Raw genomic sequence first — 72,089 nt, forward strand, 5'->3', positions numbered from 1 at the left:
TCACAGGTGATTATCATAAAGACACCTACCCCACAGCCCAGGGCAGGGTGGCCCTCCACCCCACATGGTCCTATTTGTCCCCTTATCTCTGGTTTCCCCACACCTCCACATTTGTGGGATTTCTCTAAGCCAGATCACATAGCCCCCTATCTATGTCTCTCTGCCTAGCCCCACCTGTCCCTTACTCATTCCTCCCCCTTGAGTAGTAACCCTAAGTGCCACTGAGGTATGGGACGATGACCGCTCTGGCTGCTTCCTGCTGAAATGGGGCAGCGGGCTGTGTGGTAGTTAGAATCTATCCAGGGGTCAGTCCAGGGGCTTGTGGTATGGCTCCAGGGGGTCATGACAGGCAGCAAAGGGTACATGCATCAGCACAGGAAAAGGATGAACATAAAACAATATTAGGCCCAAAATTATGATCACATCCCTTAGATAAGATCCCCAATTACCAATTTAGTCCAATAGATCAGTGGATATCTTGGTCTTATTTAACTGATCACAAATATCCCCCAGTAATTGGGACACCTTGCAGGAGTTCACTGTATATGTTAAAACAACACATGAAGAATGGTGTAGCCATAGTAGACAGTCAGTAGTGGTTCTTGAGAAGTCCTTCTCTGAATTTATTTCTTGGCTGAGTGCATTTAGTGCCTGGGAAGTATCATTTAGAGCCCTGCTGAGCAAGCATACTGTGTTGCTTATTTCATATTGCTGCCCTAAAGTAAGTCCTAGAAGTCCCATAGTGACCTTTGAGGTTCTTTTTACCAGGAGGCCTGTTGTAGGCTTAGTTAAAGCCTTTGTTTGTAATTGTATGTCAGCAGAGATCCTTCTAGGATAAAAGACTATGAGGGATGAAACCAAGAAGTCCTTTTTGTTTGAGACCCTGCCTAAACAATATCCTAATTACAAGGGAGATGGAGTGAAGCCTTGTCTCAGAGAGCGAGAGTAAAGCAGGGGGAGTGGCAGGCAGAGGGAGAAGCGGGCTCCCTGATGAGCAGGGATACTGATGTGGGACCCCAGAACCCTGGGATCCTGAACGGAGCCATGGGGCAGATGCTCAACCAAGTGAACCACCCAGGTGTCCCCAAATTGATCTTTTTTTGGTTTGTTTTTTAAGATTTTGTTTATTTATCTTGACTGAGAGAGAAACAGCCAGTGAGAGAGGGAACACAAGCAGGGGGAGTGGGAGAGAAAGAAGCAGGCTCCCAGGGTGGAGCCTGATATGGGGCTCGATCCCAGGACTCCAGGATCAGGCCCTGAGCCCAAGGCAGACGCTTAACGACTGAGCCACCCAGGCGCCCCCCAAAATCGCTCTTCAAGAGCCAGAGTGTACTCTGTGGAGATACTGGATGGCCCTGCTTTCTTTATGATTGGATTGTACTACCACTTTAAAAGCAGTATATTTATATCAATCATTTCTTTAGAAAGACAAAGTACTACAAAATAAAAATGCTGTTTTTGATGCTGCAGCTAATTACTCTTTTTAAATACAGGAGCCAACATTTTTCAAACCACAAACTAAGCAACTATTAAATGCATCCAGTTATTGACAAAGTACATTACTTTATTATTATCCCATGAAATGACCATTCTTCTGAGAATAAAGAGCAATACTACTCATGGGGTTATTGTTCTCTGACCGTATTTTTGTGTTCATGGACCTACTTTCCCAATTGAATACCCTGGAGTATAGTGTCCTCAGAGATGATGGGGAAAATGTACTCAACCTTTACCACAGAACAGGGAATAAAGTTTATTGTTATATTTATATTTTATCTAAACAGTGTACATCTTTCTGTAAAACACAATTGGTTGTATCTTTAAATTCAGTTATTTCTAAAGTAATTAAAAAAAACTTTTGACTCTAAAAACAAAGATTTATCTAAGGTTCTAGCTACCTGGGTGGCTCATTAGGTTAAGTGTCTGTCCTCGGCTCCAGTCATGATCCCAGGGTCCTAGGATCGAGTTCTGCATCAGGCTCCTTGCTTAGCAGAGAGCCTGCTTCTCCTTCTGCCTGCTTCTCTCCTTGCTTGTGCACAATCTCTCTCTTTTTTCTCTTGCTCTCTCTCTCTGACAAGTAAATAAATAAAATCTTTTAAAAAATTTTAAAAATTTATCTACGAGTCAACGTCGTAGGCACTTCAAATATGTACTGAGCATATTGTGAGACACCAGTATTCTAAATTATCAATTTTTATCATTATCGTTTTACCAATTTCAATAATCAAATGAATTCCTAATATTCAAAGATGAGGTTTTAAAAAAGAGTGTGGGTTTGACTGATAATTTTGGTAGGTATTATTTTTTAGAATCTGCACTTCGACTTTGTAAATTTGGGTATGGATAATACATAGCTTGCTGCGGATCAAAGTGTGTCAGAGCTGAAAACCAAAACAAGTAAGTGTTTTCTTACTGACACTATCATTTGTTTTTCCACTTGGTCTCAGATTGAAGATCCAAATTTTGTCCAAATGTTTCTTTCTCAGCCTCTGAAATCTAGAATTTAGAAGAATGCCTAAAACAAGCTAGATTCTTATTAGACATTTGGCAATTAAATGAATGAAAATGTATCTTTCCTTGTCATTGTATTAACAATGCAGTATTTAGTTTTCATTGGTTTTCAGTTTTGTATGTGTCACTTTGGTGTATAGAAATGTGTATTTTTATTTTTTTTTTTCAGCTTTATTGATATCAGTTTCCCTGATGTGCTTCAACAAATTATTAGCAAACTGAATCCAATAACACATTAAAAGGATCATAGACCATAATCAGCAGTGATTTATCCTTGGGATGCAAGAATGTTTTGACAAACGCAAATCAATAAGGGTGATAAAGTACATCAAGAAAATGAAGGATGAAAATCATATCATCATACCATCATCTCAATAGATGAAGAAGAAGCACTTGACAAAATCCAACATTCATTCATGACAAAAACTCTCCACGAATTAAGTATAGAAGGAATGTATCCCAACATAAGAAAGGCCGCACATGACAGACAAATAGCCATCATCATATTCAATAGAAAAAGCTAAAAGCTTTTCCTCTAAGATCAGAAACAAGACAGAGATCCTTTCTCTTACTACTTCCATTCAATACAGTGCTGGAAATTCAGATCAGAACAATTAGACAAGAAAAAGAAAAGGCATCCAAGTAGGAAAGGAAGAAGTTAAGTTGTCTCTATTTTTAAATGAAATGATCTTATGTAAAGAAAACCCTGAAGATTCCTCCAAAAAAAAACTTTTAGAATTATGGCGATGCCTGGGTGACTCGGTTGGTTGAATGTCTGCCTTCCGCTCTGGTCTCAGGGTCCTGGGATCCAGCCCCACGTGGGACTCCTACTCAGCGGGGAGCCTGCTTCTCGCTCTCCCTCTGCCCCTCCCCCTTCTTGTGCGCGCTCTCTCTGTCAAATAAATAGATTTTAAAAAGAAAAAGAATTAATAAATGAATTCAGTAAAGTTGTGGGATATAAAGTTAACAGACAAAAATCGGTTGTGTTTATATACACTCATAACAAGCAATCCAAAAAAGAAATTAAGAAAACAATCCCATTTATAATAGCATTAAAAAAAACAATTTAGGAAAAAATTTAACCAAGGAAGTGGACAGTCTGTACACTGAAAATTCTAAGACATTGATGAAAGAAATTAAGGAAGAATAAATAAATGAATAGATATTCCGTGATTGTGGATTAGAATTGGAATTAATATGGTTAAAATATCAATACCACACAATGCTTCTTTAAGACAAATTAGTTACCCCCCTTCTTGGCACATAAGAAAATTGATACAGAGTCCTAGTTTAAAAGCCACCCACCTCCCTGTGTCGACCAATAGAAAGCCAACCTCAAAGTAGGTTAATAAATGGTTCATTTGTTGTCTTACTAAGGAGTCTAGCCCAGAGACAGTCTGAGATTGCCCTGAAGAATTGCTCTGAAGCTTGTTAGCTGTAAGGGATTATATACATAGAAAAGGAAACGAAGTGTACGTGCTTGCAAAGCAGTTCTCCAAGTTATTTGGGTGTCACAAGGTACAATTTGTTCAGTAGTAAAAATTAAGGTTTACTGATTTCCACATAGACATGTGAAAGACCTAGGGGTCATCTTCGTACGTTATGTTTCTATCATATCTGATTGTTCAAAAGCATTGCTTGCATGCCTCCACTGAACTGATTTTCCGGTTCTTCCTGTTTTTGATTTCTCCTTGAGGTCACTTGAGATGGTCGCCGAGGGCTGACATCAGTCACCTACGCAGTTTTAGTGCACACGTGCAAACATTTTTTAGAGAAAAAGAGGTCACTGCTCAGTAAGCCTGTAGGTTTTCACCCAGGCAAAATGGTATATACTTTCTACAGCAAGACTTAATAGGAATAGGGTGACTAACAAACCGCCTTCTTCATTAGGCTGACTCAAGGGCTGGGTGAGGCTGCACCTACAAATGGAAGGTCTTTAGAACGTGCCATTGGGCAAGATTGGAATCCTCACGGACTGTGAAGTTGAACGGCCTGGGAGACAGCTGGATAGGGAAATACATAGGTGTGAAACAAAAGAGGGAGATCTAGCTACAGAAAACACCTTAGATTACTTAAATGCTTGGGTTGTATCAGATGATTGTTCATAATATTCAGGCCTTTCCTTAATCTTATGGGAGAAATACACTTCCCTGTCCCATTATATGGGGCTTGGCCAAGTGGTTTCTTTGGCTGGTAGAATGTGGAAAGTTTGGATAGTGTGCCAGTTCTAATTCTGGCTGTAAGAGGCATCAAGTTTCTGTTGGACCTTTTTTGCACTCTTGCCTTTTTGCCATAAGAAGAACATGCCTTGGAAGTTAATGGTCTAAGGTGGGTGAGAGACATGTGGAGCAGCCCTGAATAAAGCTAAGAACCAACGGAGCCAAGTCAATCTAGATAAGGTAATTCCCAACCCCCCACAGATATGTGCTGATGATAGTAATGATAGTTTTAAGCCACCGAGTTTGGGAATGATTTGTTTTTGCAGCATTACTGCAGCCATAAGTGACTTATCCAGTACTCCTCACTTACTCTTGAATTAGTACCATCTTTCAGTTGAATTGGCCCAGCCCCTCTCATTGACTCCTGTCATGCTATTATTTGGAATGATGACTATTATCCTTCCTTTCATAATCAGAAGTTGACAGATCTGTGCAGATAGGTGGAGAGAGACCCTCAAACGGTGGTCCCCACCATTATCACATGCAGAAAGAATCTAAAGATGAGGGGGGGAAAAAGCAGAATTTAACTTAATATAAAAATCTACCTGGCTGGGTGGGAAATATAATTTTCAAGTATTACTCACAAGGGAAGTATGTGCAAATAACTAAGAGATTACAATATGACAATTAGAGTAAGGGCGTGTAGAAATAATAGAAGAGAAAAAATTGCTGTTAGAGTTTTTATTAGACTATAGATTCTCTTCTGACTCACTCATGTTTTACACATATCTCCAAATCCTTATAGGCATAACATTAGACGAACATATTATTAAATATGATTGCACACTGCTGTTTCTTGAAAGATATGCTATTATATCTCCCTCTACTTTTAAGTTCTGCAAATTAGTTTGGCTTGAGTCCAAAAGAGCACCAATACTTATGCATTATTTTATTTAAAAAGCCCCCAAATCAATTTTTTAATCCCTGAATATTGTTGTTTTCAAAGGAAATATGATCTTCTTGGCTTTATTCCCTACGACAAACAAAACTATCCTAAGAAATTATTTGACAGAACCTGTCAATGTGATTGAACTATATAGTACACCAGCTTAGAATTAAAATTGCCCTCTGTTTATTATAGAGTAGTTTACGGGTCGTTGTTTTTTTAATGTAAAAACCTGGCATATTGAAGCTCTGCTACATTTAGAACTTTTATTAAAAAATACTTGGTAATGTAACAGAACTACTGTGTTTCCTGGAGGGTATGTCTTCAAAAACACATTCTACCTTCAGCTTCTTAGCCCTAACTTGATTGTCTTTTAAAATCTCTATTGTGGTGAAACTCAATATCAATGTCCCAATTAGTCCAGTTGTGGTCAATAGTAAGCCCTTACTCTCCTTCTGGAAACTGTATCTAATTAACCACAGAATCCTTTGGAATTGTTCTTTTCAGTATTTCTCAGAGATGTTCTTCCCTTTCCTGACCTTGTGCTATGTCAGACCTTTAGCACTTCTTAAAACACGGCAAACAGCATTGTGATGCTTGCATAGGCTTAGCAGGGAGCAAATGTTTACTGTAGAGAATGAGTGAATGAATGAATGAGTGATTATTCTTTCCCCAAAAAACTCTTATGATTTCCTATTTTTTTCTGTCCTTAAGCCACAAATCTTAGGCACTGCCATCAAGTGGATCACCAGGACATAACTTAATCACCTTTGCAATCTCATCTCTTAACTGTATCAGACCCATATTTCGTTTCCCTCTCATGAGTAAACTTCATTCTCACACTATGTGCTTTTGCTAATATCGTTCTCGTAATCTGAAGTATTTTCCCCTAAATTTCCATTCTGGAAAATTCCCATTTTTCTTGCGAGTTTCACTTCAACTCTATTGTGTAATAATTAAGAACACGGACTTCGAAGTCAGTTTCCTTCGGAAGATGCTATTCAGTTTCCCGTAAAACTAAACATCAATCTGCTATATGGCACAGAAAGTTTATTCCTAAGAATTTACCCAAGAGAAATGAAAATATATATCAACAGAAAGAAGTGGGAAAGAATATTTACAGCAACATAGTCATAATAGACCAAACTGGAGGCAGACCAGGTATCCGTCAATAGGAGTGTCCATAAACAGTGTATATTTGTATTCACACAAAAGAATACTACTCAGTAATAAAAAGGAATGAACTAGTCCCACAACGTGGATGAATTTTAAAAGTATCATTCCGAATGAAGGAAGACTCAAGAAGATAGACTACTGTATGATTTTATTTATGTGAAGCTTTAGAGAAGTAAAAACTGAGCTAACTGCAGTTGTCGAAATGTCATATGAGTGAAAAATAAATGCTCCTTGTGAGCAACTGTGGTTCTTGGATAGTTAGTTGTACAGCAAAGTTGACTAATACAAGCATAGCTAGGAAACCTATTTTTAAAGTATGATATGATATTATGCCCAATTCTAGGTTTGACATTTGGCTGAAATAAAGAATAGGCTCTGAAAAAAAAAAAGTTTTTTCCAAAATGACTAAAAAGGAAGAAGAAAACCTAAATAGGCAGATTTTTTAGAAGCTCTTGGAAAAAACATGAATTACCTCTGAAAGATTACGAGGCCCAGATGGTTTTACAAGCTAATTCATTTCAATTTTTTAAAGAAGAGATACTTCCAAGAAGATATACACACACTATCCAACAGTTTAGTAAAACAAAATCTTCCCAATTTATTTTGTAAAGCCGGCACAGCCACAGTAACACTGAAGATATCACACACACACACACACACACACACACACACACACACACACACACACCTCATTTATGGCTGGAGATGTTAGGTGGTAGATTGGCTGTTGTCAATTCGACACCATCATTACTTCCCTCTAAGGTGGGCACTGCATTTCTAAGAATCCCCTTCTTTGAAGACTCTGAGGTTTTGCCAATAAAAGGAACAGACATGTAATTTGGAAAACAGAAGTGAAGTGGAAGTCACCACACTCACAAGGTCACGGGGCCAGATTCAGTGGCTTCTTGGAATTCCTTGTGATCTTGGAAATCTCCACGAGCTACATAGCTTGAGGCTGAATTGTTAGCCAATGTTTCTCTGATTCTCTGGCCATAGTGATCTAGACCTTTACTGTCCTGCCCCAATTCCTTCCACATTTTTAAACTTCTATTTCCTTTTTTTTTTTTAAGATTTTATTTATTTATTTGACAGAGAGACAGCCAGAGAGAGAGGGAACACAAGCAGGGGGAGTGGGAGAGGAAGAAGCAAGCAGGCTCCCAGTGGAGGAGCCCTATGCGGGGCTCGATCCCAGGACTCTGGGATCACGCCCTGAGCCGAAGGCAGACGCCTAATGACTAAGCCACCCAGGCGCCCCTTAAATTTCTATTTCCTATACTAAATTCTTATTCCCGTACATTTATAACGGCTCTGCTCTGCTGACCAAAACAAGACTAATAAAATGTTCATACCAGAGTGGTTCTAAGGGAACAGAATCTTAAGAAGGGGAGTCTGGAATTGATTCTGGAATTTGCTTATGTTTAAAGGCTTCATGAACTCCCTGTAACTGGTAAAAGAGCTTCTGGTAGTCTCCATTAGGAAAGAGACTAATGAACAGTAACAAAACAGTCTGAGAACTATGAGTAGTAGGAACTCAAGCTATAGGGGTTACAAATTTATAATAATTGATTTGATCTAGATTTCAGTTGTTTTTGCTCCTTACTTAGTTGCCGTTGACTGATATAGCCCCTTTCTCACTACCAGTTTCCCCTTTTATCTCTCAATCTCTTATAGTGAATAATTTTGCCTGCGTTTGTTTTGGGATTCCCCATGCAGCAGAGATTGCCATAATCATTTTATTATTTTATAAAGTTGTCATTGGAAGGCCCAGATGATTCTTTCAAGAGGATTGTTATAATGCAACTTTACTTACTTACTCTTCCTGCAACTTGGGAAAGAGGTATGTGGGGGAAATCCTGGGATAGCCATCGAACTCTCTGTGGTGGGCGGGGTGGGTGGGTGGCCCATATGTCAGACCCTGGCTGGCTCACCAGTAGTTGGTTTGAAACCTCAGGAGCTCCCCAGGTGAGATCTGAAACTAGGCCCCATACGGAGGGCAAGGAGAGACCCAAGAAAGAGGCAGACCATTCCAGATTGGTAGGTGACAGGTTTAATAAGCAAGAAAACTTACGTATGAGGTTTGTTTAAGGCTGCTACAAGAGGAGTAAATCTCTGCACTTGCCCACCAGAATCTTATAAGTTTCTTTTTTTTTTTTTTTTTAAAGATTTTATTTATTTATTCGACAGGACAGAGACAGCCAGCGAAAGAGGGAACACAAGCAGGGGGAGTGGGAGAGGAAGAAGCAGGCTCATAGCGGAGGAGCCTGATGTGGGGCTCGATCCCACAACGCCGGGATCACGCCCTGAGCCGAAGGCAGACGCTTAACCGCTGTGCCACCCAGGCGCCCCAGAATCTTATAAGTTTCTATAGAGGTCTTAGTGGAGTTCAGTCATATTTATGGTCCAGATGGTCTCAGTAACATATTACTCTCTCAAGGTTGCATTCTTGAAATGTCTCCAGATATGGAAACAATAGGAAGAATATACATTCCAAGGACATGGTTGGAGGTAAGGAACCTCTGAGTGTCCAGGTTCAGCTCATGGGTCAATCAGTAGTCACATCCTCTTGATGACCTCTTCTAACACCCAGTTTCTAGAATCCAATGTAACTATACTGCCTGTAGAAGGTATATTCATACCATGCTTTGTAGGAGTTCTTCTATTAGCCCATAGTTTGGGCTACTAAGAATGTTTTTTCATTCATGCCCCTTTTCTGTTAATAGTGTCTTCATTCACTGGGAGAAGTTTCTTCTACTCAATGTGATCATTACAGAACTATGAATCTCATTTCCAGAGCTATGTTACTTGGTTCTGATATAAGAACATGACCCAGAATAACCAAACAAAAACGAACAAAGTACATCTTTAAAAAATCTAGTTGGAATAGGATGATATAATCATACGGATGTTAAAGTTTATGCTACATATTGGAAGATTTAATATCCATAATTAATGAGCTTTATCTAATAAATAAAACATATGCACTCTTTTGAGTTTGACATAAGCAATTTTTTAAAAAATGAACAAATACTAGACCACAAAAGATCTCAAAAATTCCAAAAGAATTGATACTACAAAGATAAGTAATCTCACTACAATGTCAACATAAATGATCAGCAGTAAAAATAAAATTAAAAAATGTGCTTATAAATTATGAAAGTAAGAATTGAAATTATTTAAAAGGATCACTTAATTTGCAGCATGCAACTAATGCTGTACTTAGGTAGTAAATTATAATGTTGAAGCAATTTAATAGCAGTTGTTCAAATCCAAAAGCTAGAAAAGACAACTAGAAGAAATATATAAATAACATGAGAAAAGAAATTCACAAGAAAGTAAAAAATACATCACTAACAAAATCAAAAGTTGATTCTTTGAAAAGACTAATAGACAAAGGTTTAGCAAGACTGATAGAAAAGAAAGAGATAAGGTCAAAATAAGCAGCATTATGGAAAAGTGCATGTATCTATAAGTATAATCTAGGATTTAACATAAAATAGTACTAACAAATTTATTGCAACACACTAAAAAATTAGATGAAATGAACAATTTTTTAAAAAAGGAATTACCAAAATTTACTCAATTAAGACATAGTTAAATAGACCAATAGAAAAATTCAATTAAAAATAAAGCATCTCTATGTAACACCCCCTTCCTACTTTCCTCAGTTTCCCAGGCAAGTAATGAACAATTTCTATCTTATGTAAGGGTATTTGAGAGGCTAGGAGTGTAAACTTTGGATCTCGTTTTACAATGCTCAAATAACCTTGATTTAAAAAAATTGCAAGGGGAACATAAACAAATCACAGATAGTTTCATTTTTGTATATAGATGAAAAACTCTAAACAAAACATGAAAAAGGTTGGATCCAACAATTTAAATAAAAAATAATAGTATATCATGGTCAAGTGTGATTTGTTCCAGGAACGAACACATGGGTGAACACCAGAGAAATGATGAATATAAATTTTATAAAAGAAATTAAAGTTTAGAAATAAGCTTGTCTTTACAGTGTAAGGCAAGAATTTGCCAAATCTGGGTCTCTTCCGTTCCTCAGACATGCCCTGTAAACTCCGGTTAGGGTCTTTTCACTGACTGACTTCTCTGCCTGGAACATCTGCAAGGCTAATTTCTGCAAGTGCTTTGAGTCACTGTTCCAATAAAATCTCAGAGGCTTACCCTGACAACTCAATTTACAATTGAAATGCACCCTCCTTCCCCTGAATCTAACCCCCTTAGCCTACTTTATCTTTTTTTTTATAGCACTTAGCTCTTTTAAACATATTATATGATTTATTTATTATGTTTACTCAAATTTAATGCCTTCCTTTTCCCCTGTCCCCCTGGATTATAAATTCTATGAGGGTAGGGATATTTGTCTATTATGCTTAGTGATATATTTCAAGCACCTAGAACTGTGCCTGCTATAAAATAAGTACCCAATATATATTTGTTGAATGAAATAGCTCATGATTAAAAACTCAGTAAATTAGTAATTAAATTTCTTTAATATCAGAAATAGCATATGCCAAAAACACACTTTAATATGAAGAACGATTTTCAGTTATCACACATTGTTCAGCAGTACCAGTAGAAGGAATATTGAAATACTGCTGGAAAAATAGCTGTGCCTAAGTCCTCCAAATGCCTCCTTTATGCTACTTTAGTCACCCTGGCTCCCTTCCTGGGATGCTAGTCCTCTCTATGCTCTATTTCCTTTGGTCAGTACAATTATAGTTATTAGTTACAGAAAATTAAATATTTTTAACATCACCTTTATTTAAATCGAACATGAAAGAAAACATGGAATGAAATCACCTAAGGAAAATATTGAGAGGGGAAAAAAAAAAAAAAAAGACGACATAAGGACCAAGGACAGAGCCCCAAAGCCATTAACATTTAGAAAGAGAAGAATAAAATAAGATGGATAAAGAGTTACTACAGATGTCAGAAAAAACCTGTAAGCATTTATTTTCATAAACATCAAAAGAAAAAGAACCTTGAATTTGTCCTGTTTTCCTCAAATGATTGTTGAAATCGTTGAAACAACACTGTGAGTTTTATTTTATTTTATTTTATTTTTTAAAATATTTTTTTATTATATTATGTTAGTCACCATACAGTACATCCCTGGTTTTTGATGTAAAGTTCGATGACTCATTAGTTGCGTATAACACCCAGTGCACCATGCAATATGTGCCCTCCTTACTACCCATCACCAGCCTATCCCATTCCCCCACCCTCCTCCCCTCTGAAGCCCTCAGTTTGTTTCTCATAGTCCATAGTCTCTGATGCTTCATTCCCCCTTCTGATTACCTCCCTTTCTTTATCCCTTTCTTCTCCTACCGATCCTCCTAGTTCTTATGTTCCATAGATGAGAGAAACCATATGATAATTGTCTTTCTCTGCTTGACTTATTTCACTTAGCGTTATCTCCTCCAGTGCCGTCCATGTTGCAGCAAATGTTGAGAAATTTTTCTTTTTGATAGCTGAGTAATATGAGTTTTAAACCATACCAATTGATTTGATTGCTTTGACATTTGTCAATTCAGTTATTCCATCCTCCACCTACAGAGAGATCAAATAATATAGTTACTTGCCTTGCTTCTACCTCTCAGCCCATGATCAGTCAAGAAGATGTAGGATGAATAGGATATTCACTATGTATTTGTGGGTTGTGCAGAATTTAGTGTCATAAAAATTTCAAAACTGTGTATCAAATAACCTTTAGTATGGAGAATAATATAATAAAATCTTTGTCAGAAAAAAAGATTTTCCACAATATACTACATGTATAACAAATAGGAGAATGAATTAACATAATCTTGTGGTGTGAATTGATTTAAATATTTTCCTTTAGTACTGTGATTTTTAAATCTTTCTTTTTTTGGTAAATCTTTGTATTGTTTTTCTGAACTCTGGTGCTATATCTTTGGGAATTCTTGCATAATATTGTCACTTTGAGGGATTTGGTGCTTAAAAGTAGGTATCAAATTCAGAAAGTGATTTAGATAGGGGCAGGTATTTATTTACAGTATCTAACAGATGCCTTCTGATTATAAACATGGACAACCACAGTCTCATCTTTTTCTTCTGCAATGTGTGGCCAATAACTACCTATTGCATCAAGTTGGTGTAAGAATTAGGAAAAATAAGGCATTTAAATTATTCTGCACATTGCCAAGGCACATACCTAACTCTGAATCAGTATTTGCTGATGTTAAATACAGTGTGGCCAAAAAGACTAGCTTCCTTTCACTTGTAGGTTGAAATCTACTAAGTCCTGCTCTTTCCCTTCTGCCACACCAACACCATGTGATCATTTTTTCCCTGTGTGACAAAGAAAGCACTCAATAATTGTTAGCTAAAAGATACTAGTGATTGGATACTAGATCACTGAACGGTCTTTACTGTTAAAATTAAAAATAGATACTTTTTACCTCTATGACTGTAGTTTCTAGGTTCTCCTTTTGGGATCTTTCCACCCCCCACTCCACTTCTTATTTTCAAAGGTGACTAGTCCTTGTGTTAATTCTACATCTTCCTCCTGTTAAAATTTATACATTCACTAAAGGTTTACAAGACAGCATTAAAAAACATGAACTCTGAAGCGAACCAGATCTGGGTTAAAATCTCCATTCTGTCATTGAACTAGCTATGTAGCCTTTTGCAATTTTTTTTCTCTTGAGTATCACCTCTGTCTAATCTTTAAAATCACCTCATTAATTAATTGAGAAGATTAAATGAGCTATTTTAAAGCTCTAGGTACTTAGTGGGAAACTCAATAGCTGCTTTCTCTTATTTCTTCTCATTGGCTTCAAGACATGAATTAGTATTAGTCATTTTTGAGGGTATCACTTCACAAATATTTTGTGACTTGTAGCTTTGTACATGTATTTGAGGTAGGTGTTAAATGTCAGTGAACAAGTGTGAGGAGGGAATAGTTGTAGGCAAGTAGGCCTGCTTTGTACTGCTACAAACCATTCTTGTAAGCATACAGAAAACTTTGTTTCCCACAGATAAGCCTAATCCTGATTAAGGAAGACATAGCTTATTTTCTTAAATTCTTCTCAGTTGTTATTGGTATTATTTCTACTGTATGTCAACTTCATTACATAAAAAATGATATATATCAACATAAATATTTGCCTGTCGCCAATATGTGAACTCGAAGACAAATCCTACACCATGTTCTGTAAGAGGTTTATTGGAACCGTTTTTTATTTTTTTCCCGTGGGACATCTGTCAGACTATTTATTTACTCATGGCAGGGGAGGGGGCATTCAGGGAATCAAATCTAATTTAACTTTAAAAAAGTATTTTAAAGGTGAGATTGGAAGAGACTGAGAAAAAGCTCTCTTGGCTGCGTTAAAAGCTAAGGATTAGTTGCAATGTTCTGACCTGAAATTTAGGTCTTGTGATTTCTTTCCAGGAGATTTTTCACTGCATGAAAAACCTGTCTGCAATTGCCTTGTTATTTAATTCAATCTTAATTGGATACAAACCATCAAAATCTGAGGGATTGTTGGAAGGCCTAAAAGTGCACAAAGGTATTTTTTAATGGTAATATTAATCGTCTGGAAGTGAAAAATGTCCTTCCTCAAGTCACTGAACCTTTCTGCTATAATTTGTTTTAGGCTTATTTTGCATTTCTTTCAAGTTTTGAAAGGCCATAAAGTTTCAAGGACATAAAATTTAATCTCTGGAGCATATGCCCTGTTTAGGGGAAGATTCAGCCATTTTCAAAAGAAGGCTTAGCTTTGTGTTCAGTGATGTAGGTGTTAGGGATTCTCCACGTGGCTTAATTATGTGTATGTCTTGATTGCTACAGGAATTCATATTGTATTGAGACCCCTTGGGAAAGAGTCCCATGCTAAGGGACCAACATAGGGCGAGGACCAGCTCCCTAAAGCAGCCTCTCCTAACCTGGCCAGAATGACTGAGCGCTATCAGGCCAACGTTTGGTGGAGAAGCAAATGACCAGATGGCTTTTCTTTTGCAAGAGATGTAAATGGCCTGCTTGAGAGACAGCCAGGAAAAAGGGTTCTTGGGTCACCCACCCACTTCTTGTCCCGTCACGGACTCTCGGAGAATATTAGAGGGTGCGAGGCAGGACCGTGTCTATTGTTATCGTCGCTGAGACAAAGGCGCGGGGCGGGCAACCGGTGCCTGTCCTCTGCATTGGGTGGGTTAAAGGAGGCTGGGATGTCAGGGGCATCCGTTCGGTTCTGCTTCCGAGCGGACTCGCGCGGTCCGTGCCGCCCCGGCGGGCCCATCCTGGAGCGCAGGGAGGACGCGGTTGGGCAGCCGCAGCGGCCTCTGCGTCAAGGAGCGGTGGGGCGGGGAGGTGCGGCGCCCAGCCGGGCGACCTGGCTCCCTTCCCCCGCGGCGCCCGCAGCCTCCCCCTCTCCCCCGCAGCCGGTCGGCGGCCGCAGCGCGGGCGGGCCGGGCACGTGGGCGCCTCCGTCACACCCTCACTCACACCCTCACACACACCCGCGCGCACGCACCCGCGCGCCTGCATCTCGTGCTCTTTCCCTGGCAGACACACAGGCGCGCAGGAGTTCTCGCAGCCAGCCCGCAGGGCAGCGACCCCCTCAGCCCAGCCCCAGGGCCCGCCCTAGGCAAGCGGCGGCTTCTCTCTGGACAGCTCCTCCGCGGCCTCCGCCGCAGCCACCTGGGCCCGACCCTCGGCCACTGCTGCTACTGTCGGGACGTGGAAGAACCGAGAGGTGCCCGGTGGAGACACGCGAACGGTAATGACACGCTCCTACTGCTAAGGGCACGGTTTTAGGTAAGGCGGGGCTCACCGTTAGCCACCCTGGAGCCCGGGGACTGGGACGTGAGCGGACTCGATGGATGTAACGCAGGGAGGACTCAGGCTGGGTCCTGGGGTGAGGGGAAGGGGGCAGCTCCAAAGCTTTTGAGGGTGAAGTTGGGCTGGGCGGGCGATCCTCCAGGCTGTGTCCTGCACCTGTGCACAATGGGGGGGGGGGGTGGCGAGTAGGGGGAAGCACATGGGTCGAAACGTGCCGCCATCCTTCCTTCTCGTCGTGGAACTCGCCTACAGCATCCCCGAGAGACTAGTCGTTTCCAAGTCAAGTCGGAGCTGGCTGGACGGGTGGGGTCCGATGGGGGCAAGTCCGAGAGTAAAGTTGGTAGGGTCGGGACGGAGCGAGGCGCTTCCGAGGTTCTAGGTGAGTTGGAAGCCGATCCTCGTGAGGGTGGGCGGTAGGGCGGGGAGAGGAGCCAGTCTCATTCCTCATTCGCTTCTCGTCGCTTTTGCCACTGCTGAGGGCGACTACCGGAGGCTGTGTATTTTCACGTGACCCTCGTTCCCTTTTACCCGAGGAATCCTGCGATAAAAGGTCCGTAAGTGGGCCTTTCCGCTCACAAGGCACGTGGCTACTGAAGAAAGCACAACCTGTGTGTTTCTGCGCATCCAGGAATTTGAGAGTTGTGCCGGTGAGGTGGTGATGCTGGGGATTTTAAGGAGAGGATGGGAGGAACTGGAAACCTGGCTTGTCTGTGCGTGGCCTGGGCAGAGAACGATTTTGAATATAGGGAGAGGCTTTCAAATCGTAACACGCAGGCATACCAGCCTCGTAAATATGAACGAATCGAAACGCCCAGTCGAGATATCCCGGGGACAGGTGTGACCCACCCAGTCGCAGAGGCCGCGGGAACGGGAATTCTTTTCCGTTAAGACAAGGAGCGGCGTTGGCTGAGCGTTGGAGAGGGAAGCCCCCAGGCTCGCGCTCTCCAGTGTTTCGCTGCCTCTCCTCTTTCCATCTTCTTCCTTCCAAGGGAAAGGCTGGAGTAAGACGGGGCGGGGTCCGCACTCGGGCGCGGTGACGTCAGCAGTGTTTGGGTGCTTATGCAAATGAGGCTGCGTCCGTTTCTCCCAGTCTGGCCTTTCCCTTCCAGGTCTTAAAGGTAGACGCAGCCTTACTTAGTCTGCACCATTTGTATAGTTCACTACCCAGAAACACGGGAGGACTGAAGGATTTGCTTTATGTACTGCGTGTAGGCGCCTCATCACGCAGTTTTTTAAAGCTGTTTTATACCTGTCATTGCCCGGTTGCTTTCCCGGGATGCTGGGAACAATGTGTTTGCTTTAGGAAGTATTCTCTGACAAGCAACCTTATAGAGCTTCTCACCCCACCCAGCCTCATTTCCGCAAGAATGGTGCTGAGATATAGACCTACTCACGTCTTTGGCGCCTAGGTTTGACTTGTGTAGAAGGTACTTAATGAGTACTTGATGATGGACAGAATTGCCCTTGAAGAGCTTTTATCTCATTACATTCCGAGTATTCGATCATCAGAATCATATATTTTATTTTTGTGTGCGTACCCTTTGTATCCACATGATCAATGATCCATGTTGATTTATTGGAGTAAAATATATTATTGAATTCATTGACCATTTTCCTCCAAGCGAAACATTTAACGTGTTCTTTTTTTTAAGGAAGGCGGGAATTAACACTGTTTTGAAAATAATCTCTTACTGTTTGTTGACAAGTTTTTTTTCTGATTGCATGCGGTATTCTTGATTCAAGAATTACTTTATGCTCCCATATATGTTAACTCAAGATATAATATTTTAATGGCATTAAGATATTTATACATGTTTCTAGAAAACAAGTGCTCTGTCATCCAAATAATAACGTAAATAAGAAATACGGTCTTGGTCTGTTCAGGTTGCTGTAGCAAAATACCATAAACTGGGTGCTTTATAAACAACAGAAATTTAGTTCTCATAGTTCTGGAGGCTGAGAAATCCAAGGCACCCACAGATTTGGTGTCTGGTGAGATCCTGCTTCCCGCTCCTTAGATGGTGTCTTTCATTGTGTTCTCACATGTTGGAAAGGGCTAGCTAGCTTTCTGGGGTTACTTGTACTACCCCAAAAGGCCCCATCTCATAATATCGTCATCTTGGGGTTGGAATTTCAACATATGAATTTGGAGTGGAGGACACAAGCATTCAAATTAGCAAAAAGTAGAACAATTTAATTGGCTAATAAATATTTGAGATACCGATAATCAAATGAAATGCCTTACTTGTCAATTATTAAGTTAATAAGTAAAATAAGTTAGAATAATTACTAAAACTTAAACTGTATTTATAATCATTAATTTACTCAGTGATCAGAGTTCAGATTTTGCTGTGTACATGTTAGAATATATGTCCTGTCATAAAATAAAACTTGTGTATGATTAGGTAAGAAATTTGCATTCTCTTGAACTCTGGGGTTATTACCCAGTTAGTAAAAAAGTCATTGACTTAGAATGATAGACCTGAAAGAGACCTTGCTGATTATCGAAAGCTCTGAAAACGTTTACTTCTCAATTTACTTCTCAACTTCTTTTGGGTAGTGTGTTGACTCTTTATTATTACATACATAGGCATGATTGGATATATTAATATATTCTATGCAGAGTAATTTTTTAAAGATTTTATTTATTATTAGAGAGAGAGAGAGAATGAGTGGAAGGTGGGGAGAGGGAGAAGCAGGCTCCCTGCTGAGCAGGGCCTGGATCTCTGGGCCCCAGGATCATGACCTGAGTGGAAGGCAGAGGCTTAACCGACTGAGCCACCCAGGAGCCCCTATGCAGAGTAATATTAAAATAGTTTCTGAACAAAATTCCATGGGCATAGTCTGATGCAGGAAGACATTTAAAGTTACATGGCAGGAAGAATCTTTATATTTATTTCCAATTTCCCTTATAACTTAAAAGAAGTCCTAACTACTCTTCTGGATGTATTTGGTAACTTTTTAATGAATTTATCTACTTAAATATTTACTTTGACCAGTAATGATTTTCTCATAGTTCTCTGTGCATAACAAGCCCCAGACACTGGGCTACATGATAGCTTTATATGCACAGTACTACTTGATATAGAAGACTATTTTCAGTCTTGAAGATCAATTTATTTCCGTGTGATTAATGCACTAAGGTATCCTTTCACATAGATTCATTGATTGTTATCTTTGAATGAAATGCTTACACTAGGAGCTTTTTCACCTATCAGATTGGCAAAAATAAAAAAATTACTCACTATATTGAAGAAGGCAGAGGGAAACAAGCACTCTCATATGACTCGTTGTAGATCAAGTCGAGACAACTTTTATAAAGGGCCACTTGGCAGTATTTACCAAAATTGTAGAAGCACATAACCTTTGATCGAGTAGGTCCGCTTCTACAGGAAGGAATTTCTTCTATAGATATGCAAATGCAAGATATACAGAGTCAGTCGCTTGAACGATGAAGCAGATGATCAGAAATGACCTAAATATATACTCATACCATGATCTATCATACAATTAAGACAGAACGAACAAATAAAACAAAAACCAAAACAAAAACCAAACAATTGTATTGAGAGCAAAAGCTTTTGAAGGCTTTTTAAGTGAAAAACCAAGATGCAGAGTTATGCATATAGTGACAGTATGTAAAAAGAATCAGGTTGAGTGGGTGGGGTGGAAACATATCAGCTTGAATATACATACACCAATACCTGTGCAGGACTTTGGTGACTTACAGGGAAGTAAGGGTGGGACAGATACACTGAAGGACAGAGTGGGAAGGTACTTTTCACTCTATGCCCTTTAATACTATATTACTATACCATTTATTTGAAGTATACATTAAAATATATTCTTAAGTGAAGACAATAACAAATACCCTTGGGAGAACCGTATCCAGGCATCAGATGCTCTAGAATGGGTAAGGTATAAAAGTCAATGGGTATTTTGTCTCCATGATTTTCGTAGTTTCTGAATTTACAAGAAAGTTTCTGCTTTCAGCATTCTTAGTAATAAAATACATTGATAAAGTCAAGTTACAGAACAGTTCCATCACTGTAAGGATCCCTGTGTTGCCCTTTCTAATCACTCTGCTCTTCATACCTATTATTTTGCATTTCAAGAATGTTATCAAAATGGAATCATACAGTATGCAACATTTTGTAATTGGCTTTTTCCACTCAGCATAATTATCTATAAATTCATCCAAGTTGTTGTGTATATCAGCAGTTTGTTTATTTTTATTTTTAAGTACACTCCATGGTATGGATCTACCAAAGTTTGTTTAACCATTCACCCATTGAATCACATCTGGGTTGTTTCCAGTTTAGAGTGATGATGAATAAAGCTGCTATGGATACTCATTTACAGGTTTTATGGAACATAAATTCTCATTTCTCCAGGATAGATGCCCAGGAGTGCACTTGCTGGGTTATATGGTCATTGGATGGTTAGTTTTCCAGAGCGCTGTACCATTTTGCATTCTCACCAGCCATGTGTGAATGATCCGGTTTCTCTGTATCCTTGCCAGAATTTTGTTGTCACTATATTTTAGTCATTTTGAGAGGTATGCGGTGACATCTCATTGTAGTTTTAATTAACATTTCCTTTATGGCTAATAATGTTGAACCACATTTCATGTGCTCATTTGCCATCCAGACATCATCGTCAGTGAAGCGTCCCTGTTTATTTTTTACCCATTTTAAAATTATTTTTAATTGTTGAGTTTTATGAATTTTTATAGATCTTAAATACCTGCCCTTCCCCAGATATGTGGTCTGCAAATACTTTTCTTCCAGTCTTATTCTTTTGTCCTCTTAATAGGTTCTTTCACAAAGCAAATGTTTTTAATTTTGAAGTTCAATTTACTAAATTTTGCTTTTGATGTTGTGTCTACGAACTCTTTGCTTAGCTCTAGATTGCAAAGATTTTCTCCAATGATTTATTTTTGAAAGTTTTATAGTTTTATATTTTACCTTTAAGTCCATGATCCACTTTGAGTTAAGCGTTGTATAACGTATGAGAGTTATTATTTATCTTTGCCTAGAGATAACCAGTTATTCCAGAACCATTTGTTGAAAGGGCTGTCATTCTTTCTCCATTGAAATTACGTTTGCACCTTTGTCAAAAATCAGTTGGGTATATTTTTGTGGGTCTATTTATGAGTATTCTCTTCTGTTTAATTGATGTGTGTGTCTATCCTTCTCCTAAGGTCACACAGTCTTCATTACTCTAGGTATAAAATAAATCTTAAAATCAGGTAGAATTATTCCTCTCACGTGATTCTTCCTTCCTAAGTTGTTGTAGGTATTTTAGTTTTCTGCCTCTTTATATAAATTTTAGAATAATTTTATCTATAAATTTTTTTCTGGGATTTTATAGGAATTGCATTAAACTTGTATATCAGTTTAGGGAGAATTTACATATTTACTGTGTTCATCTTCCAAAACATGAACATTGTAGTTACGTCTGTTTATGCGTTTAGATCTTTTTGGTAGTCTTCATCAGCACTTGGTAGTGTTCAGCATAAAAGTACTGTCCATGTTTTGTAGATTTCTTGGGATTTTTCAACATAGACAACCAGAATGTCTGCAAATATGGAAAATTTTCTTTCTTTTTTTCCAATCTATATGCCTTATATTTCCTTTTCTTTCCTTATTGTACTAGCTAGAACTTTCAGTACTCTGCCCACTCTCTTAGAAGTATGAGAGGAGGCATTCTTGTTTCTGATCTTAAGGCAAAAGCATTCAGTCTTTCATTGGTAAGTATACCAAAACTGTATGTTTTTTGCAGATGATTTTTATCAAATTGAGGAAATTTCCTTATATTCCTAGTTGGGGTTTTTTTTTGATAATTTTTAAATTACAAATGGATATTGAATTTTGTCAAATGCCTTTTCTGTATCAGTCAGTATAGTCATGATTTTTTTCTTTAGCCTGTTTTGGTATATTACATTATTGATTTTGAATACTGAACCACCTAGTATACCTAGAATAAAGCCCATTTGGTCATGGAATATAACTCTTATTATATATTGCTGAGTTCTGTTTTCTGATACTGTGTTGAGGAATTTTGTGTCCATATTCATGAGGGATATAGATTTATAGTTTTTTGTATTGTTTTTCTTCTGGTACTGTCTTCAGAGTATCAGAGTAATACTAGCTTCATAAAATGAATGTGCAGTGTTCCATTATCTTCTACTGTCTAGAAGAGATTGTGCAGAGTTGGTGTTAATTCTTCTTTAAATGTTTAATAAGATTCCCTAGTGAAACCAACTAGAGATTTCTTTTGTGAGAATTTTAAATTATGTGCGTATACGTTCTTTAACAGATATAGAGATATTACATGATCTGTTTGATATTGGGTAAGTTGTGGTAGTTTGTGTTTTTCGAGGAATTTGTCCATTTCATCTAAGTTGTTAATTTTTGTGTGTAGAGTTTATTCCCTTATGATCATTTTGATGTCTGTAAGTTTTGTTGTGATAATCCCTGTTGCATTTCTGATATACAGATGCCTTAAATATAAGACCGACCACATGGAACTTTACAAAAGAATCAAGGTTAATATTTCTCTTGTGGTTAAAAGAAAATCACTGCATGGATTTAAAAACCTGAACCACACCCTTTTTACACAGGTCTAGGCCCCTTGTGAACAGTTCCTTGGACAATATTTTAAATTTCAGTAGAGTTAAATATTTATACTTTCAGTTAAATTCAATGAATATTCAATTTGTCTCCCCAATAGGCAAATGCTTCAGTTATCTATTGCTACGTAACAAATCCTCCCGCCACCATTTTTTTTCCCCAGTAGGTTCAAAACAGTGGTTTATTGAGCCCTCCGTTGCCTTTCTGGTATTGTAATAATTTAAAACAATAATGAATTATCATTTCTTATTATTCTGTGTGTTGGCTGGGCTCAGCTTGATACCATATGTTTCAGTTGGTATGTGTTAGCAGTTGGGCTGGGACTAGAATGTGGGTGCCTTTGTTCTTGTGCCTAAGGCTTAAGTCACTGAGGCTCGCTCTCTCTCCATGTGAGATTTCTAGCAGGGCAGATGGACTTTTATATATACACGGTCTGAATTCCAAAAGAGTGAAAGCAGAAACTGCCAGGCTTCTTCAGGCCTAGCTTCGGAACGTGCAGTGTCAGTTCTGCCTCCTACTGGTCAAAGCAAGCTCTCCTACTCCCAGAATTCAAATTCAAGCTCAAGTACAGCACAGAATTAAGAGAAGAGGAAATAGATTCCACTTCCTGATGGAACGAGTAACAGACAGATACAGCATTGGGAGGAATGGTAAACCCTCTCTTTGCAAGCAGTCTACCATGGGAAATAATTAAGAAAGGTCATACTTGACATTTTATGATGATAATGAATAAAACATGTCAATTGCCTCCAAATTCATTTTTCCTGACATGATAATATAAATATATAAATAAATGTAATATAATATTATACACCTGTTTTAGGAGCTAATAACAGCTCCTAAAATATGTCTACCTACTAATTCTTGGTATTTGTGAATGTTACCTTATTTGGAAAAAGAGTCTTGGCAGACATAATCCTCTGATGAAAAGAGTATCCTGATATGTCCAGATGGGCCCTATATGCCATCACAGTGTCGTTATATGAAACAGTCAAAAGGAGATCAGACACACACAGAGGAGGAGGAGGCAGTGTGAGTGCGGAGGTTGAGATGGGAGGGATGAGGCTATAAGTGAAGGGATGCTGGCAGCCTCCAGAACCTAGAAACTCAAGGAACAGACTGTCCCCTGGGTCCTCTTGAGGGAGGGACCTGCCCATACCTTGATTTTGGATCTCTGGTTTCCAGAGCCTTGAATGAATTTATTTATGCTATTTGAAGCCACTAAATTTGAAAGAATTTGTTACAGAATTCTTAGGAAATGAATACAGTGTCTAAATCTGAGGTGTTCTTAATATAGTAACAAAATTTTAAGTATTTAAAATAATTTTTGTGGGGCGCCTGGGTGGCTCAGTCGTTAAGCATCTGCCTTCGGTTCAGGGTGTGATCCTGGCGTTCTGGGATCGAGCCCCACATCAGGCTCCTCTGCTAGGAGCCTGCTTCTTCCTCTCCCATTCCCCCTGCTTGTCTCTCTCCCACTGGCTGTCTCTGTGTCAAATAAATAAATAAAATCTTAAAAAAAAAGAATTTTTGTCTATTTTCAAAATGTTTAAAAGGCTTATTGAAATGCTTTGTTAAGATTTGAAATCTGTCCTTGGTTCATAGGAGTCAACAGAAAATACATTTCAATTAATGGAAATTACTTTATAATTATAATTTTGAAATAATTGCAAGCTCACAGGAAGGTACAAAGGGAGGTTCTGTGCACCCTTCCCCTAGCCTCTCTCATTTTACAATCTAGTATAGATGTACAGTACAAAACCAGCATTGGTGTGATCCATAGAGTTTTTCAGATTGTGCCGTCATCTTCTCTGCCTGTGTGTGTGTGTATATGTGTATAGTTCTTCGAAGTTTTATCTTATGTGAAGCTTCATGTAATCCTTAACCATAATGAAGATACTAAACTGAATCATCTCACAGGATTCCCTTGTCCTTTATAGCACACCCACCTGCCCTTCCCTACCCTCACTCCTAGCAACCACTGTTCTATGGTTCATCTCTATCACTTTGTTATTTCACAGAAGTTATATAAATGGAATTATGCAATATGTATCCTTTTGAAATTGGCTTTTTTCCACATGCAGCATCATTGCCTTGAGGTTCATCCAAGTTACTGCATGTATCAATAATTCTTTCCTTTTTTATTGATGATATGGCAAGATATGGATGTGTTACAACTTGTTTTACCATTCACCCACGGAAAGACATTCAGTTTGGGGCTATTATAAGTAAAGTTGATATGAACATTTATGTACAAGTTCCTGCTTGAAAATAAGTATTTCTCTGGGATAAATGTCTAAGAGTGCAAATTGGTGGTCGGTGTGGTAACTCTATTATTAGTGCTAAAAGGAACTACCAGCTATTTTTTTTTAGAATGGCTGTACTATTTTATATTTCTATCAGCAATATATGATTGATCTAGTTTCTTTGCATCCTCACCAACTTTTGGTGTCTTTACTTTTTTAAATTTGTTTTTAATTCTGGCCATCCTCATAGGTATGTTACAGTCCACATTTTTGGGCAAAATACATTGAAGTGTAAGTTGAGTCTTTGTATTTGCCATTTGTAAAAAAAAATGTTTCTTTTTGACTGGCTCTGATTTTTGTTATTTTTTCACTTAATGCAAGCATTTTATGTAAAGGGGATATAATTTGCAAGAGAAATATTCAGGTTGAACTCTATATTGTTGAAAATTTTTGTATTATTTGTCAAGGTCATTATTTCGGTATGTTCTAGAATCCCTTATCTTTTTCTTCTTGCAATTATTCCATAACTATAAACTTCTCAAGATGTGTCATTTTTTCTTGGGTGTTGCAATATGGTTTAACATTTTGTTTTTATTCAGATAGCCTTTACTTTTTACCCTGTATGTTAGAATTAGAAAAATGTATTTCATTTGAATCCACAATAAAGTTCAGATTCACTGTTCATAATTGGTTGATATTTAAAGAAAATTTTGCTCAGTAAAATTTGTAATTGTCCAAGTCAGGGAGGTCATTTGCTGTTCTAGTTCTTTATTATAGAATATTTAAACTTCTGGTGAGTGCCAGTAATTAGCCAGTGCAGGCATGTCTCTAGGATGCAAGTGCCTGCCTGTTATTTTAGGTCTTTGCATATTTTCACTGGAAATGTTAATTAGAATTTAATACAGTTTCAAAAGAGGTTGTAACAATAGTTTAAGAGCTAAAACGTCTTGAAAGATAGAGTAAGACTTGCATAATATTTTGAATTAATTACATAGTGAAAATATTAGCAAGACAAAGACAAAAGCAGAGAAAACACCTATTGTCAATATCAGGAATAAAAAATGTGATATGAATACAAATCCTACAACTGTTAAAAAAAACCTACAGAATATTATGAATCACTTTCTACAAACAAATTTGACAATTTAAATGAAATGGACAAATTCCTTGAAAAACACAACTTACCAAAACCTAATACAAGAAAAAGAAAATCTTGGTAGCTGTATATCAATGAAACAAATTGAATGTTTTTGATAAATTGAATTTTTAATTAAACATATTCTCTGAAAGAAAATTCCAGGCCCAGATGGCTTTATTGGTCAGTGCTGCCAAACATTTAAGGAAGAGATGAAACTAATTCTACATATATTTTCTCAGAAAATAAATGAGAGACTGTTTTAAAATTCTATGTATGAGTCCAGCAAAACTAGAGAAGTGAAATATAAGAAAAAATTATATATCCATCTTCCCATGAATATTGTTGAAAAATCCTTACCAAAATATTAGCAAATTGATTCCAGTGATATATTAAAAAGGTAATACATCTTGACCAGTGACGTTTATCTCATAATGAAAGACTAGTCTAAAATACAAAACCAATTGATGTTATATTATATATTAGTAGACTAAGAAGTTATATGATTATCTTAATAAAGGTAGGAAATTATGTGTCAAAATTCAACAGTCGATCACGATTTAAAAAAAAAAGACCCTCACTGAACGAGAAATAAAAAGAAACTTCCCTAAAATGACAAAAGGCATCTATGAAAAAAATCCATAGCTAACATTGTCCTTAGTAAAATATTTAATACTTTCCCATTAGCATTGCGGCATAGATGAAGATGTCTGTTCTTAACACTTCTGTTCAAAATTTTAGTGGATGTCCAAGCCAGTACGGTAAGTCAAGAAAAAGAAATTAAAGGTAAACAATTAGAGAAAGCTTAAACTATCCTTATTTACCTTTGACATACTGTGTGTATAAAAATCTTAAGGACCCTAAAACAACATGAGCTTCAATTAGTATTGTTGCAGGATAGGAAGCTTGTATTAAAAATCAACTTTTTTCCAGAGACAATTTAAAGAAGATACCAAGTTCATAGAATGGAAACCTCAAAGTTTTAAGATGTCAGTGCTTCCTAAATAGTGTTGTAGAATCAATATAATCCCAGTCAGAATTCTAGCAGGCCTGGGTTTTGGGGGTAGAAATTAAACTAGGGACACTTGGGTGGCTCAGTTGGTTAAGTGTCTGCTTTCAGCTTAAGTCATGATCCCAGGGTCCTGGGATCAAGCCCATTCACTGGGGAGTCTGCTTCTCCCTCTGCCCCTCCTCCTGCTCATGCTTTCTTTCTCTCTCTCTTTCTTTTTCTCTCTTAAATAAGTAAATAAAATTTAAAAAATTAAAAAGAGAAATTAACAAACTGACTTCAAAATTTATGTGGAAAGGCAAGGAAAAAAATCTCGGAAAAGTAAAAAAACATTAAAAATGGTTAGGGTTGAGAAGCACTGAGTTAGAAATTTATTATGTTGATTTAAAAATGTTTTGAATCTAGTTTAAAGTGCTTTAAAATAGATTTTTTCCTGAAAACTTGCATATGTAGATAATTATAGCAATACAAAAATGGGAAAATGAGAAAAATGTTAAATATAAGTCCAAATTAAGTAATGTAATGTACCCAACATTTTTTATATATGTTAAGTCCTTACACAGTAGATAAGTGGAAAGACACCAATTGTTTTAAATTTATAATAACTGTATTCTTTAGGGTTCTTTGTTTGCAAGCTGTAGAAACTTGTCCTGGCTAAGAGGCAAAAATAAAATAAAATGAAGAAATATTGGCAAGGATCGGGGACTCAAAGGAACAATGGGGTGCTTGGCAATGAGATGGAAAAGGGCAAGAATGAAAATAGTTCTTAAAACTAGGAACCAGAATCCATGACTACAGTAGTAGTTACAGCTGGGCACAATGCCTTTGGAATTGAGTGAGATGCCAACCTTTTGATCTCTTTGTTCCTGTCCTCAAGATTCAGAATCCAGGGAGGGGAATTCTAACTGGACAATTGTATGTAGAAGATTATTTTCAAAGGTGGTGGCAATGTTTTAATCTTCTCTCTACTCATACCTTTTGCAATTTGACTTTGTTGCTCCTTCCATCAAAAGGTGGCGTTTATCCTCTCAAATCAGTCTGGACTTAGCTGCGGGACTTGCTTTGGCCAGTAAAACATTAGCAAATGCTACACAGAGGCTTTACTAGCACTTGCATGTTGGGCTTACTTCTTTTGGCTTAGAGTTGGAACTCTGAGCTTATGTCAACAAGTTGAAGCTAGCATTTTGGAGAGACTGCCTATGGGAGAATCAAAGTGCTCTGGCTGATAGGGTGCCTCCTGCCAGAACATGAGCAAGACCATCTTAGCCCATCCTTACCCACTTGAGTTGATAGATGACTGTAATGGGGAAGTGACCTGAGTCAAGACCAGCAAAACATATGAACGTCTAAGCCTAGTGCAAATTGCAAACCCACAGAATCATAAGCAAATAAAACATTCGTTTGTTAAGCCACTAAGTTTTGAGGTAACTTGTTATGCAGCAATAGAAAACTTGTATTAGAAAAAAAAGTGATGTTAGGGGCCCCTGGGTGGCTCAGTCAGTCAAGTGTCTGCCTTCAGCTCAGGTCATGATCTCAGGGTCCTGGGATCAAGCCCTGCATTGGGCTCTCTGCTCAGCGGGGAGTCTGCCTCTCCCTCTCCATCTGCCTCTCCACCTGCTCATGCTCTCTCTCAAAGAAATAAATAAAATCTTTTTAAAAAGTGCTGTTAAAGCAATTTAAACATATAGCATTGGCTCTAGACCTACACTATCCTTAATAATTTGCAATAAACCAGTTGTAACAGAATACAACTATAAGAGGGATAATAATCATAATAACAAAAGAAGACATATATTGAGTTCTGTCAATGCTGGTATTTATCCAAGGACTTTATTATTAGGTAACAAAGTAACTTAGCCAAGGTCATAAAACCATAAGTGATAGAGCTAGGATTTGAACTCAGTCTGTTTCTAGAAACTAGATATGTGTTTGGCATCAATACATGTCTCTTCCCAGCAAGAAATACTAATTTCTACAAGATCTCATTAAAAGTAAATAAGAAAGATTATATGAAAACATGAAGAGGTTGGGGTCATTATCCTTTTTTCCACTATGAGTTTTATATTTAGACGGTATCCTAAATTGCTCCCGGATACGAAAGATGAGGACGTTCTCATACTTTTATTTCTATCTTCTTCCATTTCAGTTCCTGATTTTGTTAGTTAGTTCACTTTTTGAATTTTAATTTTCCCCTTTAACATAATTCATATAGATTTTAAAGCTTATTCCCTGTCTAAATTAATGTTCCTTCTATCCTCCTATCCTTTAACATGGCTTCTCTGTTACTGAAGTCTTTACTTTGTTTTCTCTTTTGGTTGGCCAAATTTCATGATCATGTAACCTGTTCCTCTCCCTCCCCAGTAGGGATCATCAGATCTCTTACAGACAAGAATATTTGCCTGTGGCCTTTATAATTGGAATACAAAATAATAGAATAAAAATTGGAGATTGAGTATTTTCCCTTGTAGTTTTTTTAGAGGCTATTAAACATCCTGAGAAGTCCTTTTCTTTCGCCTTTCTACTTCTGCTTGAAATCCCTAGGAATCTGTATCCCAGTATTTTTCAGTATGGACCCTCTGTATTATTATTATTATTTGAAAATATGAATCTAGGCAAAACTTCTATTAATTTCTCTTTCAGAATTTTGTTTTATATTAATTCTATTTTCTTGCCTTCCTTTCAGAGGCTGCATAAAGCCAAAAGTAAAGATATAAATTTAGCTTCTGAATGGATTTGTAAAAAACAATTTTAAGTTTGTTGGATCACCTCTCTCTGACTTCTGTTTCCATTAGCTTTTTCTCTGAATTACTTTAAGATATTTGATTCTTTTCATTCATTTTTTTAAAAGATTTTATTTATTTATTTGACAGAGAGAGACACAGCCAGTGAGAGAGGGAACACAAGCAGGGGGAGTGGGAGAGGAAGAAGCAGGCTCCCAGTGGAGCAGGGAGCCCGATGCAGGGCTCGATCCCAGGACCCTGGGATCACGCCCTGGGCCAAAGGCAGACGCTTAACAACTGAGCCATCCAGGTGCCCCTCTTTTCATTCTTTTTGAGAATTTTCCCGAAGCCTGTTCTCCATGTCCATGGATGTACTTGTAGAGCCTCTATTTGTTTCTAATGTGCCCTTTATTCCTGTCCTGAATTTTCCCCTTTCTTATCTGTATTCGTCCACTTAACTTTTTTCTTCTCATTCATTTTTTATATCTTTTCTTTTGAGTTTTTTTTTTTAAGGGGACTACTTTATCTTTATGTTATTGTATTCCTGAGTTTTCTTAAATAAGTAATCTACTTGAACCTCTAGAGCTATTTTCTACATTTGTCTTCTGCTTATGTTTCTTCCCCTCTCAACTACTACCACTCCATCTCCCTGGTTCTATATAAAACCCTATCATTCTTAGTAATTTTCTTTAAATGGGTAGAGTTCTATCTTGTCATTTGATAAAGAAATTAGTGAAATCTGTGAAAATGGAGCCTAGATCAAGTGGTCTGAGGAACTCCACATCTTCAGTTCAGATTTATTCTCTGGAACAGGGGTTGTCAACAGTGGTTTTTTTTTTTTTTTTCCCATACAATCAGTAAATATTTTAGGCTTTGCAGTCTGTACAAAGTGGCTCTGCTATTGCACCACAAAATTAGCTATAGAAAATATGTAAATGTGTGGGCATGGCTATGTTCCAATAGAATTTTATTCTTAAAATCACACAATGGGTTGTATTTAACCCATAGGCAATATTTTGTTGACCCTTGATCTTGAATATCTGTTGCTCAGGGGTAGACAGGAGGCCTTTACAGGTAATGATGTAGGCAGCTAACGCAACTCCTAGGTACAGATGAAGGGCAAGAGACGATAGCTTGTTTCTGTCGCAGGAGTGGTTGCTGCTAACTTGGCTGTGCAGTTACCTGAAACTGATAACCCTACTGCGCGTGACCTGTAGAGTACTGATACTCTTTGACCTTCCACCTCACTTTCTTCCTGGACATTCTTGCTTCATTTCTTGTTTTCCCAGACGTAGCAATGATCAATATGCTTTTGGCAATAGTCAACCTCACTTTTTATTCTCTTTTTAATCTATGTTTATAGTCTACTTTTATGAATTAAGTTCTTCAAGTAAGCTTTTGGCATCATAAAAAATGTCATCTTTCAGAAAAGTTGGGTCTTGAAGATGTGATATTAATTTGGTTTCCAAATTGTTGTCTTATATACTACGTTTTTACAAATCCATTCAGAAACTCAGTTTATATCTTTACTTTTGGCTTTATGCAGCCTCTGAAAGTAGGTCTCTGACTCAATAAGTATACGGCCTTAGGATAAAAAAACAAAAACAAAAACAAAAACCCCCCAACCAACCAAACGTGTAATAGTGCACAGTTCTTGTGGATATCATACAGTATTATTCTGTCCTACTCTTTGGGGCTCATTCGTATGACAGACAAGTTTAAACCTTGAGGAAATGAGATGAGTGAGATAAAGTCATTTTCCAGGCAGAGCTTATGGCCTAGTGAAGAAGAAGAGCTCTAAATAAATGAACAACATATTTAGCATCCTTTTTTAATATGTTTAATTTTATAAAGGTTGCCTAGGATTTTTGTATTATATAATCTGTATATATAGATATGTTTTATATATGAGATATATTTCAGGCATTTATATCATTGTATTTAAATTTTGTTTACATTTGACATTGATTTTTTTTTCCCATGGAAAATATGAACTTTGGGTACTTTGATAAAAACTTATTTTTTTTCAGGATTTATTTATTTATTTGAGAGAGAAAACGAGTGCAGGGGGGAGGGGCAGCGGGAGTCTTAAGCAGACTGTGCGTAGAGCACAGAGCCCCATGTGGGGCTCAGTCTCGTGACCCTGAGATCATGACCTGAGCCAAAACCAAGAGTTGGACACTTAACTGACTGCATTATCCAGACACCCCAGTCTGACAGAAACTTTTAATTGTAAACTTTGCCAAAGGGTATCATACGTACATTTGTATGATTGCTCATTAAATATGTAAGAAACCATTCAGCAGTGTCCAAAGTTGTTTTTCATTTTGACTTGTTTGTGTACTTTTTTCTGCAAAGACTAGATATTTACAGAGGAGGTACTACAATTTCTAAGATAATTTGGGGGAGGCTCATGAGTAACCCTCTTTTAATTTTTTTCTTTCTGAAATCGTGTGTATTTTTACTATAATAGTATTTCTAAACTTTGATACATTCCTTACCTTTCTATTTGTATGGAAAAAACAAAAAGAATAGCTAACAACCTTAGCTTATTGAGGAAACTAAGGTTAAGAATGATACAAGTACTAGAAGTTATACAAGTAATGAATAAAAGAACTAGGACGCAGCTCCAAGTTTGTCAGATTAAAACCAATGCTCTTATCTATGTATCAGTTAAATTACTGTGTCAGCAACTTACCTTTAGATAATTCAAGTGCAGATCTTTACATAATTCATGTCTCACAAATCACAGTTTCCTATATGTCAGGTTGTTTTCTTACAGTAAAAACTATTTGGAAAATTCACTTATTTCAGTTTTTCAATGGTTGTATTTATTCATTTACTCAACTAGTATTTACTGAGTTCTCAGGGAAAAGAAAACAAATTAAACAGACGTAATCCCTAAACTCTTGAAACTATTTAAACACCAAAAACTTGGTGATCTCTTTACATTAGTCACTATGAGAAGTTGTTCAATTATTCTAGAGATGTGTCTGTTATTTAAATATCTTGCAATGCTACTTTTTCAGAATTTCCTTCACAGCCTAACTCTTAATCTTCACCAAATCCAAAATGAGGTTTTGCTATCAGGGTATATATTTTAATTTGGAAACAACTAAACACCTCCAAACCTAAAGGGAACAAATAAGTTACATAGTCAAATTAATGAATTCCTTTTTTCTTTTTCATTGAGTTACCCAGCACCCTGTCTTGTTCATTAAGATGATTATGAATTAAAGTATGATGGGCTATTTCTCTGACTATGAATGTAAAATAACAGTTCTATCAAAGAATTCCACTTTTTTCTAGCAATAAATGACAGAATTCTTGGGATATTATTTCTAAAGCTCCCAACCCAGCTTTGAAGAGAAACATTTATATGTTCAATCACTTTTTAAAATAGACAGTGTCATTGGTTTGTAGACATACCCTGTACACTTACTTGGTCTGTATTTGAACAGATAAAAGGATATGAGATATAACATAGAAAGAAATAAAGGGAAAAATGCCAAAGTGGTGGCAGTGTGTTTTCATGTGAGAGAATGTTTACACAAATACGGGCGCCTGGGTGGCTCAGTCGTTAAGCGTCTGCCTTAGGCTCAGGTCATGATCCCAGAGTCCTGGGATCAAGGTATCGAGCCCTGCGTTGGTCTCCCTGCTCAGCAGGAAGCCTGCTTCTCCCAGTCCCACTCCCCCTGCTTGTGTTCCCTCTCTTGCTGTCTCTCTCTGTCAAATAAATAAAGTCTTAAAAAAAAAAGAATGTTTACACAAATAATAATTGTTACCACCTCCCGCATCTTTTCTATGCTGTTCCTTATGTTTGGTGTGGCCTCACTCCATCCCTGCCCAACCGTAATGCCACTTTTATCCAACATTCCTGATCTCTCCTATTGTAATGATGTTGGGTCATATAAATTAGTGTAATTATTTGGGGGGTGCCTTTCTATTAGATATAAGCTCCCTTAAAGCAGATATCATACGATTCATTACTGGTAAATCTCTGAATTTTATCCATATTACAATTAATATCAAGTGAGTGAATGGTGAGTATGTGAACAGAAGAGATTCTGTGTAAGACAAATTTACAGGATGGCATGCAATTGTATACGTAATTCTATAAGGAATAAAATACGGGATGTGTTTTAGTCAGGTCAAAAGGAAGAATTAAGAAAAAGAATCAGAAAACTTTAATTACTAACAAATAGCATATAGTATGGATTGGAGTGTACCTGAGATCAAATTAGATTTATGCAAGGGGGAAGACATTAGTTCAAGTGTGTCTGAAGCGTATGTGTACTTTACACTTTTTACACTTCTGGGCATATTAAGCTCTGAAGGGCCAAGAACAATCAGATGTCTTACACTCTGTAGAAAGAGTTTTTATCATAAAAATTAATAATAAAGAGTTTTCAATATTTTAAGTATTTTTCCTCATTAAATATTATTGTTTTTCAACTTAAAATTTTGCAGGTACCCATAGGATATTGGACATACAGATCCAGGATTCATTAAGACTCTGTCACCTTGAAGCAAGGATTTATTTGATACCCTCCTCCATCCTTTATTCATATCCATTAACATATTTCAAAAAAGAATTAACACATTTACTATAAGGGAATTTTAAAAAATAGTACTACCCACGCTTTCCAATGCCGAAGAATAGCAAGGTGGTAAAAAGAGAATTAGACGATGAAGTTATTGAGTCTGTCAAAGACCTTCTTTCCAATGAAGACTCAGCTGATGATGCTTTTAAGAAGAGTGAACTGATTGTTGATGTTCAGGAAGAGAAAGATATAGATGTTGAAGAAGAATCCGAAGTCGAAGATGAAAGACCAGCTTGGAACAGTAAGCTACAATACATCTTGGCCCAAGTTGGGTTTTCTGTAGGTTTAGGAAATGTGTGGCGATTCCCATACCTATGTCAGAAGAATGGAGGCGGTAAGTTTTGGGTTTTGTTTGTTTTTTGTTCCTGTTGTTAAGTGATACATTGCTGAGCAAATCGTAATTCACTGTCTCAAACAGCTCATGATGTTGCTGCAGCCTCATTATTTCAGAAACTATGAATTCCGTTGTAAAGCCAGGGAGACTCCTTTGTTGGACGTGAGCTCAACTCTGTTTTCAGATTAGGTTTCCATAGGAGCAGATGGCTTGTTATGAATACTGAAAGATTTCTTAAGGGTAATAGATTCTCAGATTCTTTCTGTGGATGCTATTAAACATTGCTAAATTACTGACCTTTCCAACAAACGTTAGAGGCGTCCATTGTGCCTGTCAGTTATTCTATTTGGCAAAAAACCTGAAGTTTCTGATGTAGGAAGGACTGGTGAAAGAAGTCAGAAAGAATGTTCTCTCCACAATTTATTAATGCTGAATTTTAAATTATTTCACTTATTACATATAATTTAGAATAATGATGGTGTTCAAATGCTGACCAGAACTTTGTAGATCCCAGGAGAAGGGATTTAACCAGGTAATTGATGTAACGCCAGACATTCTTCATCCTTACATATCATATATATTTGGTTTATAATGCTACAGTATTTGGGGACAATGTTTAGTTTCAGAGAAAACTTCAAAGAAATTAGCATCCTTAATTTAATTGTATTTGTTTTAAAGATTTTGTTTATCTATTTGAGGGAGAGAGAGAAAGCACGAGTGAGCAAGGTGGTGGGGCTGAGGGAGAGGGAGAAGCAGGCTCCCCAGAGGGCAGGGAGCCCAACTCCATGTGGATCCCAGGACCCTGGGATCATGACGTGAGCCAAAGGCAGATGCTTAACCAACTGAGCCACCCAGGCACCCCCATCCTTAATTTTAAACAAAAATATCTCCCATCAACATAACATTCTAGTTTTTTGTATTTTTGCATATAATCAGTAAAGGTTGTTCAGCAAAAATTATCTTAAAAACCAATAAAGAAGCGTAGACAAAGGAATGGCTTGTTCATGTACGATACAAGCTCTATAGTACACCAAGTCAAGTTAACTAACACTTGGGTGGAAACTTTGTCATCTATATACATGGAAACTATTAAAATAAATGTGGTTAAAAACTAAATGTTATATTAACTGCATTTCAGCACACAACGGTTAGAAAGAACATTTTGGTATTTGATTCCAGTTTGTGATACTTTTGTTGACTGGGCCAAAAATAATGGTTTTATATTTGATGTACAAATCAAATGAAATAATATAATCGTATATGAAATTTCTTTTTAGACTATAAGATAAAAAGCTAAGGTGTTCTGATGACAAAATATGTTAAAGATCTTGCTTAGTTAATTCAACTAGGCACAAAACAACAGGTTTGGCAAAAGTTGCCTGTTTGACAAATCTGCCTGAGAGGTGAGACTCAATACAGGACGTCTGTGATACACTACACGTCCCTCCACCGACACTGTAAGCTCCTTAGCTAGTCATGAACGCCACGCGTGAATTATTTATCTAATCAGCTATAAACAGCTACGTACTACCCTGCTTTTTGTTTCTCGTGAGCCATCCCATTTGCCAAGACTAGCAGAAGATGAATTCTGATTTGTAAGGCTTTCACCTTATGAGGCTTTCTGGCCACACTGTTAAGGAAGAAGGCTGTCTTGGCTGAAGTCAGGTTGCCATCCATTTAATACCATTTTTGTGTTGGCAGAGAACTCAAAGGATTTCATAGTTAGAAATTAGTTATTAGCAAAAATTGCTCTTCCTCATTTTCATATGTGGAAAGAGTCAAAATGCTCTTCCTACTATTGTTTCCTCTCTTCTAATCACAAATACTAGACAGGGATGTTATAAAATGCCAACGGACTTTATCGTTTCAAAATGGCTGTCAGGATACAAAAGGCTGTACCCAATATGCGGTAGAGCATTGAGCCTTCTGAGTATTTGAGTCGTGTTTTCTGGCTGTTCAGTCAGACAGACTCAGACCACCTGAATCTCACTCATTTGTCACTTGAGGCACTTCATGAATAATAGAACCAAAAAGTGATAGACCCAAAATAAGTTGATTTCTCTGAGGATATTGAAGTACAATGGTTAAACTTAATAAGTAGTGTAGTATAGGGGCGCCTGGGTGGCACAGCGGTTAAGCGTCTGCCTTCGGCTCAGGGCGTGATCCCGGCGTTACGGGATCGAGCCCCACATCAGGCTCCTCTGCTATGAGCCTGCTTCTTCCTCTCCCACTCCCCCTGCTTGTGTTCCCTCTCTCGCTGGCGGTCTCTATCTCCGTCGAATAAATAAATAAAATCTTTAAAAAAAAAAAAAGTAGTGTAATATAAAAGCTACCAGCTCAGGTTTTGAAGTCAGTTTAGCGTTGAAGCCTGGCTCTTTCCCACACTGGCCATGTCACTTTTTACAAGTTAACTTACTTCTTATGGCTTAGTTCCCACACCTGTAAAATGATAATAATGGTACTTATCCCATTGGATTCTTGTAAGGAATAAATGAATAACTACATGTAACATGCTTAGAAATGTGTGTTTTTATTTAGTTAGTTAATTTATTTAGTTATGACTATTTTTAATATGGGGGCTAACAGTAATTTGAGGTAGAAAAAAAAGCGAAGTGTCTAATAGCATGCCGTGCACACATAACTGAGGAAAGATTCCCAGTGGGTCCGGTTTTAATTCATTCTCTCTGTCTCTAGTCATTCATACATACATAAACTCATCCACATTCTGGGATTAGGTGCATGTGTTAAAACATACTTTCAGTCCTTTGGGAAACATTTTCAGGTCATTAAAGCCTGAATGTTTCCAATCATTGTGGAATTAGATATTTTATAATTCTGTTTTATGAGCTCATGCATCCAGGCTTTACATTACATACCCATCTGTAGAATCCACTCAAGTCCAAAAGGCTGCAAATCAGTCATAAGAAAGTAGAGATTTTCTATCGGCTACTATATTAGGGAAATTCTTGTATATGGTCATCGTTCAGAGATATACAGAGAAACTGAGATAAATAATTTTAAAAAGTAATGTTTACTCCTTCAACAGAATAACTACCAGAAAAACTTGAACAAGTTCCAAAATCTATTCAATACCATTAAATACTTTTTTTAACATGGGAAAACACAATAATGGCCTCTTATTTGAAAACGGCATCGACACCATCAATTTTGTGACTGACTTGACAGTCTCTGGTTGGACAAAGCTCCAGATAAGTAATTAGAATGTGGGAAGTCCATTCTAGAGGTTACTTAATGAATAATTTGCATATGTGTTCTTATATAGAAGTGAATACATTTCACATTTAACTTTATCCGTTAAGAGTGCCAATATTGACATTGTCAAGCTATTTTAAAATAACTAGTATATGTCTTAATTTGCCATTTGACTATAAGATAATTTTCTTAAGTATGAAAACCTTACTACACGGGTCATATATAGTTGCACGTGTATTTTGCAATAGGTATGAAATATCTTAGTTTCTCACTCACCCTCACTGCCCCTTCACAGAATTTTGGAAAATTAAAAAATTCCTTTTGGGGCACCTGGGTGGCTCAGTCAGTTAAGCTTCTGACTCTTGATTTTGGCTCAGGTCATGATCTCAGGGTCGTGAGATTGAGCCTCATGACAGGCTGTGCAGTGGGCATGGATTCTGTTTAAGATTCTCTCTCTCCTTCTCCCTCCGCCCGTCCCTACCCCTCAAACTGTGCACACATGCTCTCTCTTTCTCTTAAACACACACACACACACACACACACACACACACACACACATTATTCCTGAAACATACTTGTTAAATGAAGTATATATGGAAAAATGACATTTGTCTGAGTTAGAAGTTCTTTTTCTTTTCCTATTTTTTTTTTCTTTTTCAATCGAGGCAGCCATTTCTTCTCTCCCCTGTTGTTATTTAGGGAAAAAAGTCAACTTTAAAACTATAAAATCTCATTCATTCTAATTTACCTGATTTGGAATGCATGTATAGATGAGTTTGAATAATATTTAATAAATTACTTCATGAGCATTGTGTGAATAAGAATTCCAGGAGTTTGTGAAAACTACTTGAGAAAATAATTAATTTTAAGGCATCAATTTTTTTTATGGAAATGAAGTTGTTTTACCCTTTCAATAAAATGAAACTAAAACTTTATATTCTCACTTTTATCATAATTATTTTTTGTCAGAAACTCTTTGTAGCAGTCAAATTCAAGTTTCAAATACTAGAAAGTTTAATATGATGAAATTGCATTTTCTTTGAAGTCTTTTATAATTATACTATAAAGAAGTTCAAATATTGTCTTTTATGAGATACTCAAAATTAGTGTAGTCCCTACTGCGACTGTTGAAAATATAATCTATTTTATTTGTTCTTGTCTCTGTAGGTGCATATCTTTTGCCATATTTAATACTGCTTCTGGTAATAGGTATTCCCCTTTTTTTCCTGGAACTCTCTGTGGGTCAAAGAATTCGGCGAGGAAGCATTGGTGTATGGAATTACATAAGCCCTAAACTGGGTGGCATTGGATTTGCAAGTTGTGTAGTAAGTTTCCTGGTATGGTATATGTCATATAATTTTTACAGGGTTTGTAATTGTATAGTTTGCTCTTAAATGAAGCCTTTGAGTGTGTATTTCTATTCAGCTCTTTAATCACATTTTTAAAAAACGCCATTGGAGTTTGCACTAACACACTAACCAAGCTGTAAATATTCATACAGTTCCATCTTGATAATGCATATTCTTAAGATCTAAGAGAGACATCCTTTTAGAAAATATAATGTGTCTCAAATAAAAATGAAACGAGGAGGATTTTTAACATGTTAAGTGAGGTTTTATGCATTTCATCTCGTTGCAAAGGAAGGGTCCTGGGAGATGTAATGTAATCGTGCTATTTTGTTTTGCAGGTGTGCTTTTTTGTGGCTCTGTACTACAATGTCATCATTGGCTGGAGTTTGTTTTATTTTTCTCAGTCTTTTCAGCAACCTCTTCCTTGGGATCAATGTCCTTTGGTGAAAAATGCTTCACACACTTGTAAGACACGTATCATGTAGTGTTTTTCTTTTCTTTTTTTTTTTTAAAGATTTTATTTATTTATTCGACAGAGATAGAGACAGCCAGCGAGAGAGGGAACACAAGCAGGGGGAGTGGGAGAGGAAGAAGCAGGCTCATAGCGGAGGAGCCTGATGTGGGGCTCGATCCCATAACGCTGGGATCACGCCCTGAGCCGAAGGCAGACGCTTAACCGCTGTGCCACCCAGGCGCCCCTCATGTAGTGTTTTTCTATATAATGATCATAAAGTTGCTAAGGGCGTGAGGTTTTGAGATTTTTTTTTCCTTTTTTTAAGATAATGTGGAACAGTCTTTCAAAATTATCACGACAAGCTTCCGTCACTTTTAGAATTGGCACACTTAGAGCAAAGCCCGTTGGCACCATCTAATTTTACTAGGTCTTCCCGAGTTATTTTATCATGCCGCATGACATTGGGGTAAAATGTTACAACCGTTCAGTTGTTAACTTAGACAGTTTTTCATTTTGTACCCCTTTCTTGATGCCTTACATTTCCATTAAAATAAATAAAAAATAGCTTCTAGTTATAAAATAAGTAAGTCATGGAGATGCAAAGTACAGCATAAGGAAGACAGTAATACGGTAAGAATTGTGCGGTGACAGATGGTAACTACGCTACGGTGGTGAGCATCGGTCATGTACAGAATTGCAGAATCACTATATGGCACATCTGAAATGCATATAACATTGTATGTCAACTAAACTTCAGTAACACAAAATTTTTTTTTAAAAAGGACCTGCAAATAATCATAAAGGAGATAAAAAATAAAAATAACATAAAAAATAAGACAAAAATTATCTGTATCGAAGTAATTGTTTTTATGTCTTTAGTTCCCTTTCGTAGTTTTCCCATCATTTATTTTTAAATCCTAGTATATTAATAAAGGACAATTCCCTAGAGTAGTGATGTCCAGTAAATATGGAATGCAACTCACATAGGTGGTCTAAAATTTACTAGTAGTCACATTGAAACAGGTTAGAAGTAGGTGAAATATTTTTCCAAAATGTTAACATTTCAACAAATAATTAATATATGAATTATTAATGTAATATTTTACATTATTTTTCTTGTACTAAGTCTCTAAAATCTTCTTTGATTTTGTATTTACAGCACATGCCACTTTAGACTAGCTTCATTTCAAAAGTCACATATGACCAGCAGCTAGCGTATTTGACAGCTCTGTCGCAGGGAGTCAGTCAGATAATTCTGGGCATGAAAGGGGCTATAAACCTGTTGTGTTTTAATTACTTTGATAAAAAGCTTACATATTCCTGTTTCAGAAATGTGTAATAAAAAATATCAACAAGAATACGTGGCTGTGGATTTTTCACAATTTTTCACAGTGAGTTTTCACTGTGAATATAAATGCTTCTCTAGAATAGTAGTTAAGAACTGATTTACAGGCTTACTGGGAAAAAAAATGCCTCATTACTCTTCCAAGTCTGAAATAATTGCATTACCTTTCTTTCTACAGTTGTAGAGCCAGAATGTGAAAAAAGTTCCGCCACCACCTATTACTGGTACAGAGAAGCCCTGAACATTTCCAGTTCCATTTCTGCAAGTGGGGGCTTAAACTGGAAGATGACCATCTGCTTGCTGGCTGCCTGGGTTGTGGTTTGCTTGGCTATGATCAAAGGCATTCAGTCTTCTGGAAAAGTTAGTATGCTAGAGCCCCTTCTGCTTCTGCTAATCACCACTCCTGCGTGTGATGCCCACCTCAAGCTCCGCTGTAAATGCCTGTGGGCAAACAACAAGTACCATGTCATTCTAGGTAGTTACATAAAGATTGGCGAAAAGTGGTACTTTAAAAAATGTGTTTAAATTAAAGAAAGAGCATAGATAAAGATGGGTTTTATAGTGAAATCTAAAGTCACTTGTAATCTTATTTCATCAAGGAGATCTTTTGAAATTCTGTGTCTACCTGAAAGACCTTTATTTTTGCTATTCATGCCATTGATCCTCACGTTTCAGTTCACAGAGATGAAGGTGAGACAGAAATAACAGGGGAGCAAGTCCTACAGATCTGGGGGTGGAGCTCAGCGGGGGGGGGGTGGGCAGGGAGGCACTCTAATGTGAGGCTTTGCAAGTCAGAGAGAAGAATTCACATTTTATTGCAACTGTATTAAAAATCCCTGGAGTGCATTCAGTGGGAATAAGACAACCTGAGCGGTAGCCTGGAAACTAGGAGAATATTCACAGTAGGGCAGGACTACTTCCGGTTGTTGGACTTTAGCACCTTGATTTGCTGAGACAGAGACAGAGACAGGCGGAGAGACATCTTGGGGGGAAAGTCAGAAGTTCTTTTCTGGACCCGAAAAGTTTTAGAGACCCTTTAGGCTTCTACATGGAGATGTCAAAGAAGCAGTAAATGTCTGGTTAGGGCAATTGCTTTACTGCGATAAACATTCCACTTAACTTTAAGCATGAACACTTGTGAAGCAGAAAGTTAAACCTTGACATTGTTAATTATTCAGAGTCTTAGGAGACTTGACAGGAGCCCACTCTCCAGAAGATTTACAGAATTATAATGGAAATTTGATTAATCAGGAAAAAAAGGACTCTTTTTTGCTGTTGCTTGCTGTTACCTAAAACAATAGAAGTAGGAATTTGTTAGGGAGATAGTAGCCATTAATTTTTTTTCAATATTGTTTGTTTTGTGAACTTTAAGAAATAAACACTACTCAAGTTACATTATACCTGTGGACTATTTTAGAGGAGTTTAAGTAAGGGAGATTCCCTATTTCTCGTTCTATCTCATACAGGATCTTAAGTAAGTCACATTGCATTAAGACTAATAAGCCATTCTAATGTGATGGCTGTAAAAGTATTAATAGTACTATTAACCATGCTATAAAAAGTATCAAACAGAACACAAACTCTTAACTACAGAAATATAGTTTTAGTGTGTCTCACCTATATTTATTTATTTTTCTTTGTAGATCATGTATTTTAGTTCTCTTTTCCCATATGTGGTACTTATATGCTTCCTAATCAGAGCACTCCTTTTAAATGGTTCAATTGATGGCATCCGCCACATGTTTACCCCTAAGGTATGTACTGCATTTCTATTTAAGGCTTATGATCATAAAAGCATTATGTTTATTGTTCAGTTGTTCCCACAGTTAGATTTAAAGGATAATTGTCCTAACATATGTATGCTAGCCTTTTTAAATTACAGCTGTTATGTTAACCAGCTTAGGAAAGCCAGGGCTTTTAAATATCCATAATTATATCCATCTATTTCCAATTTTAAATGGCCCATTTTAGTTCTAGAATAAGTTCTATGTGAACTTCAAAAATTCCTTTTATAATAAATTAACTCCTAGTTTTTTACACTGATAAATTTTAGGACTTTTCCATCTTTTTAAAAAAGATTTTATGTATTTATTTATTTGAGAGAGAAGGAACACGAGCAGGGGGAGGGGCAGAGGGAGAGGGACAAGCCGACTCTATGCTGAGCGTGGAGCCTGCCATGAGGCTCAATCCCACCACCCTGAGATGATGACCTGAGCCAGAATCAAGAGTCAGGAGCCTGACCGACCGAGCCATCCAGGCCCCCAGGACTTTTCCATCTTTCCTCTACTTCCTTCTCTATGTTAGTGGTTCTTAACCTTTTGTAATTGACCCCTTTGAAAAAACGAATAACAAGATCTTCTTACCAGAGAAACATAATGAACATATTAATTTGTTTAATGTCTCAGAAGGTTGACAGATCACCTAAAGTCCATGAACCCAGGCTGAGAAGGCTTCTGTACTCTAAATCCTGTCTCAGAGAAAATCAATATTCTTGTTCTGAGGTTTTGTGCCTCCTAGAATAATATTTATAGTGGTGAGTTTGGGGAGTTTTGTAATGCGTATGCATTTCAGGAAAATTCTCATTAGGCTCCACAAAAGGCTGAGAACTTACGTTCTTTCATTCATCTTGGAGTTGAACTCAATGCGGGACACCTTGAACCTGCTTAATCAGTCCTTGTGAACTTGGGATAGTGATTTAGCAGGAAAAAAAAAAACCGCAAGTTTTGAAGTGTATATACATTTTAGTTATTCACTGAAGTTAACACCTCATTATTAGTTTGCTAACACTGTTATAGACAGACATGGAGTTATAAAGTTTGGAAATTGGTTCAGAAACTGGAAGTTATCTGAAGGGTGAATGTGCAGCCAGCAACATGCTGTGGGATTTGGGCAGAAATTAACTTCCCTGGAATTCTTTGTCACTCCTGGCAGCTGTCTTGATACTATGTAAAAGAGGCTGTGTTCTTTCGGTATCAGGTTTCCCCTTAGTACTCTCTAGTAGCAAAAATGCCACTGGTATCTGATTTTCTTGACTAATTCAAAAGTCCTGGTTAGCATTTAGAGTTGTAGGAACTCCTCAGTGAATAACTAGTTAAGATTTATAGATTTCAGCTGTATTAAAATTTAAATAGGCTTCAAATGGGCCATATTTACTGACCAAAAATGATATTTATATTGTAATATATAAAAAAAGGATTTCAGAGTTTAAAACAACCAACTTTTGTGTGAACTTCTGGAATATCACCTTATGTAAGTTGGCAACTGCTTGTGACATAATTCTAAATATTTGATTCAAATAGCTATCTTAGAATTCAACTACTTTGATATGACACTTTTACATGGCCCCATATTTAAAACTGGCATTATTGACATTTTAAACCGGGACTGGGAATCACTATTAAAATAGTTAGTTCTTTCGTTAGCTCACTTTTCATTGACTATCGATAAAATTCTGTTAGGTCACTGCAAGGTGTGATAGTTAATATAATAATGATAAGTTGTCAGTTACTTTTTAATTTACATTTTTTGTCCAAGGGAGAAAAGTAAAGCACACAAACTTCCCAAAACAGTGAATGGAGATTTAGTTCCTGAATTGGAAGTAAGCCAAGTAATGTCTTTAGTAAATGGGTGTTGCCTGCCATCTAGTGGGTAAAGTAGAGATAGACAGTTGAGTGTATTTGGGATCAGTATTAATGGTAGAATGGTAATGTAGCAAGGATCAACAAACAATATGCGTATTTCAGTTAAATCTTAATAAATTATAAATATAATCGTGATTATGTTTCATGACAATATTATATTCTATTTCAATAATAGTCACTAAAATTAAACAATAAATTGAACTGAAATTGAACCATAAATCCTAGTAACTAATAACTAAAATAACCAAATCCTAGTAACTAAAATTGAACAATAAAGCCTCATATTTGAGAAAATGTGCATTTTGGAATCTACTTTGGTTCATATTTCAGCTCTACCCCAGAACTGCTGTATAACCTTAGGCAGGTTACTTAACCTTCTTAAGATTCAGATAATAGTAGCAACAAATTTCGTGGATTGTTCTGAAGATTAAATGAGATAATCCATACAAAGTGCTTATCCGTGTTCCTACCAGTACAGTCCATATATGTCAACTATTACTGAGCACTGAGAGTGTGGTGCGGAATGTGATGGAGTGGCGTATGGCTTGTTACTCCCATCTTCAGTTGAAGACGCTGAAACTCAGGGAGGGCAACTACTTACTCCCAATTGCACTATTTTTAGATTATTAAATGGCAGAGTCGGGACCTGAGACTGTGGAATTCATCTTCCCAGCCACATTTGACATTGCTCCCAATGAAGGCAATTTCGCTGCAATAATAAAGAGATAAAACACCAATTTAAGCACTTGTGTTATTCAAACCTGTTTATTGACATCTGTGTCAGATATGGCTAATATTAATTGTTCCATTTAAAAGGTTTGGTTATATACAGTGATAACTCTCGAAGAGGTAAAGCTGAGTAACTTGAAATACATGTTCAGCACAGGTGCAGAACTTTAGAGCTTTGGCTCTGAAAGGGTCTGAGAGGTGATGTAGTTGAATTGCTTCAATTTTCAAAGAAAAGGCTTTCAGAAAACTATCGAAAGGAATGCATCATACATGCATGAATGTGCAAAGTACAAATAGTCATCTCTCCCAAACTTATAATCTGCTTATTATCTGCCTTGACTATTAGACTGCCACCAGAAAACACAAAACTTAGGGTATTAGTTAAATAATTAGATTTTATTGCTAATTAATTTATTTTGCTTTGGACAGAAAACAAAGACTTAAGTAGGAAATGATTGAAGACAGTTAATTTCAAATAGTACTTTTGATTTGTCTTAAAGAGAACTTAAAAAAATTTCTACAGAAGTAGAAAATCTCCATGTGAGTAAAATCTCCATGTACACAATTGTCTGTAGTTTTTCTTATTCCCATATTTGGTCTCACTACTAAGTGAAAACTTGGTTATTTCTACTAAGAACAGATTATTCCCCCAGTTTATATCATTCTGATCTATTTAAATAATAGAACTAATTCCATGTAGAGTATTCTGAAGTACTATTTTGCAGCTGACTTCTATTATGTTTAATTTTAAACAGCTTGAAATGATGCTGGAGCCCAAGGTCTGGAGAGAAGCTGCTACACAGGTGTTCTTTGCCTTAGGTCTGGGATTTGGTGGCGTCATTGCCTTTTCAAGCTACAACAAAAGAGACAACAACTGCCACTTTGATGCTGTCCTCGTGTCCTTCATTAATTTTTTTACATCTGTCCTGGCAACACTGGTGGTGTTTGCAGTGCTGGGCTTTAAAGCAAACGTCATAAATGAGAAATGCATAACAGAGTATGGATATTCATTTCCTTTAGCTCTTGATGGCATAATTGTATAAAAAGTATACCCCTCCAAACCCATAAATATTCACTCGTTATGTTGGTCTATCTTTCAGAAATTCAAAAATGATCATAAAATTTTTGAAAATGGGCAACATTAGTCAGGATATTATTCCACATCATATCAACCTTTCAGCTGTTACCGCAGAAGATTATCATTTAGTTTATGACATCATTCAAAAAGTGAAAGAAGAAGAATTTTCTGCTCTTCATCTCAACTCCTGTCAAATTGAGGATGAGCTCAATAAAGTGAGTAGGCTGTTTAAGCACTACAGTCATTATCACGCAGGTAACATACACATTATCCAGGACTTTTTTTTAGGAAAATGACCTTTAAAATGCCGGTGGAAGATTATGATGTTTCAAAATTCACATTTTTTATTTCAGAGAATGTACTTTTTTAAAAAGTTTTTATTTTAATTCCAGTTAGTTAACCTGTGGAACTTAAGGAACAAAACAAACAAGCAAAGGGGAAAAATTAAGAGCGAGAAATCAAAAGAACATACTCTCTTAAGTTACAAAGGTTTGCTTTACTTTAAAAAGCAATCTCATCGATTCAGCCACAAAAATTTAAAACATGAATATAAGTTGATTTTCATCATAGAAAATGAAATTAGTCTGATATTTTTCCTGGTATAATCTTAAATACAAAAATTTGAATTATGACTATCATTTACATATGGCATGATTGTTTGGACACATAATTGATATTTAGCCATTTTAATATTTATGTTGAACAAGTCATGATTAACTCCTTTAACTACCATCATTTATTCTAATAAACGTGAAACAGGTGAACATTAATAAGTATCATTGTATTCGCCCTTCCCCTGTATTGCCAAAAAGGAAAATATAATGGAGAAACCGACATTGACCCCTGCAGTAAGATAGCTAACACTATACTTGACTAAACATAAAAAATCACGTGCAGGAAGTTATGGATGGAGTCATCATTTATATAAAAATCTTGAGTTCTGTAAAGAAAGATTTAGTTACTAACTTACCCTTTAAATTTTTTGGTTTTGTCCTTTTTAAATTTTGGTCTATCTGTTGTTTTTATGAGATAACACAATCAACTTTTGTTCGGAGGCACAGTTTCCTAAGAGACAGCATGATATCAGCCTATCTATTTCCAGTAACTCCCGAGCATTATTCAGAGTTTTCCCTCTCCTATGTAACTGGTATATATGGCCGTCCCTTAATATTGCTCGGTACTAATGTTGCCATTTTATACATTTTACAGGCTGTTCAGGGGACTGGTTTAGCTTTCATTGCCTTTACAGAAGCAATGACACATTTCCCTGCATCCCCCTTCTGGTCAGTGATGTTCTTCCTCATGCTAGTCAATCTAGGGCTTGGCAGCATGTTTGGAACCATTGAAGGGATCATCACCCCCGTTGTGGACACTTTCAAAGTGAGGAAAGAAATTCTTACTGGTGAGTTTTTTTAGGTATTTGACTTTTCACTGAACTGATACAGGCCATTTATTTTACTCTTGGTGAGAGGTCAGAGATGGAAATAGGAAAGTGTTTTATTGGGGCGCCTGGGTGGCACAGCGGTTAAGCATCTGCCTTCGGCTCAGGGCATGATCCCGGCGTTACGGATCGAGCCCCACATCAGGCTCCTCCGCTATGAGCCTGCTTCTTCCTCTTCCACTCCCCCTGCTTGTGTTCCCTCTCTCGCTGACTGTCTCTATCTCTGTCGAATAAGTAAATAAAATCTTTAAAAAAAAAAAAGGAAAGTGTTTTATTAATGCCCGTTTATTAATATATATTACTATTACTTGCTATTTTATTTATATGTTTATATACAATGCAAACAATAGACTCAATGTAGATTATATTAATTATTAGTGATTACTTATTATATTACTTTTCATTAATAGTAATGTCACTATCATGAATCTATTCATGAACCTATTATGAGTAGAATGAAGTTATAAAATGTTCGTGTATAATTTTGTAAATGAGACAAGTAATTATTTTTAAAAGTTCAGATCCAATATTCCTTTTCCAAAAAGTGCATCGTTGAAATTGATGAACCTAAATTCAGTTCTCATATGAAATAGCCCTTGTAGCCTACTAGTAGTTAATATCTCTAAGTAGGAAAGAAAATAAAATAATTTATCAACATTGATGGTTATTATTAAGTCCAATCTGCAAGCAGTTATTAAAGTGCCAGTATTGTACTGCACCATCCTCACATTTGAAGGATATAAAAGATATAAGAGAAATTATAAAAGAGATAGAGACATAGGAGAGTCTTGTCTCCAAAAATAATAGCACCGATAACCAAAACCAAGTCTGGTACATAAGACTTACACCTTGTACAATACTCATAGATGGCACAGTAGCGACTTAACATGTCACAAGAATTAAGAAACTGCGACAAGGGTCATCTAAATATATGATGGAACTATCAGTGAAAGAGATGGCAGTTGAATTGGAAAGGGGAAGGGTCTTCCAGGGGTCAAAGGATAGCTTTAGTAATAGCTTCAGTTTAGCAGATATAAACAGAGATAAAGGGAACAGATAAGGAAGGCAGCCAGACCAGAGTGCAGGAACAGGGTTGGGAAGGGATGCAGAAAGAAATTGGAAAAAAATATATAAATGATACTGAATGCTGGGCAGTAGTATACAAGCTCCTCAAAGTCCTGTTTTTAGCTCTGAAAGATTTAGTAGTAACTTCTGTGTACGTATCTCTCAAATATGTAACTTTATCACTTATTGCTCTGCTAAGTTTGTGTATGTGTATGTAAAACAATTTCAGCACTTTGTTAAATACTTCTTCTTAATATTCTCAACTCAGTTGGACATAAATGAGAAACTTCCTTATCTTCTCCCAGAAAAGGCAGTCTCTACTCTGAAGTTTCTGTTTAATTCAAGGCTACCAGTATCCTGCCTGATATGCATACTAAATAACATCTTCGCTGCTTTCCTCATCTTTGCCCCATATCTAAACGCTCCTGTAGTGAGAGGACTTGCAAAATTAAGGGAAAAGCAGCAGTGTGGAGGCAAAAACACACAAGGTAGTATTTGGTGAACTCCACTGGAGTTTGGTCAGAGCAAAGGGGAAAGCCCTCTCTTTTCCCATTACCTGTCTTTCGGGATCATACCTATACTTAAAGTCACATCTCACCTCGATGAAGCGTTCCTCTGTCACCTTTGCCAGATGTGCTTTTGTCTTCTCTGATAGGACAGTAGGATTTAGAAGTAAATTACTTACAATCTTTTCCTCTCAAATCTCCAGCGAAACTCTTACTACCTATACCACCTAGACTGTGCTCTTCTTCACCGCCTACGGTGTCAGTAGGTGAGAGTGAAAAGAGTCACAAGGCTATGGTTCGAGCTCTGCCACTTCCATCCTGAGGCTTTGCGTACAGCATCCTGGGACAAGCATTCAATATTTCAATATGTGAAAGCCTCCAAGTAAATGTTACTTTCTCCTTCTCTACATTATATGCTTATATATAATGTTCGTTTAGATGTGATGTGACTCATCCTACTAGCATTGTGCTTAAGAATGGAGGTGATGACTTCACTTAGCCCATCCTTACGGAGACTGTTAGGGAACCCCCATGTGATCGAACCCCAGGATGTCTGTTTTCTCCCCTCCCAAACTGCCCGTACCTGCTCTATTACATTTACTCGCCTCTGCTCGAAGGTGGTTGAGGAATAGAACACAGTCACGTTTTATTTTTGACTGCTTCTCTACTAAAGAGTGTGAGACAATAGAGTCTAACGTAAATATGGGAATACAGTGTGGATCCCAGAAATCTCCCTAAGCTTTTATATTAATAGTAGCTGGTCAAAAGTAAAGAAGGGGGGGTAATCAGAAGGGAGAATGAAGCATGAGAGACTATGGACTCTGAGAAACAAACTGAGGGCTTTGGAGGGGAGGAGGGTGGGGGAATGGGATAGGCTGGTGATGGGTAGTAAGGAGGGCACGTATTGCATGGTGCACTGGGTGTTATAGGCAACTAATGAATCATCGAGCTTTACATCGGAAACCGGGGATGTACTGTATGGTGACTAACATAATATAATAAAAAATATTATTATTAAAAAAAAGTTACTGTCTTACCATGGATTCATATTAAATCCAGGGGTAAATCCAGGTAACTCCCAATGGGTTTTATTCCATCGTATCAGGAAAGGTGTTGCCTATTTTTATCTTTGACAAGTTATAAAAGTGAAGACAACGTTGTTTGAATATAATAACTCATAATTAAATGTAAAAGACTGGACTGCATAAAAGCTTAATTTTTCCGTCTATTTCTTTTGTACAGTGGTCTGTTGCCTTCTGGCATTCTGTATCGGCCTGATATTTGTGCAACGCTCTGGAAATTACTTCGTTACAATGTTTGATGATTATTCCGCTACACTGCCTCTGCTAATTGTAGTCATTTTGGAGAATATTGCCGTATCCTTTGTTTATGGCATAGATAAGTAAGTATATTTGCTTTTATGCATTCATTTTTCATCTCTACTTTGGAAAGACCAATTGTCAATATCTTTTTCATTTAGAAGAAGAAGGAAATGACTAGAGGGAAAAATTCTTTGCAACAAAATCAAATCTTTTGCAGGCTCTTCTTCGTTTAGTCCTTTTTATAAAGTATATTACCCTATTAGGTGATTAGATAGAATTGTGCGGATGGCAATATAATCTAGGATTCTGGAGCTTTGATTTAATTGTAGTTATCAGATAGTAACTTCTAGGATCTAGTGAGTAATGGCTATGCTCCAAGAACCTTGTTAAGTTGTTTTAAGTTATTATTACTGTCCACATTTCACATTTCTCAGGCTTATGAAACACCACGTGACTTGCTCATCACCTGGACCGAGGCACACCTGGGATTCATAGCTGTCTCTGCTTAACTTAAAGCCTTTCTTCCTATTTACTTTGCTAATCTGTTTTATGGGAGGAATTTTATTTTATTATGATACATAATGCCTTATTTTATTATGCTACTTAAAGTTCTACGTAGCAGGTCAGTTTTGGGAAATGACCTATCCTGCTCTGAGGCGTTTGTGTCGTTTGCTATGCACAAACTTTGTGTTCATGTGGAGTCATTACTTGAATAACTAGATACCTGAACCTCTAAATTATATACCTGCTTGATGTGAAAAGTATAAATACTTGGTGTGAAATGAGGAATTAGAGTAATCTCAGAAGAAAAAGGTCACTGGAGGTTTTGTACAATATTTTTTAAAAGTTGTTGTCTTTAGTTCACATATACGGACTAAGGCAATAAGATTGGCAAGCTTATTAGAGGTCTATGTAAAGGAGGAATGAGTGTGTTGCACGAAGACCAGAGTCTTCTTAAACAACATAGAGAATGTTACTGGTATTGAATGAGCTTCGTGACAGAGCTTGGAGAATGTTTTTATTAGTGTCAAAAGCTCCAGGCAAGGAAGGGGAGGGAGACTTACTTTTAATAATCATGTACCATACGGCAATAGAGGTTAATAGCTGTCTAACATGCATTAAATCTGAATCCTCACAAAAATGCCCTGTGGTAACTAATATCATCCGTATTATAAATGGAAAATTGGCCTTACTTGTACAGGAGAACATGTGTGTTAGTTTTAGAGCCAGGACTGTAATTTAGACCTTAGTTTCAAAATTAGGTATCTCTATACTCTACTAAGACACCCCTAACTCCTAACTTGCACTGTGTCGGAACTTGATATTATTATTGGACTGATCTGTGGATCAATAAGATTGTAATTCGGATTTCCATTTACACAGTTTGTCATTTACAATAGGCATATTACAAAATCTCTCTTTTTAGTAGTTAGTATCCCTAAATAATAATAGTTAACAATAGCAGGAGAAGTGATACTACTACTAATAGTAGTTATTAAAATGATACCTATTAAATTCCTACTATATGTGCACCTATTAAATTCCTACTGTATGTGAGGTGTTGTGCTCTGCATACATTGCCTATGAACCTAACAATAACGTTCCAAGATAGTTTTTGAAAGTGCCCAAAAAAATGCTCTGCCATCTTTTGGTGTTTAACTTAGTGTCTAAAAATGCAGGAAAATTCATTTCACTTGAATCTGGTCAAATCATAGGGGCAAAAAAATTTTTTTTAAACGAGAAAAGGAACAGAATCAATCCCTACAGACTACAAATGCACATAAGCAAAAAAACTAACCATATTTCCAAATGAGTTGAAATATATTTTTTCAAAAAGAAAAAGAATGACATATATCTGTTGTTTAAAAGTCAAGAAATACGATAATTAAAGAAAAGAAATTTGGAAACAGCATAGAACTCAGGAAATAATTGTGAATAATAATATTCAGAAATGATGATCGAATTTAAAAAAAAACACAAAAACAATAAGCACAATGACTACTTCCATAAGAATTAGAAGCTAGAAAGGAGGAGTACTTTTTTTAAATCAAGAAGAAATACCAGGGGCACCTGGGTGGCTCAGTCGGTTAAGCATCTGCCTTTGGCTCAGGTCATGATCCCGGGGCCCTAGGATCGAGTCCCACGTCGGCTCCCTGCTCCGGGCTTGGGGGGGGGGGGGGAAGGTCTGCTTCTCCCTCTCCCCCCTGCTCATGCTCTGTCTGTCTCTCACCATCTCTCAAATAAATAAAATCGAAGAAGAAGAAGAAGGAGAATAGCAAAGGAGCTAAGAGAAGGAATAGAAACAGGAGCTAAGCAAAGACAACTCCACATGTGTGCAATGAAGTCCTCTAAAAGCAGTGGCTGGAACCATGTTAAATACTGTAATTGAAGAAACTTGCCTAAAATAAGTGACAACTGGATGCTGGAAGGGCACATGATACACTTGGAAAAATAGACATAGCCCAGCACCAGGACATAGGCTAGGCTCTTACTTCCAGACAAAAAAAGAAAAAGAAGAAAAAAAAGGAAAAGGGCCATCCAGGCAAAAACAGTAACAAACAAAACTATCAAAATTATTTATGAGAGAAAAATCTGATAGTCAACAAACGTTTTGTAACAATATTATGTAGTTAGAAATATTTACAGTTCTCAAGGAAAGAAAGCATAAGCCACAGATTTTTAAACCAGCAACACTCAACATTCAAGTATAGTGACCACAGATACTAATGAACATACAAGAAATTAGGGAATATAGTTACGATGATGTCTCTCTGAAGTCTCTACTAGAGAACTGTCTTTACACAACCAAAAAATCTGCTGGAACATTGGTGCAAGCCCTGGTGGGTGGGCGGTGATTATCTCTAGATAAATATTAAGGGATATAGACTACTGTGTCATGACTACGCTTTGACAGCGTTAACATCATACACCTAGAAGGGTGGCCTTTATTTCATGCAAATAATACCACAATAACGTTACCTAAAACAACAGCATAAGCCTACAGGTTACCAGGTCTAAGTACTAGTTTCCAGGAAATAGGAGGGTCAGATGTGCTTGTGAAGCAGCACTGTGTGGATGTAATCAGCAAGGTCCAGACTACGAGATTCCTATGGTGCAGAGTGTCCAGCTGATTGAACAGAAAATTGGAAGAAACAAAAAAGAGATGGAGGAGGAACGTAGAGATGGAAAAGGGGCTTGAGAAACACATCAGTCATTGCAATGTGTGGACCTTCTTTCAATTCAAACGAACAGACTATGAAAAGAAGCGACAGTTTAGATTATATAAACACTGATTGGATATTGGATGATGTTAATTATTGCTAAGTAAAAAAAGAGACAAGGAATTTTGGATGTATTGCAGACACTGTGTTTATAGAGTAGAAAGTCATCAGTGGGAAACTGTTCTGTAATTGGGTTGCGTGCTTTCACTAAACAAAAATCACAGTACTTAACTGTTTACATTTTACTTTATAAATGTTCTTAACTTATAAGTCATCACCCAATATGATTTTTTGATTCAGTATAAAATGTCATAAGTTGTCATAGCTAAACCCTTGTGAAACTGTTGATATAACGCACATTTTTAAGGTATAGAAATATTAACTTGAGGCATAATTAAATGCTTTCTTTTTATTTAGATTTATGGAAGATCTGAAAGATATGCTGGGTTTTGCTCCCAACAGATATTACTACTATATGTGGAAATATATTTCTCCTCTAGTGCTGTTATCACTGCTAATAGCCAGTGTTGTGAATATGGGGTTAAGTCCTCCTGGCTATAATGCATGGATTGAAGATAAGGTAAAATACAAAATAAGGAAGTTAAGCAAAAATATATTTATTGTTTTCGGGGTTTTGTCTTTTGCTTTCTTCACAGTATATTTTGCTGTTTAATCAATGGTGTTGTTTTTATGCAAGGATCCTGAGATTTATATTTTATTTGGCCCCAAACGTGTATGATTTTGTTACAGATTGTAGATTTTTTTTAATACATGAGAAACACGGACTTGGTCCTCACTAAAGTATCTGTGTTTATGTCACCATAGACGAACCAATAATTATGGGGCCTTTGACTCTAGAAAAAATATTGCCCAAACCACCAGGAATATTTTTCCTATATAAATTTATTAAATCATGGCCCAGATACTATATAACAAGAAAATTTGCATTAACCATGAAGACATAATTGAAATACATATTGAAGGAAAGCTTCGCTATAACTGATTTATATTGGCAATGATGATTTCAATTTCTGCTTTCAAGGCGCATTAGCCACATCATAGTAAAGATACATATTAACTGTTATAAAATCAGAATGCTTATTTTTCAGAGACACCTCTGACCTTGAACTATTCTATGGTCAATAACTCTGTATAAACAACAACTAAATTCATGACTGGAGCATTCACAAGTCTGTTAACCCTTACTAAAACCCTTGGGGCCAGATGTGCTTCAGGGTTTAGATATGCACGTTTTAGAAAGACAGTGTGGCACGTGTAATTTAATGACTGAGAGCAGTGCTGATTTATTATTCCTCAGGCTTCTGCAGGTGAACTGGGTCATGCTTCTCTAGGTCTTAGCTGAGCTAATTCATACAATTGATTGAAGTTGGAGGGCCGGTCTCTGTGCAATCTTTCATTCTGGGCTTCTTGCTAGCATAATAGACTCAGGGCAGCATCCTAAGAAACAGAGGCAGAGCTCACAAGGCCTGTAAAGCCTCGCCTTTAAAGTTGATTGACGTCACTTCCACAGTATTCTGTTGGTCAAAGCATGTCGCAAGACTCTTTGCTTACAGACCTGAGACAAATACAATTTTTTTTCATGTACTTACAGAGCAAGATTACCAATAATGATTTTTTTTCTTTTCTGGCTTTCACAGGCATCTGAAGAATTTCTGAGCTATCCGACGTGGGGACTGGTTGTCTGTATCTTGCTGATGGTCCTGGCAATACTCCCGGTCCCAGCAGTCTTTATCATTCGTCGCTGCAACCTAATAGACAATAGTTCTGGTAATTTAGCATCTGTGACCTATAAGAGAGGAAGGGTCCTGAAAGAGCCTGTAAACTTAGAGGGAGATGATGCAAGTCTCATTCATGGAAAGATATCCAGCGAGATGTCATCTCCAAATTTTGGTAAAAATATTTATCGAAAACAGAGTGGATCACCAACTCTGGATACGGCTCCCAATGGACGATATGGAATAGGGTACTTGATGGCAGATATGCCGGATATGCCGGAATCTGACTTGTAGCTGGGAGGAGACTACCAGTGGGTTCTATTTGGTTCATTTTTACCAATGAACATTGGCTCTACTAAGAGAAGTATTAGGCTTCACTTATCAGAGGGCGATCTCAGGTGTTCCTTGGCTGTGATCTTTAATCCCAAGTATACGTAAATTCAACTAGAGCATTCCTTCGGATTCTTTGGTTTACATTTGCGCAGAAAGAGCAGAAGGAGTTACAGACAGAGCTTATAGTGACTGAGGTCCAGGTTTGTCAGAATTTTAAAAAATACTTTTGGTGTTTTTTCAAGCATTTCTATCTCAAAGGAAAAAAAAAACAGGCGTTACCTCAGTTTCTAATAATTTCTGGTTTAATAGTATTGGCAATTCAAAAATGGTATAATTTAAAATGTATAAGTTTGCCTTCGGGGTAACTCCCAGTATTACAGTGAGCAGTTCTGCAAGTCGGTGCCTCTAGCGCACTTCCATGAATATATTGTGTAGGTAGGCTCTACTTATTTTGGTAGCATTGATACCTTCTTAGGCAAATAACTGAAGAAAACTGCAAAATATTTTCTTATGTAATCGCTGTATAGAGCAATAGTATCAGAGAATAAGAAGGCACTCATGCTGGATGACAGTTGAGATTCGGAGGTGACTGGGAATCATGTGTGCGATGGTTGTATATTTTGTGTAAAATATATGTGTGAAAATGATCTAAGAATGAGTCACTCAGCACTCTCAAGAATTATGCAGATTCTGCATTTTCCTATGCCGTGTGCCTAAAAACCTACTTGATATTTATTGTGGTTTCAAGATTACTCATAGTATATTTATATATACTTGCAATGTATATAGATGTATATTAGTACTCTAAGTACTGATTTGAAAACTTGAAGCAAGATGGCATTTTATTTCATATCTTTCTGTTTTGCTTCTGTTTTATGCAAATATAAATCCTTTTTTAAGTGATTGTTAAGATTGTATGGCATTACATTTTAAGCTACAAATAAATGAAGTTAAAAATGATGCTTTGTTTTCCACACTGAGTTTCTTGTATCACCTGAATTGGATTATCTTGCATTTCACTCAGCACTTAGGCATTTCGTAATAATTAATCATCACGTGCCAGGAGGGATTAACAGATTGATTAATAGAGTTACCACCACTTCAGAGACAAAGGGAAAATAGAGTACTATGGTTAAATGGTGTTAGCCTAGTCTCACGATTCTTGGAAAAGTGGTCTCCTAGGAGACCGTGTGTCCAGTTCACTGCTTACGGCGTCAGTGTTGTCTCTGAAGTATAAGGAAGTATTAGGATTTTTTTTTTTTTAAGACACTGTTGCATCTATGAAAGTGGAGGAAGCAGAATTCCACCGAGTGCCATCTCACTAAACGGCTTTTATTAATAACTGTCCTACTGCTGTATCAGTCACATTTAAAAAAATCACAATGAATACAGTGGCAAAATAGGGGCGGTAGTACACACACCATATCCACTGATGTGTTTTTGGCCAAATATGTCTGGTCTGCTATAGATATGTGTTACCAGACTACATCACAGCATTTAAAATATATTCCACTGTTGACTAAAACTTTTGGGTTTGTTTTTACATATTCATTGATATTATATTTTGTATCACTTTAAAATTAAGCAATAGTCATTGATAGGCAATGTATGTACATTTTACAGAACTCAAAAATTATAACAATTCAGTGTAGAATGAATTTCCCGCCCAACATTTCTCCTAGCCACCCAAGTCCGTCCTTAAAGGGAACCACCATTATCAGTTTCTTTCTGTGTATCCTCTTGGCGATGCTCTGTGTCTACGCATCACACAAATAACAGCATTCTGTGTTCTGTCTTATGGATCTTATTTCTGTCAATAATTTATCCTGGACATTGTTCCATGTGAAAGCACATAGATCTGCCTCATTATTTCAGAAGCTGAAGGAATAAATTTTATTTTTGTATCGAAGCACTATTTTTTATAAGCTTCCCCAATATTAAAAAGTCTGCAGCAAATACTTACTTTACCTGCTGGCCTTTAGCTCATCATGACTATAGATTGTCAAATAGCGGTATCCCTCTTCGCTCCCTCTCGCCATGGGCTCTTGATCTGCAGATTGGATACGTGCCTTCCACTGGCGGATAGATCTCCTCCCTACTGTTTACACAGTCATGTGACGAATGCAGGAATCCTGTATGATGGAAGAGAAGCCAAATTGTTTCTCATGCCCTCCCGTGGCAGATGAGACAACTAGACAGTGAAAAGAACAAGGTCTTCTCTCCTTTCTGCTTTTATTCAGTCAGTTCTTCAGCTGTTCATTCATTTACTCATTTGCTCCCCTTTCTTTGAGCGTCTCTCCACCAAGAATCTACCCTATCCTTTTTTTTTTTTTAACATTTATTTATCTGACAGCAAGAGAGACAGAGACGGAGACCACAAGCAGGGGGAGCGGCATACAGACGGAGTGGGAGAAGCAGGCTTCCCACTGAGCAGGGAGCCCGATGTGGGGCTGGATCCCAGGATCCCGGGATCATGATCTGAGCCGAAGGCAGACACTTAACCACTGAGCCACCCAGGCGCCCAGAATCTACCCTAGTCTTAGTACTAAGCCAAGGCACCGTTGTAATTAGTGTGAATATTGATTTTTACCCTATTTTTCTCCTCTTGGTCAGGGAGATCTATCTCCCACCCTTTCCCAGGCAGTGTAGTATTTAATCAATAAACAGTAGTGCACATGAGCTATGCCTGTTTTTGTATTGCTTTCCACGACTTTTGTGAACTCTGGCCTAAATTGTACCGGATATAATATAGTAGTCAGGTGTTGTCTACCTTCAAATGGAAGGGAGGCTGTGGAGTGTGACTGTAGGGCTAATGGAGTGTTCACAGGGGGTAAAAGTAAGGGGAGAAGTACTCACTATTAGGTGTTAGAATCATAAGGAGGGAGTCTAGTAGCTTGGGGCAAAAAAGTCTTAGGATATAATTTTATGAAAGTATTTTTGCATTTCCATGTGTTTATGTGTATGTGCGTTCTTTAAAGGAAGAAGTTACCTTCATTATTGAGTCTTCAGATGGGCAAGTGATGGAGAACGTTTAAGATTAAGATGTAGTGCTTCTTAACTATAATTATGCTTTAGAGTTATTTGTAACCTTTTTAGAGACGTATTTCCAACCTGTTAAATGTGAATTCTTTTGGGATTGGATGCAGGACATGACTGTTTTTTTTTTTTTAAACTTATTCTAATGTGCATTCTTGGTTAGGAACCGTGGGTATGAAGGAGATGAAAAGAAGGACAAGTAAATATGAACTCTAATTGTCTTCAATCAAGCAGAATGGAAATGAAGATGCTGTAATTGTGATAACTGGGGAGAAAAATAATTTAGGTGGATAGAAGTTGGAAATCATAATTTTAAAAACGCTTTGAACAGTAAAATATCTTTCTCCTTTTGAGACTTTGTTCTGGTCACTGCTTCCTGAACACTCCCTCCAAAAGACCCATATCTATGTCTATTGAATATGAATAAAATAATACCAATTATATGGATTTTCCCATAAATTTTAGTTGTAAATTTTTTGAGCTGTAAAATTCTGACAGAAAAAAATACCCACATGAAACTCTACAAAACTATTGGAAATAGGAAAGAGAACACTTCCCATAAGCTAGTCATTACTGAGGATAGCCAGGCATTACTTTCATAACTAACACTGAAGTGAAGTGTTTCATATGTTGTTTTTCCTCAAATGACTGACTTCAAAATTGGCTGATTGTCTACTTATTCGGACATATGTTCCCACCTAAAATACTGCCTACAGAATGCCTGTCATGTGTTGGTAAAAAGGAGAAAAAAAGACTGGGATGTTATCTTGTCCTAAACTTGGATTCTGCTATTGCTTTAACATACCTGTCATTTCTAGAGCCGCCGTCAGATACACACACAGACCCCCACCACGACCACCAATAACAACAAAGACTAAAACACCTGACTTATATGAATGGCAAGAACCATGCCCTGTGGTACCCACGCAGGGCCGCCTGTGATGCCATGCAGGTATAAAGAACCATGCCCTGGAGATTAATGGTGGTAGCCCAGCTGCTGTTGTTTCCCCCCATTTGCCTTTTCAGAATATGTTCCTATGTTGCATAGTAAGGAAGATAAAGAGTTTAGAGGAGAGTGGCATTTATGTTTCTGAGAATACAATTTTCTTGAGAAAAAGACATTAAGAGTTGCAAAAATACGTCATTTAAAGGGATGCTTACGAGAAGCGAAAAAGCAGAATGCAATGCTCTAGTGTATACCGATTTGAAAAGATTGAGTAAAGCTCAACATTTTCAAGCATGTTGGCAACGTGGTGTTCATTTGATCTGCTCAGCACTAGCATTCCCCCACATGACTGCCCAGCTCAACAGAATTCATGCATGCAGATGCCTGACCTATCTTCATTTCCCTAGAGCGGTCTCTCTCTCTTGTCAGGATGATGCCTCCCCCACCCTTCATTTTAAAGCTTTGCTTTAATTTGAATAAACATTAAAGGATCAATCTGAGAACGTTTGGGGTCAGTTAAGTCAATATCTGGCAGAATTGAATAAAGAAGTTACCCTTTCTGAGCAAGAGGAGATCTGGACGGCCCAATCTCTCTGCTTAACTAATCAAATCGAAGTTTATTCATTATGTAGTTTTAAAATATAATTTTAGGTAGAATTAACCATTCAGTTCAGGCTTTTATAAATAATCATATGAGACTGAATCATCTCAATCCTTTCTTTTTGGGGTACTGTATGAAGTAATATCAATATGGACGACCAACCAACCAACCATTCTAAATAACTTCTTTTTTTTTTTTTAAGATTTTATTTATTTATTTGACAGAGATAGAGATAGCCAGCGAGAGAGGGAACACAAGCAGGGGGAGTGGGAGAGGAAGAAGCAGGCTCATAGCAGAAGAGCCCATGTGGGGCTCGATCCCGGAACGCCAGGATCACGCCCTGAACGCCGGGATCACGCCCTGAACCGAAGGCAGACGCTTAACCGCTGTGCCGCCCAGGCGCCCCCTAAATAAGAACTTCTACTCCCCACTCCTTTAGCCAAGTGAGGTCACTGATAAACGGATTCTGAGACTTAGATTCAATAGAATAAATCTAATTATTTACATAATGCATACTTTTCATGATATGGAATTTACTATCTATTTAATTTTTACTTTTTAACTTGTAGTTGTAACTCATCCATTAAAAATAGCATTTTCTCATCCAAAATTCTTTAACTTTTAATCTTTTCCCACCTCTTCATAAAATATTTATATTCAAACAAATCCCAACCCAAACAAGTAGATTAAGCTACCTTCCTCTTGAATTTTACAGATGAATTACAATAGCAAACAGCATGCACTTTCTGCCATCACTTTGTGGCTAATATACCTTCTGTATTATTTTAGAAAATACAGTAATCCATATCCCAAACTTGAATTTTTCAAAGTTTTTAAGTTTTTGCATTTCTAACTTTTCCAAATAAGGCTTTTAAAACTGGTTTTCTATTTTTAGTCACAGTAAGCAAAACACCTCTAGGCCAGGAGTGACAGAAGCATCCCTTTTTTTTTTTTTTTTTTTTTTTTTTGGTACTCTTACCACAAAAGTCAACTTTGTAATGCATATAGTGCTGACAAGCACTAGTTCAGAGATGTTGCCACTATTAAATGAAAAAGTACCTGGAATTTCACAAGTAGTTTGCCTCACGGGAATTCAATAGCTGTATATGATTAAGGCACGAGTGTCTCTTTATTATAATCCAATAATTGCAGGGACTGTCAAGGGCATAAAGGAAGTTCCTGTAAAAGGGAGAAAATATTTTTGGCATTAAACAGTCCTATTTCTGAATAAAAATAATGCTGATATTTATTTGACAACAGTCTGAGAAGAGTTCTGAATCTCCGTCTTTATATCACCGTTCCAGTCATCAGAGAGGAAGTAATTTATCTGTGAATGAGTCTGTGTCTTTTAATAGGAAAAAAAAATGGTATCGCCTATGTGATATCCTTAAAGAAAGACGGATCAGTCAGCCCTGGTCTTTTCAGAGGAAAGAGGGAAATGTTTCCGGCAGAAGAGCTTCCTGGTGTGCGCTGGGTGGGTGAACAGACTGGGGGACTTTGCTTTCCTGTCCAATGCTGTGATCCCCTCACTGAGCGGCCGGGCAGGGCAGTCTGCTCTGCTCTCATTGATTAACTCTCAAGGCTGACTTGGAGCCTCGTGGGGTCCAGGCTTCAGATTTGTCCAGCTGGTTTCACACAAAGAAAATACTAGGAGCTGTCGCATTAGAATGTAGCCCTAACCGCAGCCCCATCTGAAAGATCACATGGGAACGAATTGAGAGCAGAGTTATTGCTTAGCATGAAAATTCTGGAAAAGTAGTTCCCACCCATTACTCATGTTTTATGAAGCACAACGTATTTTAGGTAATACCGATTTGAAAGTCTAAGAGACGCAGCTACCGAAAATTTGAGTTCAAACTTTTGAAACAGTGACGTGTAAACATTCGGGGTCAGAGCACTAATACAGAGGCCTGCGCAGCCAGGTATAGAGGACCTGCCTCTCGCATCCCTAGTCTTTATTAACACCACTTAAGCTGCGAATTTACAGATATTCATGGACTCACGAAGGGGTTACATCCCGATAAGCCCCGTGTAAGTTGAAAATAAATGCATTTAATACATCTAACCTGTAGCTAAGCCCAGCTGAACTTAAACTGCTCACAACACTGACATTTGCCTACAGTTGGGCCGACTCTTCTAACGTAGTCTATTTTATAATAAGGTATTGAATAGCTCACGCAGTTCATTGGATAATGCGGTGAACGTGAAAAACAGCATGCTTTTAGGGGTACAGAGCGGTTGTGCTCGCTGTTTACCCTCGCGATCACGTGGCCGACTGGGACCGGGGGCTCTCGGCCTCACATCACAAGAGACAGCATCATACCATGTATCATGAGCTTGGAAAAAGCTCTAAGGTAGAAGTATGGTTTCTACTGAATGCATACAGTTTTTGCATCATCATAAAGTCGACCCATGGTAAGTTGAACCCTCATATGTCAAACCGTCATTAAGTCGGGATGATCTGTAGAGCTTTAACCGAGGCTTAAAGCCAACCAGGTTTTCCTCAGGTCTTTCCTCCTACTTGGAGCACTCTGAGGCTGTCGTGCTCTCCTGCTCTTTTCCGTCCTCTTTTCCTTAACTCTTGTCCATCAGTCAGGGAATAAATAATCAGAAAAGTTTTAGGTTTTAAGTCCCCTCCCAGGGGCAGCTACTGTTTGTTAGCAAACGCAGTCTCTTCTTTCTTTAAAGTGGGCTCCATGCCCCGTGTGGAGCACAAGGTAGGGCTGAACTCATGACCCTGAGATCCAGACCTGAGCAGAGACCAAGAGTCCGGCGCTTAGCCGACTGAGCCCCCCAGGCGCTCAGCCGACTGAGCCCCCCAGGCGCTCCCGCTAGCAAGTACAGTCTTAAATCAGTTCCACTTTTGATCCACAGAGCCTCTAGTGCCTGCAGAGGCCGGGGACAGGGCTTCTACTCAACTCCACCCCCTCTTCTATTCACTAAAGCAGCTTCACTTTTTTTCTGTTTCTAGGTTGGGTAGCATTTCATTAAAAAATGAATTCCAAGTTTACAGGAGGCTATATACAATATATATATAATGTATACACACACACACACACACACACACACACACACACACAATAAGAACACTTTGGTCCTGGAGTCAATTTATTTTTTTCTTATTATAAGCTCTACCACTTACTACTATATAACTCTGAACACCTTATCAAGCCAATCTGCACGTCAGTTCCCTTATCTCTAAAGCGGGATTGATAGCAGTATCTACCACATACAGCTATTATGAAAATTAAAGAAGATAATGAGATGCAATGTTCAGCACAATTGCTGGCCTGGTTGAAGCAATCCTTGGATTCAAGCTTTCTTCAAAGGCTGAAGATGATCCTTACAAACTTGAGGCTTTTGAGAATCCCTAAAAATCAAGCCATATAATAAATTTTTCCCTATTTTTCTTATGTGTAATACTAGCCTTAGGATGCCAAAGCAAATTAAGCCTCTTTATTTAGAAATGGCCAAGGAATTACACACATCTATTCCATTCCAAATACATTTTCCAAGCCTATGCCATGTGTAAATTACTGCCAAATTAGAGATAGAGAATAAGTTATAAGATCCGACCAATGAATGCAGGGCTGGAGAATGAAGATGTGGCCGGAAAGTCAAGAGTCAGAGACCCAGGGAAGAAATGGGACTAAGAATCAAAGGAAGAAATGAGGTCTGAGGGATCAAAACTTTGTGAATGGGAATACCAAAATCCTCTTCATATGGGAGTAGCAATGGTTTTTTTGTATTGGCTTAAAACCAGATCAATGCCAACCCTCCCTGCCTTCTATCAGGATAAATGTAGCCGGATGACAGGTACATCTATGGAAAGCAAGGTGGATGGTGACGAACTCAGATAATTCAAGTTAAACAAATTTTATAATCTAGAGAGCAGGAGGGAATGTGGAGACTGGACTACATGTCTAAATTCATTCAAAATGATTGTTTAAAAAAAAAACCACTAAGATCCACATGTGTTAATGGAGTAACACATGTCTGGGGGCCAGATTCTGCAAACAGGCTGCCAGTTTGCAACCACATCCATGCATAATATCTCATCTGTGTCCATCTAAACTCTTGAGAATCATCTGACCAGGGAATATTTCTTCACACACTATTATCTTGGCAGGGAAATGAGAAGACACTAGACTTACGAAACCTTATGAGTGCTTGGATAATTGCATTTACCTAAATAGCCATATAGAAAGTTCAGAGAGGGGAAAACACTATGTAAAAATACCTTGCCAAATATAATGATGGCCTTTTCTCAAAAGTCACCTGCGCGTCCCTTAGTGAATTTTGTAGTGCTCTGCTGTGCTCCTGGCTTGAAGTCAGTATAAAGGCAGAACTAGGAGGGAGAGTATATTCATTTTCCAGGGCTGCCAAGACAAAGTACCACAGACTGGGTGGCTTCAAACAACAGAGATGCATTCTCTCGCAGTTCTGGAAGCTCCAAGTCTGAAGGTTCTAGAGGAGAGTCTGCCCCAGGCCTTTGAGTTCTGGTGGTCTTGGGCAATGCTTGGTGTTCCTTGACAAAGAAACATCACTGAAATCTCTGCCTTCTTCTCCGTCACATGACGTTCCCTCTTCATGTGTCTGTGTCTCTTCTTACAAGGCCACCAGTCCTATTGGATCAGGGCCCCCCCGATTCAGTAAGACCTCATCGTATCTTGATTTGATCTTCAAAAATTCTATTTCCAAATAAGGTCACATTTATAGGTACCAGGGGTTAGTACTTTCACATATCTTTTATCCAGCTTTTCCAGTGGTTAACTAGCCATCTTAACCAGCTAGAGAAGGTTAACCCACAACAGAAAGGTTGAACTGGATTCATTCATGTCCAGCTTCCATGTGAAATATGAATCTAACGCTGCTGTGAGTAATACTAAAATATAGGTTTCACTCTTTTCCTTCATATTTCTGGAGAAAAATGCAGATAACTAGAATATTTAAATGTGTAGTTCTGGTCTGATCACTCTCTTAAAAATCCTTCTAAGGCTCTGCATTTCCCTTAGGATAAATTACAAACTGCTTAAGATGGTAGACCTGATTTTTCCTAAGTTTCTGCCTTACCCCAGCTCATCTTTTTCCTAGCACATCCTACACGGTAGTAAGATACAATCGCTATATTTGCTACTTGGAATGTTCTAAATTCCTTCGAACGCATTTCTTTGCACACATTGTTCTATGTACCCAGACTGCTCTCCATTCCTCCCCATTGCTCCCTTTGTCTTTGGCTAGAATCTACATATCTTTCAGTTCTCTGTGTGAAAAGCATTTTCCTTTGTGAATTTGTTTGCCCTGTTGACAGTGCTCTGCTTACCCTTGGAACAGCGCTCATGACATTATATTCTAATTCTCTGTTTCCCACATTAGCTTATAAACTCCCAGAGGTTGGATGTTTGTTTTATTCGGAATTATATTTCCTGGAGTTACATAGTGCTTGGCACAGAATCGACATGTGGTTGTTGTTTTGTTTTGTTTTTTCCTTTTTAAAGGGTAGAGGAATAGGAGAGGAGGAGATACTGAAAGCGGAAGAAGCATTAGAGGAGAATAAACACACATCTGAATGCCCACACTCTTACTAAATAGGATCAACTCATCGACCCATACAATTTGTTCAGACTCATTAAAATGATGTAAACAGAGATGAGCTGACGATTTCTGGGTTCTTTTCAGGAATCACTGATAAGTGTATCAGATCTTTATACAAATTATCTTGACCATAGGGAACCAGTAGAGTTTTGGAATTCAACACAGGGAAGCAAGTTGCCAGGGTTTAGATGCCCACCCTGCTATTTAGTCCCCGAGTGACCTTGAATAATTCACATCTCCTTGCCTCCTTTTCCTCACCTATAAATTAAGTATGATAAATGCCACCTGACTCACAAGGTTGACATGAGGATGCAGTGAGTTAACATATTTAGAATGCTTTGTACCTAGAACAATGCATAGCAAACAGAACATGTTATATAGTGATAACTATTATTTTCAACATTTTCTTATCTTACCCAAATTTTCCATTGGGATTAACTAGTCATCTTAACCAGCTAGCATTTAAACATTAAAATGAGTATTTTCAGCCATCCTCAAAATTAGATTGTCAAATATTATATTTCAATTTTCTATTAAATATACTACTATAATTCTGATACAAATTCAAAGGATACTATGTGAGAAGGAAAATTATAGAGATTCTATATTGATTAGGGGAAAAGAAAATTATACAAATAAAGTTTTTGAAATGTGTTGTGGTCAGGAAATTAACATAACACTAAATGAATAGAATGGACTATAATGAATTGAATCATATTTTTAAAAATATTTTTTATTTCTTTTTTTTTTTAATGATTTTTTATTATATTATGTTAGTCACCATACAGTACATCCCCGGTTTTCGATGTAAGGCTCAATGATTCATTAGTTGTGTATAACACCCAGTGCACCATGCAATATGTGCCCTCCTTACTACCCATCACCGGCCTATCCCATTCCCCCACCCCCCTCCCCTCTGTAGTCCTCAGTTTGTTTCTCATAGTCCATAGTCTCTCATGTTTCATTCCCCCTTCTGATTACCCCCCCCTTTCTTTATCCCTTTCTTCCCCTACTGATCATTCTAGTTCTTATGTTCCATAGATGAGAGAAATCATATGATAGTTGTCTTTCTCTGCTTGACTTATTTCACTTAGCATTATCTCCTCCAGTGCCATCCATGTTGCAGCAAATGTTGAGAACTCGTTCTTTCTGATAGCTGAGTAATATTCCATTGTATATATGGACCACAACTTCTTAATCCAGTCATCTGTTGAAGGGCATCTCGGCTCCTTCCACGATTTAGCTATTGTGGACATTGCTGCTATGAACATTGGGGTGCATATGGCCCTTCTCTTCACTACGTCTGTATCTTTGGGGTAAACACCCAGTAGTGCAATGGCTGGATCATAGGGTAGCTCAATTTTTAACTTTTTAAGGGACCTCCACATGGTACAGAGTGGCTGTACCAACTTGCATTCCCACCAACAATGTAGGAGGGATCCCCTTTCTCCACATCCTCTCCAACAATTGTTGTTTCTTGCCTTGTCAATTTTTGCCATTCTAACTGGCGTAAGGTGGTATCTCAGTGTGGTTTTGATTTGAATTTCCTTGATGGCTAATGATTTTGAACATTTTTTCATGTGTCTGTTAGCCATTTGTATGTCTTCATTGGAAAAGTGTCTGTTCATATCTTCTGCCCATTTTTTGATTTGTTTATTTGTTTCTCGTGTATTGAGTTTGAGAAGTTCTTTGTAGATCTTGGATACCAGTCCTTTATCTGTAGTGTCATTTGCAAATATCTTCTCCCATTCCGTGGGCTGCCTCTTAGTTTTTCTGACTGTTTCCTTGGCTGTGCAGAAACTTTATTTCTACTTCAAGAGAGGTGTAAAATCAATGACTGTCATTTAAGCATATTCCAGAAGAGGGCAGTAGTACATTTCCATATGAATAGGTTTCAAATACTTCATTCACGTTATGTCCAAGTAAATTGACAGTAATAATTGGTGCTTTGGAAGGTGTGTGTTTATGTAAAGATCTTGCTTTTTATGGCTTAAAGTTTTATGTTTTACACCTCTACTACCTTGTAAATTTAAAAGAAAAAATATTTTTGTTTCTATGTAGAAATAAAACCTTTATAAAAATACAAAAAGATCAACATACTGATTCTCAAAAACAAAATACAAATAAACAATCATTAAAAAAATGTTGTTTTCCCCAATGAAAGCAAACCATCAAGAAAATGGACATAATGTATTGATATTCCAATAACAATTCTGGATATTAATAAAATATTTTGAAAACACTTTTTTAAATTAAAATATAAATAGTTAAGATATATTAGATGATTTCCATCCTTGTTTAGATACTGTGTGTGTGTGTTAGTGTGTAGACGGCCATAAATCATCTTTGAAAATAAATAGTACCTCTTTGTAATAGATAGTCTAGCAAAATAAACTTATTCACATTATTTTGTATAATGTGCTGACAAGTATGTAGTATTGATATAAATTTATAATGTTTCTTTAAAAATGTACAGATAGTTTAATAGTAGCTGTGTAAGATATGATTTGGTGGATACATTCTTGAAGAACATAAATCTGGAGTGTTAGTGCTAATATAAAGATGAATTGAACTTAGCATCTGTAACAATACTACCCAAAATGTATTTCAGCAACAATAGCTAACATTTTTTGATGAAGTGCTCGCTACAAGCTGAGTCAAGCTCATGGCAGAATTTTACAGTTCTGATCTCATTTATTCTTCATGACATCTGTTGGAGTTAGCCATCTTAATACTATGATCACCTGTTCATACTTAAGGATTAAAATCTGTTGCCCAAGTTCACAGTGCTCGTGACTGGCAGAGTCAGGTCTCAAGGAACCTGAGACTTTAGCCAGTTTGCTGGAATAAAGCATCAAAAAGTTGACTCTTTTTTTTTTCTTAAATAAGAGATTATAAAAACTAGATAGGCAATCTTTTTATATTTTTATTTATGACCAGTGTGTCCCTGTGTGGAAAGGATCCATTGTAAAGGGTGGTTGCATTTGAGCTAAGACCTAAGAATGATACCGAAATGGTTAAAAGAAACTGTGAGGTTTCCTCTGTCTTTCTACCCCCTACCCTCCTTTTTCCCCCCTTCATAGGCATGTGAGCTTTGGCCAACACTGCTGGAAGACTGGTAGATACAATACAGGGCGGGGGGGGGGGGGATAAGCAAATAAATCAAGGATAATGGGAATAAAGCTCCATGCTGTTAAAAATGGAGTTACCAGCATAGAAGGGGGAGGCTAGAATTGTAGGTAACAGTATGAAATGATGATTTTTAAAAATAAATTGTAGAGAAGTAGGTGTAGAAATATATGCTCACATATATATATATACGTATGTGTGTATGTATATACACATATGTATTTCCCAATTCTCTCCACTGACCAGCCACTGAAAATGATGTCCCATTCGAAAACAGCACAACTAGCACCCAGACCTTGGTTTATAAATACTATTCTCCACTAAAATGAATGAGGGGATCTTGAAGAAGTGGCTGACTCCAGGGATTGGGCAGGGAAAAAGCAAGATGAGCTCTGGACAACTCATTGGGCTAGGAACAAGGAAGTGCTCCAAGAATGATGTAGATGAGACCAAAAATATAGCAACCCCTTTGAAGAGGCTTCCAGTGACCGGATAGTGGAGAATTTGAGTGTCAAAACAAATAACAACAGTAACAACTGTCAACATTTTGAGTAAAACAGAAATTCAAATTCTATCTATACAAAAATGATTATATATTAAATAGCATTCTACTTAAAGAATGCTAACTAATATATGTAAAAGAAATGCTGGAATTGGAACATCAGCATTTGGCAACCATCATACAAATAATTCATAGAAGAATCATAAATAGATGCAAACATTAATGAGGAACAGAATATAGAATCTTAAAGTATTTTTCTACAAAATACTCTAAAGTTATTATTAATAAATACATTAAGTAATGAACTCTATAGTGGAGAAATCTGGCACTATCGTAACCGAGTGGTAAAAGTAAGCATCATCAGGAATACGATTAGCCATAGTGTACTTTCTAATACAATGTATGAAGGAGAACACAAATCAATATAAAACATTCTACAAAGTAACTGGCCTGTGTTCGTTAAACCTGTCAAAGACATGAAATACAGGAGAGCCGGAGGAACTGTCCCAGATTTGAAAAGTCTAATGAGACATGTCCATTAAGTATATCATAAAATTCTAGCTTGGATCTTAGTCCTTTACAGCATATTATTAGGGCTATCAGTGAAATTCAAATGCAGTTTGTGAATTAGATGGTAATATTTAAGCAATCTTAATCAATGGTAATATCCTGATAGTGATCATTTTACTGTGCTTATGAAAACAAGTGTCCTAATCTGAAAAAAAAAAAAAAAAGGTATATGGGAGGTCTTAATACTATGCGGCAACTTTTATGTAAATTTGAAATTACTTCAAAAGAAAATTAAAAAAACAAAAAACACTAGGGAAGAGTTTACCAGGGAGAGAGAACAGCAAATGCAAGGTGCTCGAGCAGAGAAGGGAGGTAGAGCCAGGAGGGAAGGATGGCTGAGCACATGGTGAGGGAAAGCATGTGGTATGCACCAGATTAGGCTTGGGAATTATGCAAAAGCTCTATCTTGCAAGACTATGCTGGACAGAGGCATTGGGGTTTTATCATAAAAGAAGGAAGAGCCCTGAAAGTTGTATCACAGGTAATTGTCATGATCCGATTCATGTGTTAAAACCATACTCTGGGTGCTGAGTGTGAATTGGGTTGTTGATGGCGGAGTGGGGAGAAGAAGTATAGAAGCAGGAGTAAGGAGGCAGGTCTGCAGGAGATGATGATTGCTTACCCAGCGGGACTGTAAGGTAGATGAAAAGGAGTAGATTTTAGTTATATTTTGGAGTTAGAACCTACAGCTACAGGCTGTTCTATTGAATGGAGAGATTAAGAATGACCCCACCGTTGTTTGTGAAATGGGGAGCATGTAAATTACACTCGTTGGTATGTCTCAAAGTATATGCATACCATAGAGTCTTGCATGTATGAAATATTCCTGTGTGTTTTATATCTGTTTACTGATAATTTCATATCATTTGGAAATAATTGGAAGGGTAGATGTGATTATGGAATAATGCCTCTATAGTGAATGTTTTATGAAGAAATTATGCAGGCTTTTACCCTGAAAAAATTTTTAAGTGCTAATGTAAGCTATCAATATGATTGCCACTATTATTCTATGACATTTTATATCATTTAATAACAATTCCGTAATGGTTCAGAACGCCCACTCTGTAGTCGCTACTTGATGGTTCCTAGAATTGCAATATGGTAGCATTAAAAGTAATTTTAAAAGTGACTAATAAAACGATGCCGTATTTCAGTATTTTCTGACAAATGTTCATCTGATCCTTCTCTAAGGATCCTGGTACTAGGAAATCTGCATGAATTTCAAAGACTGATCAACAAATATTGATCACTGCTGCCTTCTTTTTTTGCCTCTTTGTGCTTCGTCCATCTCTATCACGTGGCTTGTGAGGAAAAATGTGTGGGATAGAATGGTATACCATTCAGAGGTCATTTTAGATTAATGTGATACAGAAAAAACATTTAAATGGATAACTAGAGACTTTTCAAACCACTAGGCTGTGGAGGGCAGAAAAGGCACTTCAGGAAAGGGGGAAATAATGGTAGAACTCGGAAATCATCACCCGTGACCTCAGCTGCCTGCAGTACCTGTGTGGCTGCCACAGAATACTCCCTTTTCTCACCTCCATCTCCCAGCTGATGAAGAAGTCTGAAAGTATGGCTTTTGACTCTTTCTTTTTTTAAAAAGATTTATTTATTTATTTGACAGAGGTAGAGACTGCCAACGAGAGAGGGAACACAAGCAGGGGGAGTGGGAGAGGAAGAAGCAGGCTCCCAGCAGAGCAGGGAGCCCGATGCAGGGCTCGATCACAGGATCACTCCCTGAGCCAAAGGCAGACGCTTAACGCTTAACGACTGAGCCACCCAGGTGCCTCTGGCTTTTGGCTTTCTTGCCCTGCAGCCTTTGGGGGAGCTTTGAAGGACAGCGATGGTGCTGAGAATCAGCAAATGGTATCTCTCACAGGTGGATTGATGTTACTCTTTCTTTGAGCTCCGTATTCAAATTAATGGCTTGTTATTTCTCCACACCTGCTGTTAAAGTCAGTTGAAAGTGAATATTTTGTCTGTAGTT

At 37.4% G+C, this 72,089-nt stretch overlaps 1 protein-coding gene and 1 pseudogene across 1 annotated transcript; one reads left to right on the forward strand and one right to left on the reverse strand.

Moving 5' to 3' along the window:
- Positions 1-14,884: 14,884 nt before the first annotated feature.
- LOC148108656 (uncharacterized) lies at positions 14,885-17,331 on the reverse strand (annotated as a pseudogene).
- SLC6A15 (solute carrier family 6 member 15) lies at positions 15,296-56,634 on the forward strand. Its single transcript, XM_045779758.2, has 12 exons — positions 15,296-15,545; positions 33,820-34,287; positions 38,668-38,825; positions 39,188-39,314; positions 40,827-41,008; positions 42,292-42,402; positions 45,774-46,015; positions 46,119-46,311; positions 47,306-47,498; positions 50,351-50,510; positions 54,069-54,231; positions 55,310-56,634. The coding sequence occupies exons 2-12, from the start codon at positions 33,999-34,001 to the stop codon at positions 55,679-55,681; spliced, it is 2,190 nt and encodes a 729-aa protein (XP_045635714.1). The 5' UTR covers positions 15,296-15,545; positions 33,820-33,998; the 3' UTR covers positions 55,682-56,634.
- Positions 56,635-72,089: the final 15,455 nt, after the last annotated feature.

The sequence above is a fragment of the Ursus americanus genome, chromosome 17 (assembly GCF_024610735.1).
Source record: "Ursus americanus isolate L20-20 chromosome 17, mUrsAme1.1.p, whole genome shotgun sequence".
Lineage (NCBI taxonomy): Eukaryota > Metazoa > Chordata > Mammalia > Carnivora > Ursidae > Ursus > Ursus americanus.

What these genes read in the sequence shown, in the direction of transcription:
- SLC6A15 (XM_045779758.2), top strand. Translation starts at nt 33,999, where the DNA reads ATGCCGAAGAATAGCAAGGTGGTAAAAAGAGAATTAGACGATGAAGTT. An exon ending in GCATTCAGTCTTCTGGAAAA is followed by an intron (nt 41,009 to 42,291) that starts GTTAGTATGCTA and finishes TTTTCTTTGTAG; the next exon opens with ATCATGTATTTTAGTTCTCT. An exon ending in GCCACATGTTTACCCCTAAG is followed by an intron (nt 42,403 to 45,773) that starts GTATGTACTGCA and finishes AATTTTAAACAG; the next exon opens with CTTGAAATGATGCTGGAGCC.